The sequence below is a fragment of the Macaca nemestrina genome, chromosome 13, assembly GCF_043159975.1.
Source record: "Macaca nemestrina isolate mMacNem1 chromosome 13, mMacNem.hap1, whole genome shotgun sequence".
In the NCBI taxonomy this organism is placed as follows: domain Eukaryota; kingdom Metazoa; phylum Chordata; class Mammalia; order Primates; family Cercopithecidae; genus Macaca; species Macaca nemestrina.
This window is the reverse complement of record NC_092137.1, coordinates 15,848,373-15,920,461: the sequence shown is the minus strand read 5'-3', so window position 1 is coordinate 15,920,461 and position 72,089 is coordinate 15,848,373. Positions and strand designations below refer to the sequence as shown.

General features: G+C 44.6%; 1 non-coding gene and 1 pseudogene across 1 annotated transcript; both read right to left on the bottom strand.

The window, feature by feature from the left end:
- Positions 1–16,196: 16,196 nt before the first annotated feature.
- LOC139357732 (large ribosomal subunit protein P1-like) lies at positions 16,197–16,497 on the bottom strand (annotated as a pseudogene).
- Positions 16,498–21,481: 4,984 nt separating this feature from the next.
- Positions 21,482–21,598, bottom strand: LOC112427531 (U5 spliceosomal RNA). Its single transcript, XR_003019140.2, has one exon. It is a non-coding gene; the product is annotated as a U5 spliceosomal RNA (small nuclear RNA).
- Positions 21,599–72,089: the final 50,491 nt, after the last annotated feature.

The window sequence follows — 72,089 nt, the reverse complement described above, 5'->3', positions numbered from 1 at the left end:
GCCAACTACTATTGATTGGGCCATGATTCGGTTATTAACAAATAAAGCAAAAAAGTATAGTGGCTCAGATAAAGTGTGATTTTTCTTTTAGGGACAGGGTCTTCCTCTATCACCCAGGTTAGAACTCCTAAGATCAAGCTATCCTCCTGCCTCAGCCTCCAGGGTGACTAGGACTATAGGTGTGCACAACCACACCCAGGTAATTTTTTTATATTTTGTAGAGACAGGGTCTTGCTATGTTGCCCAAGGTGGTCTCAAACTCCTGGCCTCAAGCAATCCTCCTGCCTCAGCCGCCCAAAGGTGTGAATCACTGTGCTTGGTCTGATTTTTTTTTCCCTTTCTCATTCATGTAAAGTCCAAAATGGGTATGTAAAGTACAAAATGGATATTCCTCATGACTTCCCTCCAAGCTATAATTCAAGATACAGGCTCTTTCTGTCTTGTGGCTCTGCATCTTTAATCATGTCCCTTCATCTACTCATGGGCTTCAAGCCAGTGGAAGGAGAATGAGAGCAAGGTGGGGCACCTGCCTCTTAACCCCATTGGCCCAGGAGTGACCCATATCACTTCCACTCATGTTCCACTGTGACAGAGATTGGATGACACACAAAGTCCACCATATCTAGTCCTTTACAGGCAAAGTTTGCCAAGCCCTGATGTATGCATATGGACATGCTGCCTTTATCGGCACACTACACACTGTTCTGCTCTGTAATTGCTGGCGATGGCGTCATATTAGAACTTACAGACCCACATTTTCAGTGGATAACTGTAGTCATCCTATGTGCATAACATAATTTATTTATTATTATTATCATTATTTTTGAGACAAAGTCTCACTCTACCATCCAGGCTGGAATGCAGTGGCACGGTCTTGGCTCACCGCAACCTCTGCCTCCCAGGTTCAAGTCATTCTCCTGCCTCAGCCTCCCCAGTAGCTGAGACTACAGGCACATACCACCATGTCCAGCCATTTATTTTTATTTTTATTTTTAGTAAAGATGGGGTTTTGCCATGTTGGCCAGGCTGGTCTCGAACTCCTGACCTCATGTGATCCGCTTACCTCGGCCTCCCAAAGTGCTGGAATTACAGGCATAAACCACCACATCTGGCCACATAATTTATTCACGCTATCCTCTCTTCATGAAGATAAGGTCATTTTTAGTCTTTTGTCATTAATTATACCATAAGATCCCAGTACTTATATCCTTGTCCTGTAGGATGAATTTCTAAAAATTGGATTGTTCAAAGGGTGTAAGCACTTACTTTAATAGCTGTGTTACAAACGAAGAGGTGGAATCGATTTATACTTCCACCATGAAGACTGGATTCTTTCCCTGAAACAGCTTCAACAAATATAGTACATGCTGAGACTTTTAACTTTTGCTATTTTTTTTAGGTGAAAACCACTATCTTTTTATAAACCAGATTTGTATATCTTATCTTATGAATGGAATTGAACATCTTTTCTGTGGTATTCATTGGTATCCCTTTCACATGCAACTCTTAGTTTTTTGCCCTTTCCTCTTTTTTTTTTTTAAACAGGCTCTCACTCTGTTACCCAGGCTGTGACCATACCTCACTGCAGCCTCAACCTCTTAGGCTCAAGCAATTCTCCCACCTCAGCCTCCCAAGAAGCTGGGACTATAGGTGCGTACCACCACATCTGGCTAATTTTTAAATTTTTTGTAGAGACGGGGTTTTGCCGTGTTACTCAGGCTGGTCTCTAACTCCTGGTCTCAAGCGATCATCCTGTCAGCCTCCTAAAGTGCTGAAATCGTAAGTATGAGCCACTGTGCCTGTCCTAACCCAGTTTTAATATTGAAAGTCTCATGTGCTGGGAACCTCTTCAGTCTCAGGTAAACCAGGATGGTTGGCCACTGTAGCTGGGTTATTGCTCTTTTTTAAGTCAATTTGAAGAAATCCCAAAAACATTATAGATACTAGCTTTTTGTATTTTTCCCAATGTATTTAGTTTTCCTTTTTTGTCAAATGTTTTCCATGTAGAATTTATTTTATTAACAAATATTTCCATATTCCTCTCTACAAGAAAATAACTCTTTAAAAAATAAAGCAAAAAACCCCACAATATCATTATCATATCATAAATTTAATAGTAATCTCTTAGATTATAAAATATCTAATCAATTTTCAATTTTCATTGGCCCATAAAGATTCTTTTGTTTTTTTTAATAATTTGTTTAAATGAATCACGACCCAAATAAGAACCATCAGTGTAATTGTTTGGCATATCTTTTCAGTCTTTTATTCTATCAAATTCCCTTCCTTTTCTTCTTTTGCTTTTTTAAAAAAATTTATTCTTGTTTGTTTGTTGAAGACACCAGCATATCTCTCCTGTGGAGCTTTCCAAACCAAATCATGCCGATTGCATCCATATAATGTCCTCTAATCTGTTTGTCCATCTCTGTACTTTCTGGACAATGATTGTTAAGTCTAGAGACTTGGTCAGATTCATGTTAATTCCAACTTTCCATCCATCCATCCATCCCTCCCTCCATCCATCCATCCATCCATCCATCCATCCATCCATCCATCCATTTATCCATCCGTCATCCATCTATCATCTACTTACCTATCACAAGAATACTTCATACTTAGGAATGTATACTTCCATTTGGATGTACATAATACCTGATTTTCTCTCCTTTTTGCAGCTTTTAATAGTCATTACCTATATCTTTTATTTCATCAAGGGTCGCAAAATGGTTATATTCTATTATTCCTTCTTTATTTATTAACCAGAATACTTCTATAGAGACACACCTCATCATCAGCTATTTGGTTACCCCAAGATGCATGGGAAAGGCAGGTTAAATGTTGTCTCCTAACTTTGCATCTGCCAGTGTTCAAAACAATGTGTATGTTAATTCGATTCCTCCAATGTAATCCATTATTTTTGTTTCTGTGCTTTTTAATTTACTTAGAATCATTGTGAACTTGTGGATTTAAATGCATTTGGTGTGTTTTCATTAAATCTGGTTTTACTGTTCTTTTGATGTTCAAGCTGTCCCATCCTTGGCAATGGAACCTCTTCAGGTTATTTCCTAAGTCCTTCAAAAATGATCTCATTAATAGCTTCCTTAATTTGGGGTATGATTAAAATAATACATTTTCTGTATGATTTCTCCCTTGTGCATTTTCTGTACTCAAAGTGGACAGAATTTTTGTTTTTAAGAAATGGGCTTCTTTGGGAACCTTAGTTTCTTTTAGACATAAATGATATTTAATGACCGTAATCTAGACCACAAGGATACTCACTGCTATTGAGCTTGGTCGTTTCACAGTTTCTAAGGCTTTTTGGTAGACAGAGCTAGGATATATGGGTTTCTCCTTCTTTTTCTTCTTTACCTCATTCTTCTTCTTCTTCCTTTTCCTTCTCCTCCTCTTCTTGTTCTAAAACACATCATGAGTTCAAACTGACAGTTCTGCTTTAAATGTAAGACTATAGGGCCTTCTATTTAATTTCATTGATCTTACACTTACGTATCTTTTTTCACTGATGCCAAAAACCTTGACTTCTATTAACTTCACTCAAATTGTTTATTTGCAGTCTCCAAAAACAATGCCAACAATTACCACAAATGTACAATTACTGAAAAGAAGCTAAGATTGCTTGCAGTTTCCTTTTGTTCTCAAGGGATCTCCCACTGGGGATACGCAATCAAATTACTGTGGTTTGAAATCCCTGGAAAGAATTCCTCTCTGTGGGGTTTTGCCACCAGCAATTAGATCCACTTGTTTCATTTTTATTTCAATTTTGAGATTGCTTTAAAAAATTTTAAGCTACGTTTAATTTATTTATGTAAAATAATTACAGGGTTCCAAAATAGAATATACTAAACATGGTATATATTCAGAGATGTCTGCTTTCTGTGTCTTCTCCATGTTTTCCCCTTCCCCTATGGGTTAAACTTTTCATTAGTTTTTGGTTATTTCTTTTTTTTTTTTGAGACAGAGTCTCGCTCTGTTGCCAAGGCTGGAGCACAGTGGCACGATGTCTCCCGGGTTCAACAAATTCTTCTGTCTCAGGACCTCTCCTCCCACCTCCCTCCACCCTCCCCGCCACCCGCCACCACCAAGTAGCCGGGACTACAGGCACATGCCACCAGGCCCAGCTAATTTTTTGTATTTTTAGTAGAGATGGAGTTTCACCATGTTGACCAGGCTGGTCTCGAACTCTTGAGCTCAGGTGGTCCATCGGCCTCAGCCTCCCAAAGTGCTGGGATTTCAGGCATGAGCCACCGTGCTTGGCCAGTTTTTGGTTATTTCTTTCATTTAGAAAACTACATATAAGCAAATTAGTATATATATTCAATCTACCCTATTCCTCAATAAATAATAGTATCACATGATTCCCTCCATTTTGCTTTTTCACTTAATAATGTATTTCAGAGATGTGTCTATTTTAAGTTATAGAGATAGTTCTCATTTTGCAGCTGTGTAATACTCTGCTATGTGGATATACTACAGTTTATTCAACCGGCTCCCTTTTGATGGATATACGGATTGTTTCAAGCATTTTGGTATTAAAAATAGTATTCTTTTTCAATTTTGATACATAACTCCCCTTCCAGGGTGTGAACACTTTCTCTGCCCTCTGAATTCAGTCAACTAAAACCTGGGGAAAGAGAACTCACTCTTTATCCTAGGACAGGTAGGACCTGCCCATTACCATACCCAGCCACCGTATGCGAGTGGAGAGGGATGGAATGGAAATGCTTTCCCCAACCCTCGTCCCTCAAATGTAACAAATCCCTTTGAAGGACTATGGAGCTTGGAGCCCGGGCTTTGGCTGCATAATTTTATTTCATGTGACCACACTATAATTTCTTGAATCACCTCTATAAGTTGATTCTGTTTATTGTTATTGTTGTAATTTTAAACAGCAAGCTGTGTAGTGAATATAGCTTTAAACTGTATTCTCTGTTAATTTCGTGAGGTCTTGAGGTGGAGAGGATTTAAATACATGTGCTTACTCTGGGTCTTAGTCCAGAATTTTGCAGGTTTCTTTATATAACTTTATCACACCTATAACCTAGCTTCAACAACATATTTTGCCAGTCTTCTCTCATCTTGTCCAGACTTTTATTTTATTTTATTATTTATTTATTTTTTTTGAGATGGAGTCTCGCTCTGTCTCCCAGGGTGGAGTGCAGAGGCACGATCTCGGCTCACTGCAAGCTCCTCCTCCTGGGTTCACGCCATTCTCCTGCCTCAGCTTCCCGAGTAGCTGGAATTACAGGCGTCCACCACCACGCCTGGCTAATTTTTTTGTATATTTAGTAGAGATGGGGTTTCACCGTGTTAGCCAGGATGGTCTCAATCTCCTGACCTCATGATCCACCCGCCTCGGCCTCCCAAAGTGCTGGCTTTACAGGCTTGAGCCACCATGCCCGGCCAGACTTTTGTTTTTTTAACTTGCTGGAGTGTTCTAGAATTTTACATGAATTGTTATTTTTATTTTTTATTTTTTGAGACAGAGTTTTGCTCTTGTTGCCCAATCTGGAGTACAATGGCATGATCTCAGCTCACCGCAACCTCTGCCTCCCTGGTTCAAGTTATTCTCCTGCCTCAGCCTCCCGAGTAGCTGGGATTACAGGCATGTGCCACCACACCTGGTTAATTTTGTATTTTTAGTAGAGATGGGGTTTCTCCATGTTGGTCAGGCTGGTCGTGAATTCCCAGCCTCAGGTGATCCACCTGCCTCAGCCTCCCAAAGTGCTGGGCTTACGGGCGTGAGCCAACACACCACGACCTTACATGAATTATTTATCACAATTTTTAAGTTTAGAATTAGGTACTTAGTTTACATGACCAAAAGTGCACATTTTTACCTATCTAGTTCCCTTCCCAGAGGCAACCAATGTTCTCTGGTTCTTGCACTTTCCACGCAAGATATTTTATGTATATAAACAAACATCTTTTTCCTACTTTCTTACCCAAAACGTAGTATATTATAAATACTGTTCAGAACCTTTCTTTTTTCTCCTAAATGATACATCAGATATTTTCCATATTTGTTCATAAGAGTTCCTTCTTTCTTTTTTACGACTACATCTTCCTTCATTTTAGGAATACAGTATAATTTATTTAACCACTCCCTGGTTGATGAACTTTTATGTTATTTCTTTTCTTTTGCTATAACAAATAATGCTGCAGTATATAGCATTGTTCATTTCACAACTCTGTCACTATTTTTAAAGTCCTTTTGTGCCCATCCCTTATCCTATCTACTTTCTTCCCACCTCAGAGTATTCTACTACCTGAATTTTGCTTTAATTTTTCCCTTGCTTTTATTTAGAATTTTACCACATGCATTTGTGTCCTTAAACAATACCTTGCTTGGATTTGCACAATTTTGAACTTCAGGTAAATGGAATCACACTTCATGTATTTCTCTGTGATTTCATTCATTTCTTCAATGTAAAGTTTTTGAGACTTATCCAAGAATAGCTGTAAGTCATTCAATTTTACTTTTTTTTTTTTTTTTTTTTTTGAGACAGAGTCTCGCTCTGCCGCCCAGGCTGGAGTGCAGTGGCCTGATCTTGGCTCACTGCAAGCTCCGCCTCCCGGGTTCACGCCATTCTCCTGCCTCAGCCTCCCGAGTAGCTGGGACTACAGGCGCCCGCCACCTCGCCCGGCTAGTTTTTTTGTATTTTTTAGTAGAGACGGGGTTTCACTGTGTCAGCCAGGATGGTCTCGATCTCCTGACCTCGTGATCCGCCTGTCTCGGCCTCCCAAAGTGCTGGGATTACAGGCTTGAGCCACCGCACCCGGCCAATTTTACTTTTTTTATTTTTATTTTTTTTGAGACAGAATTTCGCTCGTCACCCAGGTTGGAGTGCAATGGCGTGATCTCGGCTCACTGCCATCTCCGCCTCCAGGATTCAAGCGATTCTCCTGCCTCAGCCTTCCAAGTAGATGGGATTACAGGCCACGCCCGGCTAATTTTTGTGGTTTTAGCAGAGATGGGGTTTCACTACGTTGGCCAGGCTAGTCTCGAACTCCTGACCTCAGGTGATTCACCCTTCTTGGCCTCCCAAAGTGTTGGAATTATAGGCATGAGCCTCTGTGCCCAGCCCATTTTTATTTCTATATGCTATTCTGTTAGACCAGTATATCATACATTTAATTATCTATTGTTAGTGGACTTTCGGTTGTTTCCAGTTTTGCTATTACAAACAGTGCTGCCTGGAACATCCTTAGCTATCTCCTCATGCACAGTTAAGAGTTTTTCTAGGGTGTTCGCTAAGGAGCAGGTCTGTTGGAATCTATGTCGATATTTATTAGATGATGCCAACTTATTTTCCAAAGTGCTTATACCAATTCTTATTCCTATGTGTAAATATTCTGGCTGTTACAACCTCTGCAACATTTGATGTTTTCAAACTTTTCGATTTTTGCCACCCTGGTCAGTATAAAATGGTATCTTTTTGTTTTATTTTAATTATAATTAAAATACTTTCTAAATAATTTTTTAATTTTTTAAATCAATAAACCTGATACAAACTCATTATAATTTTAAATTGCATTTTCCTAATTAGTAGGAAAATTGAACAGCTTTTTATACATTTATTGATCATAAAAAGTGCTCTGGTTTTTTTTATTTGTTCGTTTTGTTTTTATTATACTTTAAGTTCTAGGGTACATGTGCACAACGTGCAGGTTTGTTACATAGTTATACATGTGCCATGTTGGTTTGCTGCACCCATCAACTCATCGTTTACATTAGGTATATCTCCTAATGCTATCCCTCCCCCAGTCCCCCACCCACCAACAGGCCCCGGTGTGTGATGTTCCCCATCCTGTGTCCGAGTGTTCTCATTGTTCAATTCCCACCTATGAGTGAGAACATGCTGTGTTTGGTTTTCTGTTCTTGCAACAGTTTGCTGAGAACCATGGTTTCCAGCTTCATCCATGTCCCTGCAAAGGACATGAACTCATCCTTTTTTATGGCTGCATAGTATTCCATGGTGTATATGTGTCACACTTTCTTAATCCAGTCTATCATTGATGGACCTTTAGGTTGGTTCCAAGTCTTTGCTATTGTGAGTAGTGCAGCAATAAACATACGTGTGCATGTGTCTTTATAGTAGCATGATTTATAATCCTTTGGGTATATACCCAGTAATGGGATCATTGGGTCAAATGGTATTTCTAGTTCTAGATCCTTGAGGAATCACCACACTGTCTTCCACAATGGTTGAATTAATTTACACTCCGACCAACAGTGTAAAAGCATTCCTATTTCTCTACATCCTCTCCAGCATCTGCTGTTTCCTAACTTTTTAATGATCGCCATTCTAACTGGCATGAGATGGTATCTCATTGTGGTTTTGATTTGCATTTCTGTGATGACCAGTGATGATGAGCATTCTTTCATGTGTCTGTTGGCTGCATAAATGTCTTCTTCTGAGAAGTGTCTGTTCATATCCTTTGCCCTCTTTTTGATGGGGTTGTTTGGTTTTTTCTTGTAAATTTGTTTGAGTTCTTTGTATATTCTGGATATTAGCCATTTGTCAGATGGGTAGATTGCAAAATTTTTCTCCCATTCTGTAGGTTGCCTGTTTCTTTTTGTCATGGAAGATCCTTGTTTGGTAAAGTGTCTCTTGAAGTCTTACTAAATTACTTATGGAGTTGATTTTATTACTTGGATAATAATCAGTGCTTTCTCTTTATAGTATCCATCAAACAGGAGTTTCACATTTTAAGGTAGTCAAACGTATTTAATTTTTCTTTATGACTTGTACGTTTGGTAATTTGTACATTATGAGACTTATTCAAGAAAGCTGCCTTTCTTAAAATAAAAAATATATTATCCTGTACTTCATTCTAAGTCTTATAGTTTTATCACTCTCTATCTTTAATTCACTTGTAATTAATTTTTGTGTATGGTGTGAGGTAGGGGGTCCAATGCCATATTTGCCATATAAATAACCAACTGTGTGAACACCACTTATGGAAAATTACTTCCTTTCCCCTGTGATTTGCAATGCGTTTTCTGTCACAAATCCAGCCCCATATATGTATGTGAGTCTGCTCCTGGCCTCCCTAGTCTGATCTTACTTGTCTGGTTGATAGCCAGTCTGAGTTTCCCTGCACAAGTGCTAGATTGGCTTCATTATCATGGCTTTATGACAATTCTTGCTATTTGATAAGATCTGACAAGTCCACTGCTTTGTTCATCATCTTCAGTACTGTCTGGGATATTATTGGCCTTTTGCTCTTCCATATACATTTTAGAATCAAATAGTATTCTAAAATGAGGGGAATTTCTACTTCTCAGGATGTTGTGAGGATTTAACCAAATGATGTATAGAAAGTGTCTACCATAATTCATAGGTACTTGGTAAAAGGCTGGGGAAATAAGCTGGTGGTGTCACCTTGGGAAAGGTATTCTGCTCTCTGGGCCTGCTCTGCATCTGTGGCATGGTCTGACACTGGTTCCTCTCGCTACACCACAGAGTTGATGTGGGAGTATGGGTGAGAGAAGAGATGTGAGAACAGTTTTCAAAGCATAAGTTGAACCTTGTATTGGTCCCACGTGGATTATCAAGCAGTTATCAATATGATTACAAAGTCCTCAGATGAATGAGAATTGACACTGGGGCCTCACCAAATACTGTGTAAACTCAGGCGATTTTCATGGTCACATTCTTTTTAAGAAATGTTTCTAGGCCATGTGCAGTGGCTCAGGCCTGTAATCCCAGCACTTTGGGAGGCCAAGGGGGGAGAATGGCTTGAGCTTAGGAGTTTAAGACCAGCCTAGGCAACATAGCCAGACCCCTGCCTCTACAAAAAAATCAAAATAACCGGGTATGGTGGCATACACCTGTGGTCCCACCTACTCAGGAGGCTGAGATGGGAGGATCACTTGAGCCTGGGAGGTCAATGCTGCAATGAGCTGTGATCACACCACTGCACTGCAGCCTAGGCTATAGAGTGAGACCCCGTCTCACTCTATTTTTTTTTAGTTTTTTGAGTACCGTGAAGGCCTTTACCTGCTAGAGTGCAGTGCCGTGATCTTGACTCACTGCAACCTCTGCCCCCTGGGTTCAAGCAATTCTTTTGCCTCAGCCTCCTGAGTTGCTAGGCTTACAGGTGCCTATCACCATACCCAGCAAATTTTTGTATTTTTAGTAGAGACGGGGTTTCACCATGTTGGCCAGGCTGCCCTCAAGTGATTTGCCCACCTCAGCCTCCCAAAGTCCTGGGATTACAGGCCTGAGCCACTGTGCTTAGGCTACCTGCACATGTTTCTTATTCCAGTGACACACACGTGCTTAGCTCACTGAAACGGTTGCCAGTAGTTGCTTCCTGGGTCTTGAACTGTAAGGATGGGAATTTTGATACAAAATCAAATATTGTGGTACAGTTGACTTTGCCTCTGAACTTCCAGCTGCCCTTGAGATGCTTCCAAGCTCACCCAGCAGCCTGTGGTTCCAACACTCATCACTGAACACCCCTCCCTCACCTGGACTGTCTGTTCCTCTGGGCAGCAGGTGGACCTTTGCTTCTGGTCTGCAGAGCTCTTGGAAGACATCATTGTGCTCACTTCTCTTGCAGGATCCCACCCAGTCCTGAGACAACCCTGGGAGGCAAGTGGGGACTGGAGAGGCAGGACACTGTTTTGTTAGTTAGAAGGACTTGTATTCCAAATCCAGCTCTTGCCCTTCTGGGCTCTGTGACTAGGGGCATATGATGTCTACCATCTGCAATTTGCCTCATGAAAAATGGGGATGGTACTACTTAATCTTCTGCAAGGATGCCTGTCAGACACTTGGCATGGGAGCTAGTGTGTTCTAGGTCATCGTTTTGGCCAAACACACTCAGTAAATGGTGATTGAGTAACTGAGACAGGGCAAAGTGTGGGGTGTGTTTGGGTGGTAAAGCTAAGTAATGGTTCATTGTGGGGGTGGTGTGGATATGTGGATGTGTGTACATGGGGCATTCATAGTTGGAAGTGATGCTGGGAGTGACTATTAAGGTCAGATTTTGGGAACTTTGAATGTTAGACTTACAAAGTTGGACTTTATTCTGGTGGTGTTTGATTCAGCTTAACTCCCTTTACTAAAACATTTTCACTTGTTTCCCAGCCCAGACGGTGGGCACTCTGCTAATGATGCCTGTGGCCAGGTTCAAGGACCTTGGGAATGACCTTCAATTCTGTCTCCCACTCCTGATGCTCCAGGTTTCCCTTGGGATTTTACACCTGCTGCTTTATGCCTGAATTATTCTTCACATGGACTCCTCATTGCTTACTCTGCCTGGGTTTTTATTTTCGTCACCCTTGAATGGTTCTTTTAGTTTTTATCCACAAAAGCCTATGGGCATACTGTGCTCTTTGCAAATTCACTGTCTCCCTGGACCTGCCCTTCCAGCACTGGGGTCTCCTTGTTGCCTGGGAGGACAGGTGGAGAGTCATCATCAGGGAGCCAGTGAAGAATTCTCCAGCACGTAAATGACTCAGTCAGACCAGGCGGTCACCTTGGGTGAATTGGAGAAGTGAATTGTCTCTCCAGGCTGCTAGGAAGAAATGAATCAGCTGTAGTGACTGGTATGGGTAAGTGGGAAGTGCCTATGTGGAAGGTTCAGTGTGTTAAACATGTAGTGTGTGTAGGGAGAAATACCCTAGCCATTGAGCGTGGTTTGACCTGCCTGGTCCTGCTGGCCACTAGAATCTTACCTGCTTTTTTCTAGGGGTCTACCTGACTCAGATATCATAACATCTAGAGACAGCGATAGATCCATTTTTGTGGTGCCTGAAGCTTGTGCAGTTTGGGAGATCCTCTTTTAAAAAAGAATATAGAATTACAAATTAAATAAATGAGTACAAAAGTGAGCATTTATCCTGAATGAGACAAGAAACCACTGCAAATTATAAATCTTTAAAAAATCTGAAAAGCACAACAAACACTTCAAAACCCAGAAAAATAATATACTTTAATTAATTAATTATCCTACAACTATTATAATACCCATTTCTTATATTCTTTTGCTGCATCCCATGTAATTTTGTAGTATTTTCTATCGGAAAATAAACAATTGTTTTCTTTTTCTTTCCTTTTTTTTTTTTTTTTTTTGAGATGGAGTCTCGCTCTGTCATCCAGGCTGGAGTGCAGTGGCGTGATGTTGGCTCACTGCAAGCTCTGCCTCCCAGGTCCATGCCATTCTCCTGCCTCAGCCTCTCAAGTAGCTGAGACTACAGGTGTCTGCCACTACGCCGGGCTAATTTTTTGTACTTTTAGTAGAGACGGGGTTTCACCATGTTAGCCAGGATGGTCTTGATCTGACCTCGTGATCCGCCCGCCTTGACTTCCAAAAGTGTTGGGATTACAGGTGTGAGCCACCGCGCCCAGCTTTCTTTTTCTTTTTTGGACAGAATCTTACTCTGTTGCCCAGGCTGGAGTACAATGGCACAATCTCGACTCACTGCAACCTCTGCCTCCCAGGTTCAAGTGATTCTCCTGCCTCAGCCTCTCAAATAACTGAGACTGCAGGTGTACGCCACCATGCCCAGCTAATTTTTTGTATAGAGACGGGGTTTTGCCATGTTGGCCAGACTGGCCTCAAGTGATCTACCTGCCTTGGCCTTCCAAAATGCTGGGATTACAGTTGTGAGCCACCACACCTGGCCAGATAGTTGTTTTCTATAACATAATTGATCAAACTTTGGGCTTTATTTTTCTGGGTTTAGAAAAAAACTTCTTTTTTTTTTTTTTTTTGTTTTTGAGACAGAGTTTCACTCTTGTTGCCCAGGCTGGAGTACGGTGGTGTGAACTAGGCTTGCTGCAACCTCCGCCTCTCGAGTTCAAGCAATTCTCCTGCCTTAGCCTCCTAAGTAGCTGGGATTACAGGCACCCACAACCACACCCGGCTAATTTTTTATGTTTTTAGTAGAGACAGAGTTTCACCGCCAGGCTGGTCTCAAACTCCTGACTTCGGGTAATCCCCCTGCCTCGGCGTCCCGAAGTGCTGGGATTACAGGCATGAGCCACCACACCCAGCCAAAAAGTTTCTTTAAGCTTTAGAACTCAATTAGGAAAGTTAGGTAAATTTTTAGGATTGTGGTCAAACCTGGGAAAATCTCTAATTTCTTTTCTCTACTACTTTAGATATATTGATTATTGGTGTTACTAACCCAGATTTTTGCCCTATAAACAGGGGAATTCTGATGAATTTTATTTCATGTAACTTCTATCAAAAATGAAAAAAGGATATGATGTGTTTGTAATTGTATATGCTGTATTATTTAGAATATTCTGGGAGTTTTTTGTTGTTTTTTTGTTTTTTTGTTTTTTCCCTGAGATGAAGTCTCACTCTGTCGCCCAGGCTGGAATGCAGTGGCACCATCTCAGCTCACTGCCTCTGCCACCCGGCTTCAAGTGATTCTCCTGCCTCAGCCTCCTGAGTAGCTGTGATTACAGACATGAACCACTGCGCCCAGCGAGAATATTCTTGATGTAAAATTTTAACTAGGCGTCAGTGAGAACCTGCTTACAATCTTACACATGTGCTAACTGGGAGATGTTCCCACAGGCCAGCTTCTGGCTCTGTATATTTCAAACCTTGCTTCTGTTGCACTACCCACATACTTCTGATGTTGAACACTTGTGTACACTGTAATACAGCCACACCATGAGGGGAGTTGGCACTGTGGCCAATAGGGAGAGTTCCACCTGCACGCCTCCACCAGGATGGATTTTAATAACCCAGTGTATCCAGAAGGGACTCTAAATCACATAGTATATTTCAGTAAACCCAAATGTAACGTAACTGGAAAAAAGAGGTAGTCTAACACAGGGAAATGTGATGGAGGGGAAGTTGAAGTAGAAGAAAGAGGACAGTCTTGCCTGATTGGGATTAAATTATCTTGCTTTTGAAAATGTTATCAAGACCCATGACTATGCCAGAAATTCCCTGGAGGTTCCCAGGGCCCTGGAAGAGGCAAGACAATTGAGAGACCCTAAATGTAAGCTTCACGGTATGTATGTCTTCACTTAAAGGAATTCTTTAACTCAGAACTTTATAAAAATGACAGAATGACTGACTTATGCTCTTGAATGGGATCAGTTTAGAATCTGATCCTGTTAGTACTTTATAATCCCAGCTGGATTTTGCTGGAAACCTTTACGAAGGTAACGCTCATGAAAGGAACTACTCGTCAGAAAGTCTGTGGCTAGTTTGATTCCCACTGTGTCCTCAGCACAGAACCTGCCACATCATGAGCGTTTACTGGATGTCTGTTGAAGGAATATATTTGTCCCTGAGAGGATATTTCTGGTTTCCTGTGGGTCCCTGGCCTGCATCTCCTCTTCCGGGTATTTTGTGCTGATCTTGTCCTGGGCCTGCCTGATCTAGAAGGATGTTACTATATTAATCCATTCTCATGCTGCTGTAAGGGCTTACTCAAGGCTGGGTAATTTATAAAGGTAAGAGGGTTAATGGACTCACAGTTCCACATGGCTGGGTAGGCCTCACAATCATGGTGGAAGGTGAATGAAGAACAGTCATGTCTTACATGGTGGCAAGCAAGAGAGCATATGCAGATGAACTCCCCTTTATAAAGCCATCAGATTTCATGATAGTTATTCACTATCACGAGAACAGCATGGGAAAAACCTGCCTCCATGATTAAATTGCCTCCCACTGGGACCTTCCCATGACATGTGGGGATTATGGGAGCTACAATTCAAGATGAGATTAGGGTGGGGACGTAGCCAAACCGTATCAGTTGCTTTTGGCATAAGAAGGACCTCTTTTCTAACCTATTTTTCACAGGTAACTTTAAATCTATAACTTCCATTCTTTTGCTGAGAAGGCTCTGTTTTCACTACTACCTTGGGAGCCAGTTTTGTTACTGTATCAGAGGTTTGTTTTTAATGAACAGAAAATGACTTTTCTTTCCCTTTTCCGTGCCATTTCTCTTTTTAATCCAACCTGAGAGCTGAGTGATCTTATTTCCCTCCCATTTGAGGGCTGAGTATCCACCTGGCTGTCTGTTGGTCCTGCTCATATTCTGATGATGGGGGTCATTTTGCTAAACCCCAGCTCCTGATGGCTGAATAAGTCACTTCCAGATTGACATCCAAATGACATATATGTGATGAGATAAAACTTTGAAATAGTAATCTTGGAGCTTTCCTTTTTGCCATCTCCCGTACTACCTGGCCTTCTCCTTTTAGACATGGGCATCCAAACGTCTCCAGATGAGGGTTATTACAGCAATAACGGAAAGAGAACGAAACCGTATCTGCTTCTTTTATTATTACTTCCAAACTAGGGTCTTGCAAATCGTCTTTCCAGGCAATAGAAGGAGAGATGACACTTAGACGAAGGGCACTGGGCAGAAGGGAAGAAAGAGGAGTGGGCAGAGCAACACAGGCATTATCTGGGAGACCTCACAGTACAGGTGACACCAGGTCTTGGTGACACACTGCCCTGTCTGAATGTATGAGGAACTAGCGCCTTGACCCTGAGAAAACCACACACACATCTCAACTTTGGTTTAAAATGTGGAATATAACAAACACATACAGAAGAACACAGTGTATCAATGTAGAGCAAAATAAATACATTTGGAGTGAGCACCTGTGTGCCCATCACCCATGCAAGAGCTAGAACATCGGGATGGCCCCAGCAGCCCCCTGGGTGTTCTCTCCCTGGTCACACCCCCTTCCCTATCTCCTGAAAGTAACCACATCCATGGTTACTTTTTGCGGTAAAAATTTTATGGTAAACAGTTCCTTGTTTATTTATAGTTCTACCACCTGTGTGTGTGTGTGCCCGTGCACCGCAGGCTCGTGGTGTGCGTATATACACAATGTAGCTTTTTTTGGCCTGACTAAACATTATATTAAAGGAATCATACTATCTATGCACTTCAAGTCTTTTTTTTCCCACTCAGTATGCTTTTCAAATTCATCTGTTCTATTGCATTTCACAGGGTTTCATTAATGTTCATCGTTAAATGGAAGTGCATTGTATAAATGCATGACATCGTTAATCCATTCCATTGTTTGTGGATATTTTTGTTGTTCTCAGGTTTTTAATTACAGACAATACACCTATGAACATTCTTACACTGGGTCTTGTATATATATGCAAGTATTTTTTAATTTTTAAATTAAATTAAAGTTCAATTTTTTATTGAACACGTTATAAAAGAGGTTTACTCAAAAACCAAAGCCCATGTCATCATCAGACTCCTTGGATTCTTCTTTCTTTGCTTCCACTTTCTTCCTCAGCTGGAGCAGCACCAGCTGCTGGAGCAGGTCCACCAGCTCCTACACTGCAGATGAGGCTCCCAGTGTTGACGTTGTCCAGGGCCTTTGCAAACAAGTCAGGCCAAAAAGGTTCAACATTTACACTGCCTGCTTTAATGAGGGCATGGACATTATCCTCTGTGACGGTCACCTCATCACTGTGCAGAATGAGGTCCGAGGAGATGCAGGCGAGCTGGGAGATGGAGGCCATGGCGGAGGCGAGTGTGGGGCTGGCACTGCTGGGCGCGGTGCTAGTCGCCGGATGAAGTGAGGACCTCACCCTAACACAGCCTGCTTCCCCGGAAGGACTGAGCACCTTGATGGTAGCTGAGGAAAGGCAAGAATATTTTTTAGAGTATACATCCAGGAATGGAATTGCAGGGTCTTACATAAGACATGTGTTTTCAGCTGTCGCTGGTAATGCCAAATTGTTTTCCAAAGTGTTGTATGTGTTTACATTCCCACCAGCAGTGTGCGAGTGTTCTTCTTACCACATGCCCTCTCCAATACTTGTTCTTGTCAGACATTTTTTTTTTTCTAATTTAATGGGAAAACAATATGTCATCATGGTAGCAAAATCTTGATAATGAATGAGACTGAAAATCTCTACATTTGTGTTTTTCCTTCTATGTAATATCTGTTATGGTCTTAGACTATGTTTGTTTGTTTGTTTTTTAACTAGGTGATATGGTTAGGCTTTGTGTCCCCATCCAATCTCATTTTGAATTATAATCCCCACATGTCAAGGGAGAGACCAGGTGGAGGTAATTGAAACATGGGGGAAGTTTTCCCCATGCTGCTCTAGTGATAGATTTTACAAGATCTGATGTTTTTATAAGGGGCTTCCCCCTTCACTTGGAACTTCTCCTTCTTGCCACCTTGCCAAGAAGCTGCCTTGCCTCCCCTTTGCCTTCCGTCATGATTGTAAGTTTCCTGAAGCCTCCCCAGCCATGCTGAACTGTGAGTCAATTAAACCTCTTGCTTTTATAAATTGGCCAGGCTTGGGCAGTTCATTATAGCAGTGTGAAAATGGACGAACACACTAGGTCGTCTATCTTATTGATATGAAGTTCTCTTTTTTTATTATTTTGGATAAAAGTCCTTTGTCGATTATATATACTACAATCTTCTCTCATTTCTTGGCTTATATTTTCCTTTTTTTTTTTTTTTTTGACACAGTCTCACTCTGTTGCCCAGGTTGGAGTGTAATGGCATGATCATGGCTCACTGCAGCCTTAACTTCCTCGGGCTCAGGTGATCCTCCCATCTCAGCCTCTGCATAGCTGGGACCTATAACCATCACGATCAGCTAATTCTTTTGTATTTTTTGTGGAGACGTGGTTTCACCATGCCGCCCAGGCAGAGTATTTTCCTATTAATGATGCCCTTTGAACTGAAGTGTTTTAATATTTTCATATTTATCATTTTTTCATTACAAGTAATGCTTTTAAAATCTCATTGAGAAACCTTTCCCTACCCAGAAGCTGTAAAGACGTTCACCCATTTCATTTTTATTTATGTAACCTTCTTAACACATTAATTCTTTATCTTAGCCCAATTGTATTCCTCTGCCCTTTGCCTTTTGTTGTTACTGTTGTGAGGGCAGGTGCCAATTTCATTTTTCTCTCTTGTAAAGTAATCTCTTTTCTTTTTGGTTCACTTACTACAACATTTTGGCTGTATGTATGTATGAATATTTTCAAACATTAAAAAAAGTTAAAAGAACAGAACAGTGAACATGATAACACTTGTCCCAAGGTTTAGCCATTGTTAACAGTTTTTCCTGACTCTGCTTAAGACCTCTTTTTCTTTGATGTTCTCTGGTTTTATTATCATGTGTTTTGTTATTTATTTTCTTTAGTTTACCTGCTTGGGATTCATTGAACTTCTGGAATCTTCTGGATTCGTATCTTTCTCCAATTCTGGAAAACCAATATCAGTTTTCTATTTATTTATTTATTTATTTATTTATTGAGATGGAGTCTCTCTCTGTGGCCCAGACTTCAGTGCAGAGGCATGATCTCAGCTCACTTCAACCCCTGCCTCCCAGGTTCAAGTGATTCCCTTGCCTCAACCTCCTGAGTAATTAGGATTACAGGTATCTGCCACCACACCGCTAATTTTTGCATTTTCAGTAGAGATGGGGTTTTGCCATTTTGGCCAGGATGTTCTCAACTGAACTCCTGACCTCATGTGCTCCACCCACTCTGGCCTCCCAAAGTGCTAGGATTACAGGTGTGAGCCACTGCGCCTGGCCCCAATATCAGTTTTCTATTACTGCATAACAAACTGCCCCCAAACTTAGTGGCTGAAAACAATACACTATCTATTTTGTCATCTAAACAAGTCTGCAGTTTCGATAGGTGTCTGAGGGGACAGTGTGCCTCTGCCCCATGTAGTGTCATCAGAGGCAGCTCAGGGAAGAATGACTAGGATGGCTCAGGGCTGGCAAACAGATGTTGATGTTGAGTGGTTTTCTCTGCCTGTTTTCTAAGAACAGCAATTCAGAAGTTCAAAGATTTCTTTGTATTTTGTACTCTCGCTGTCTCTTTCAGTCCAAACTGATGAAATTCCTTTAAAACTTTGTGGACTTCTTATGAATCAATTTATAAATTCACTCCATTAGACAAAAGCCATACCCACAGGTTTCATAGAGATCATCTCTACTTTGAGCTCCTTGTGAAATTTTCAGAAGCCCAGTTGTTTAACAGAGAAGGCCAGTGAGGCACAGTGTGAAGACCCTTAAAAGGGCCTTTGGTGTTTTTGAAACGGTCTCTGGGGCACCACCTTAAATCTAACTGAAGTTTTTAACAAAGGTTTTAGAGTCAAATCCTTGGCTTCATCTTTACACCATATTCTTGTGACAGTGCTCTGAATTTGCTCTTTGCCTGAAAGTCATTCTTAATTAGAGAATCACATATATCATCTATAATAGAGAGACTGGAATGAGAAACATTCTTATTTCCAAACATAGTAAGTCCTGCCCCCTGATTTTTTTTAAACTAGACTTTATTTTTTTTTTAGAGCAGTTTTGGATTCAGAGCAAAATTAAATGGAAAATACAGAGAGTTCCCACATCCTCCTCCCTGACCACATATACACAACTTTCCAACCATCAACATCCCAATCAGTGTGGTGCATTTGCTACAGTTAATGAACCAACATTGACACATTATCAACCAAAGATCATGTTTTACATTAGGGTTCACTCTTTGTGTTATACATTCTATGGGTCTTAAGTGTAGAGTAACACCCATTCACCATTATAGTACCAGAGACTAATTTCACTGCCCTAAGAATCCCCTGCACTCCACCTATTCATCTCTTCCTCCTCCCAACCCCCGGCAACCATTCATCTTTTTACTGCCTCCACAGTTTTGCCTTTTCTAGAATGACATACAGTTGGAATCATATAGTATGTAGCCTTTTCAAGTTTGCTTCTTTCAATTAGCAATATGCATTTAAGATTCCATCATATCTTTTCACTGCTTGATGGCTCATTTCTTTTTACTGTTGAATAATAGCTATTGTATCTATGTACTGGTTTATTTGTCCATTTACCTTTTAAAGGACATCTCAGTTGCTTTCAAGTTTTGGCAATTATGAGTAAAGCTGCTATAAACATGCATGTGCAGGTTTTTGCATGGATGTTTTAATTCACTTGGGTAGCTTTTTTATATTTAAAAGTTATTCATTACTTTATCTTTCTGCTCTCTCATTTTTTATAGACTACTTGGAGAAACCAGGTAGCAGCACTCTGCCTGGAAATTTTCTTACCTAGATGATCAGTTCATTAGGTAAATAGGTACATTTTATTTATTTTTTATTCATACCATTTTACTTAGTTCTAATTTTTTTAATGTAAATTGTCAGTTTATAATTGTATATACTTATGGGGTACAGAGTAGTATTATGATTTATGAGTACAATGTGCAGAATTAAACCAAGCTAATGGTATATTTTCTATATTATATGTTACTACAGGTAATAATGTTGTTAAACTTTAAGTTACTGGACCTAAGAGTCTTTTTCCTACATTTCAATAAGCCTCTCTTGCATTTCTTTAAGTCCTCACCAGCAGCCTCTGCAAACCCTTTTGGCTTCCACTCCCCATCTGGTCCCAAAGCCAATGTTACATTTTTAGGGTTTTGTGTTTTTTGTTTTTTGTTTTGTGTGTGTGTGTGTGTTTTTTAATACAGCAACATCACACTCCTGGTATCACAACTTATTCCAGTTATCTACTGCTTCATAAAAAACTACCTAAATGTAGTGGCCTAAAACAACAATGATTTGTTTTGCTCATGAATTTGCAATTTGGGCGAGGCCCAGTGAGGATGCGTCTCTGCTCCTGTGGCGTCAGGGCGTTTTCTCGCTCCTCTCCTGACAGAACTCCAGTCTGAGCATGTTTTAGTCCTTCTCACCCTCTTTTTCACATCTTTTAGCTTTTCTCTCTTTGTTTCTGCCCTGTGCTCTAGATCGTTTCTTGATATTCCAACTTACCTATTTTCCCTGTTGGATTTAATCTTCATTTAAACCCACCTATTCAGGGTGTGTTTGTGTGTGTGTGTGTGTGTGTGTGTGTGTGTGTGTGTGTGTGTGTGTGTATGTGTGTTTTGATATGAAGTCTCAGCTCACTGCAACTTTCGCCTCCTGGGTTCAAGCAATTCTCTTGCCTCAACCTCCCTGGTAGCTGAGACTATGCCTGGCTGATTCATTCCCTCCCTCCCTCCCTCCCTCCCTCCCTCCCTCCCTCCCTCCCTCCCTCCCTTCCTTCCTTCCTTCCTTCCTTCCTTCCTTCCTTCCTTCCTTCCTTCCTTCCTTCCTTCCTTCCTTCCTTTTTTTGAGACAGAGTCAGTCTGTCGCCCAGGCTGGAGTGCAGTGGCACAATACTGGCTCACTGCAACCTCCACCTCCTAGGTTCAAGAGATTCGCATGCCTCAGCCTCCAGAATAACTGGGATTCCAAGTCTGAGCCACCATGCTCAGCTAATTTTTGTATTTTTAGAAGAGAGGGTTTTCAGCATGTTGGCCAGGCCGGTCTCAAACTCCTGACCTCAAGTGATCTGTCCTCCTTGGCCTCCCAAACTGCTGGGATTACAGGTGTGAGCCACAGTGCCTGGTCCACATATTCTGTTTTTAACTTCAATTTTAACTTGCTTCTTTCAAAAATTTGTTTGACTTTTCTTTTTAATGGTTAGCCCTGCTAAAGCAAGACCTCAAAAAATTAATTAAAAACCTCTGAGGTGTTCCTCTCCATGGGAATCTTTAGTAAAAGGCAAAAGACTTATATGATCTGAAGAGAAACTAGAGCATTGTTTAACTTTTATTACAGTATAATTTGCAAACAATAAAATGCATATATTTTAAGTGAACAATTTGGTCAGTTTTGACAAATACATACACTTCTGTAACCATCATCCCAGTTAAAATATAGAATACAGTTGACCCTTGAACAGCATGGGGGTCAGAGGTGCCGACCCTCCAATGAGGTTGAAAATCCATATATAACTTTTGTCTTCCCCAAAACTTAAATACTAATAGCCTACTGTTTACCACAAGCCTTAGCATAACATAAACAACACAAATTTTGCATGTCATATGTATTATATACTGTATTCTAACATTAAGGTAAGCTAGAGAAAAGAAAATGTTATTAAGAAAACCATAAGGAAGAGAAAATATATTTCCTATCATTCAGTGGAAGTGGATCATCATAAAAGCCTTCATCCTCATTGTCTTCATGTTGAGTAGGCTGAAGGGGAAGAGGAAGGGCTGATCTTGCTGTCTCGGGGGTGGCAGAGCCAGAAGAAAATCTGTTTATAAGTGGACCTGCACAGTTCGAGCGTCAACTGTATATCCATATATGAGATGAAGTATCCATCTATACTCCGTCTACTCTATATATGTATATGCAGTGGACGTACACATGTTTCTATCCATTTACTTATATAGAGTACATCCTACTTTATATGGAGTGTAAAACATACAGAGTATATCCATCATTTATTTCTTTTGTAGTCAATACCAGCCAGAATACCCTCTCTCACTCTCTCCCCAGTTCACCACTGATCTGGTTTCTATCATTATAAATAAGCTTTGCCTGCTCTAGAACTTCTTCATACACTTGATAACATACAGTGTGCAGTCTTCTGTGTCTGGCTTCTTTTCTTCTCAGCAGAATAATTTTGAGATGTATTCATGTTGTTGCGAGTATCAGTAGTTCTTTTGATGGTATGAACATAACACAATTTATTTATTCACTTATTATTGCTAAACATTGTGGGCTTTTCCCACAGGTTTGAATTATTACGAATAAAGCTACTATGAATATTGCACACAAATATTTTCTGGAGACATGTGTTTTTATTCTTTCTGGGTAATCACCTAGGAGTGGAATTGATGAGTGATAAGGAAAGTTTATGTTTAATTGTATAAAGCCAAACTATTTTCCGAAGTGTTTGTCCCGTTTTATACTCTCACCAGCAATATATAGAATTTTGTTCTTCACATCATTGCCAATGCTTGGTATTGTAAGTCTTTTAAAAAAACTTTTTACCCATTCCACTTGGTCTGTAGTAGTATTTCATTATAGTTTTAATTTGCATTTCCCCATGGCTAAAGATGTTGAACATCTTTTTATGTGTTCATTGGCTAGTCATCTAATTTCTCTTTAAAGCATCTGTTAAATCTTTTGCCAGTTTTAAAATCGGGTTGCTTGTCTTCTTATTGAGTTGTAAACTTCTTTATATAGTCTGAATATAAGTCCTTCGTTAACTATAGCCACTGCAAATATTTTCTCTATGTCCTTTCATTTAAAAAAAAAAAACATGCTTTTTTGTTATTGCTTGTTTTTATTTTTATTAAAGTTATACATACAGGCACATAGATTTAAGAATCAAACAATTCTATAATTGTGTTATTTTTAAAAAGATAAGAAAAGCAGACACTACTCTCAAAGTGCTTGGAGGCACCTCTTTTAGCCTTTTTTTTTTTTTAAATTTACCTCCTTGACTGTAGATGACATGCTGTTTGGTGAATTTTGTTTTAGCATTACCCTCTGACTTCCCACCATGGAGGATGAGGGTTTAGCTGTTTCCTGTGCACACACATATTCTTTTCTTCCCCGCATCTTTCCAATATAGTTATGCCATAATTTTGTCTAGCTCAATATTCAATTTACATGATTGAGATTATGTGGAAACTGCACAATTGAGCCACGTAGTAACCTTTTAATACTTTTCCTTTCTCATATAGTATTGTTTAATTGTCCCATTGGCTTAGTTTTCATGTGTTTATCACCAATTCAACTCCAGACTCATTGCTGATTGTCTAAATCTCTCTCAAGTTGTTCATCCTTATGAAGCAGCCTAGCCCTTCCCCAGAACCTCTGACTTGCTACAGTCTGGACTGGTTGCTCTCCATGTCATCCTGGGGATTCCCATCATCTGTGTTAGAGCTCCTGATGTCTTCCTTTTTCAGCATTGGCCCCATGTTGGCAGCGAACATCCTCCAGGAACTAATTGCCTGTGCAACTACCACAGACTCCTAAAACCTCTACCTCCTTAAGCCATGCTGACTCCTTCCAATTCATCCTCCTCATGGCAGCCAAAGGATCTTCTTAATTGTGATGCCCCCCAACTCGTGAAGCCTCAAACACCAAAAACATGCTTTTAAAAACATTCTGTTGGGCCGGGCGCGGTGGCTTATGCTGGTAATCCCAGCACTTTGGGAGGCCAAGGTAGGCGGATCACCTGAGGTCAGGAGTTCGAGACCAGCCTGGCCAACATGGTAAAACTCTGTCTCTACTAAAAATACAAAAATTAGCTGGGTGTGGTAGTGGGTACCTGTAATCCCACCTACTCTGGAGGCTGAGGCAGGAGAATCACTTGAACCCAGGAGGCAGAGGTTGCAGTGAGCCGAGATCATTGCACTCCAGCCTGGGTAACAAGAGTGAAACTCCGTCTCAAAAAAAAAAAAAAAAAAAAAAAATTCTGTCACTATCATCTCACCCTGCTCTGTTTTTCCCTGTAGCCCTTCATCGCCTGACACATTAAAATGTCTTTATTTGTCCGTTCTGCCTTCCCTACTAGAATGTAAATTTCACAAATACAGAAACTTTGTTTCTTTACCCAGTGCTGAATCTCCAGCACATGGAACATTATCTGGTATCTAAAAAACATTGCATAACTATTTTTTAAAAAAGAATCTATAAAGTCCAATTCCAATCCTGCCTTTCTCAATGGAGTAATGGAGACTAAACTGAAATTTTATTTTGGGTAGATGTATATTTATTTTGTCAATTGATATCTAAAGTAAAATGTTAGAATATCTACCTAGTAAAAAGGATTTGAAAGAATCACCTGGGCAGAAGCAACACTGGATTGTTACAGGGTTAAGGAAAATGCTTCAGGAAAATCATGCCCCTTTTGAGAGAACTTAAAAGATACAGTCTTCAATCACTTTTTTCTAGCCTGTAGAGTTTTTTAAGAAAGAAATTGAGACTGTTTCCTCACTGAGAGTTATACAATGAATGAAGAGCTATTATCTGTGCATGCACAGTTTGACAATTGCAGCCTTGAATAATGACGTTCATTGAGAGAAGTTTCTGAGAGTCAGAGAGAGGCTGCCATAATAAAATATATTTATAGAATTCTCTTGTCTTGGCTTAGAATAATTTGATAGCCAAATAAAAGTCTTAGCACTAATCCTTTGATCAGAATTCTATGGTTCGTTTTTTGGAAACTATTGGACAAAGTGCCAAGTATTCTAATATGCAACCTCTTAATGTACAAATTCAGAATTGTCATGAATTACATGGGAGGACACCATGCTTGCTTTTCTAATGATTTCACAGGGTAAATTTTGGCTGACCTAAGCCTGGTTTCACCAACTCAGTGAGACCTCGGTAACTGACCTACCCAACCAGGAAATCCACCTACATGCCTATCCAGTTCAGGTTTCTGTCTTTAGTAGTATCTAAGGGTTTCACTTGGTACTCAGCCACTTGGTTTAGTTTACAGATTGAATTATGTACAGATTTGCCAATAGTGTATGTATATACTGTGAAATAGTTCTGATGTTAAGTACTGATCCCAACTTTACTGGGTAAAGTCCTTATCCAAAACTAGAATCACTGCCTGGCAAAGTTGATGTTTACATGAATGGCATCCCCTGGAGTCTATAATGTGAGTGGTGCTCAATCAAATTGTGTGACTTGGCAGCCCTGGGGCTTATCTCCTCCTCTCTTTGGACAATATTTTTTCATCATTTTCAATCCAATAGCTTCCCAGTGTCAGTGCTGAGAAGCTCCCTGTGGAGTGCTCTCAGTCTCTCCATTTGCAAATGCTCTAAGATCAGTCTCTAAAGAATAGTCGTGTTCTACCCGAACAATAGAGTATAGCAGCTCTTTTTTCCCATTGCTTTGACTATGGATAGTATAAGTACCCCAAGATCTGCAAGGATTGTGAAAGATTGTATAATTGGGTATTTGTGACTCTAAGTGAGAGAAATAATCTTCTAGATTGCATCCTATCTGGAAAATGCCTCTCTAATTTTTTGTTGCCATTAACTTACTGCTCATTTCCAATATTTTACCACGGAACTGGGACTTCTGGCCACTGGCTATAGTTTTGCAATTTAGCAGGCTAATTGATAAGCCAGCCATGTCTCTCTTACTATTGTACCCTCAGCACCTAGCGTGTAATGCTTGGCACAAACTCAGTTAATGTTTTCTTAACGAAATTAAAATTGAAATTTTGTAAGCTAGGTAGTTAAATAGGTTGTGATTTATTTGTATTGGTTTTGCAGTAGAAACAATAGATTGATGCACATTTAATCAAAATGCTGATCTGAATTGATTAAAACAACTAAACAAACACAACCTCTGAGTTTGCATTTCGTAGAAGTCCGTAGGGAATTTGTTGTAGGAAATCTTTATCTTAAAGCTTTTCTTTCTGACCAACAAGGGTGTTAGCTACGAGAAGAGCTCCTGAATTATGGGAATTGATTTCTCAGAAAAATTTCAGGGTAGAAGAGGCAATAATGTTCTTTGGATGTAATCTTTTTTTTTTTTTTTTTTTTTGAGACAGAGTCTCACTCTGTCGCACAGGCTGGAGTGCAGTGGCGCGATCTTGGCTCACTGCAACCTCCGCCTCCCGGGTTCAAGCAATTCTCCTGCCTCAGCCTCCCATGTAGCTGGGATTACAGGCATACGCCATCACACCAGGCTAATTTTTGTATTTTTAGTAGAGACGGGGTTTCAGTATGTTGGCCAGGTTGGTCTCAAACTCCTGGCCTCAAGTGATCTGCCTGCCTCAGCCTCCCAAAGTGCTGGGATCACATACGTGAGCGACTATGCTCAACCTGAGTTATAATCTTAAATTGAATCAGAGTAACATTATTTATTTATAACTAATAGACTCATTATTAATAATTAATTTTATCAGCACTTTTCAGTTAAACATGTGTAATTGTATAAATTGTATCATTTGAGCCTCACATAATCTCAAAACTGTGTGATTTCTTTTGTTTTAATTCCTATTTTGAAGATGAGTAAAATTGAGGCTCAAAAAGACACAACCGATTGATTCATATGTATGCAGCTGGCAAGCGTTTCAATTCTAAAACAATATTTTTTCCGCCACACTGCTTTATGCATTTTAACGTCATGAATGAAAATGGAATGATTCATATTGACAGCTTGCTAATTAATGTTTCAGGTGTTGTACCAGGTGTTTGAGACCCAGGGGTACAAAGTAGAATAAGACATCCCTGCAGCATCCATGGGGGATACTGAGGGTAGAGAGGCAGTTACTACCACATGAAAGTGCCTGGTAGGAGCAAGCATTGCTGCTGAGTGAACACACCATCATGGAACCCTGAGAACCTCTCAAGGATGGGGCCATATCACATCTTCTTCTAATAGCCTTAGACCCTTAGACACAGTGTGTGTGCTCCGAAAACACTTATCGGATGGAGAGATGGCCGTGTTGATATAAGAAAGAATGAATAAGGTGACTCCTGGATCCCAGTGTGGGTAAGAGTTTCCCAAGACATTCTAGGCAGAGGAAGTAGTGAGGTCACTGTGCTTTTAGAGGTCACCTGGTTTATAGAGCAGCCACATTGGCTGAGGAGATGTCTGTGCTGAAACAATGGGAGGTGGTTTCTTTGTACATCGTTCTTCAGTTCCAGCATGTGGTCTCCAGTACTGTTCATTTCACTGTGACGGTGCTGGTAGCTGGGACAGCGAAGAGTTCCACTTTCATAACATAAAAACACTAGAGGTTATTTCTCTCTCTCTCTCCTTTCTTCTCCCCATTACCTTAAAATTGCATTACCTTTCTGTTCAGATCAAGTGCCGCTCTTCAGAGAACAATCTCTGTTTTTGAGCGATGCGTTGAGAACATCGAGTGCCAGACCACACGCTAATTAAAGCTTGTCACATACCATAATGGCACCTCAGTAATACTCCAATTAACAGTTACTTTAATTACACCACTTACATGAAATTAATGAAGAGTCTAGCTCATGAGAAATAAGAACCTGTACATGAGAGCCACACAGAACGTTCATCAAGTTTCTGATGAAACAGACTTTGAGAAATCTGTCCCTACCATTGCCTAGCTTAAAAAAAAATATTTTCAGGGGGCAGGAAAGTGGCTTTTTGTAAAATGAGCTGCCAACAGATGAAGAAAGAGTACTCATTCTTGCTGCTGGAAAGGCTGATCACCCAGGCTTTCATGTCTTAGAGACTGAGTTCAAATCCTACACTGGCCCTTTCTAACTGTGCTCTCAGTGAATGAGGAATAGAGGAGAACTTCCTCAACCCGACAAAGGGCATCTAGAAAATACCACCAGCTCACATTGTACTTGGTAGTGAGAGACTGGACACTTTTCCCCTGCAATCATCACTGAGACAGGGAAATCCCCTCTCAAACTTCTATTCAGCATTGTACATTGTACGTTGTGGTTTATAGCTAGTGCAGTGAGGCAAGAAAAGAAAAAAAAATAGAGATAGAAAAGGAAGAGCAGAACTTTCTTAATTTGCAGACAACATGAACATTTATTAGCAAAACCAATGAAGTCTACAAAACAAGCTACTAGAATTCATAAGTGAGTTTTGCAAGGTTGTAGGATACAAGATCAATAAGCAAATCAATTATATTTCTATATACCTTAGGCAACTTTTTAGTCTCCCTGGTTCAGTTTTCTTATCTATGAAATGGCAGCAAATTTATATTCTTTATAGAATTGCTTTGAGGGTTAAGGAAATATGGTTCCTAAGATAAGGTTCAATAAATGTTGGTTTATTCCCTTTTTTTTTTTTGAGATGGAGTCTTGCTCTGTCGCCCAGGCTGGAGTGCAGTGGCGGGATCTCAGCTCACTGCAAGCTCCGCCTCCCGGGTTCACGCCATTCTCCTGCCTCAGCCTCCCGAGTAGCTGGGACTACCGGCGCCCGCCACCTCGCCCGGCTAGTTTTTTTGTATTTTTTTTTTTTAGTAGAGATGGGGTTTCACCGTGTTAGCCAGGATGGTCTCGATCTCCTGACCTCGTGATCCCTCCGTCTTGGCCTCCCAAAGTGCTGGGATTACACAGGCTTGAGCCACTGCGCCCGGCTATTCCCATTTTTTTAAAGAGCATACCAGATGGAGCCTTCAGTGGTCCTAACATGGTCTCACCTTCCATCTAAGCATGAAAGAGTAAGTGGTGCTCTAGAGGAATGTCACTTCAGCCTGGAATAATGCCCAGGGAACTCCTATAGCTGGAAACCATGCAGATGGGCAATTGTTAAGGGAAGTTCCAAGCCCAGAGACCAAGCTTTCCAAATCTGATCTGTCTCTCTCACCCATTACCCCCACCACTACTCATTCCCATTTCCTTGGTTCAAGACTGGACTTTCATAGCAACCTCCTAAACGGTCTTCTTATTTCTAATCTTGCTCCTCTTAAATCCAATCTACCCACCGCTGCCAGAGTGGTCTCTTTGGAAGGTAAATCTGATCACCTCATTGTTCCGTTTAAATCCTCTGGTGGCTTTTTATTGCAATCAGAGTTAAGACCAAGCTTCTTAACCTGGCTTGTGCCCAACACACTGGGAACTACTTGGACTGAACTACTTCTACTTCTCCCAAAACACCAAGCATTTTCTAGCTTCCCAACTTTCCTCAACCTGGTCCTGCTTCCAGAATTCCTACAACTTTACTCTCCATATCTGCCAGCCCCACCGAACCCTCACCTGACAATCTGCTATGCATCCTTCCAGCCCAACTCAAACTCATTTTCTCTCTGAAGTCTCTCTGGACTGCTCCGGACAGGATAAATGTGGATGTCCTCCATGCTTCCAAAGAAAGTTTACATCTTTATTATGACACTTATTACTTACTATTGTAATCTTTATTCACTTGCCTTTGAGCTCCTTGAGGGAACAGCCATGACCTATTTGTCTCTGTGTCTCTTGGAATCCTTCTCTGCTTCCTGACGTGTTCCTTTGGCCCCACTTAGACCTGACAAACCCCACCTGCTCCTTTCTGCCATGATGGTTATCATTCTTTCCATTTCATCCTATCTCAAAGATCTCTGCTGAAATCTGACTCTGTTCTAGACACTCTTCCCAGGATTTTCTCTCCACTAGGTTCACGGTGGCCATTTTGCCATCTGGGTAGTCCAAAATGGCTTCCTGGTTTTTGTCTTTGCTCTGTCTTCTTCTCATATAGATAGGTAGAGAGGATGTGACAAATGAAAAAAAACTACAAGATATCATGCTGGAAAGTAAGGCACTACCATAAATATGAACATGTGGATCAGTGAAACAGAAGGGTTAGACTAACACTAGCTCTAGAGTACATAAGAACTTAATGTATGCTACACCATTACAAGGGGGAAGGACCATTCAATAGATTATGCAGGGAGAATTTGGAAGCTGATAAAAACCTGAGCTTCAAATTCTCATTTCACATCATTCTCCAAAATGAATTTCAGTGAACTAAATAATTAAAAATAAAAACATGCAAACATAAGAAATCTAGAAGGACATATAGATAACTTTATGCTTGGAATGGAGAGAACCACCTAAAGTTAAAGCAGTGGAAGAAAACACAAATAGAGAAATCAATAGATGTGAATACTCAAAATAGGCATTTTAAATGATCAATATTAAAAGGTAAAAAAAAAAAAAAGGAAAAATCCTGTAACCAGTTTAACAAAAAGTCAATACATGGTATATAAAGAGTTTACACAAATCCACAAGGAAAACACTAAGACCCTGATTTTAACAAACTAACCAGGACAATGTACTTCATTAAACAACGTACCTGAGGGCAAACAAATAGCTAAAAAGTACTTTAAAGTATTAAACCCCCAAGAAATCAAACGCCGAGTAAAACTATGACAAGATTTTCACCATTCAGTTTTTGTTTGTTTGTTTGTTTGTTTGTTTGTTTTTTAAGATGGAGTCTTGCTCTGTTGCTCAGACTAGAGTGCAGTGGCATGATCTTGGCTCAGTGCAACTTCCACCTCCCAGTTCAAGCGATTCTCGTGCTGCAACCTCCCAAGTAGCTGGGATTACAGGTGCATGCCACCACAGCTGTCTAATTTTATCTTTTTAGTAGAGATGGGATTTCACCATGTTCACCAGGCTGGTCTCGAACTTCTGACATCAAGTAATCTGCCCACCTTGGCCTCCCAAAGTGCTGGGATTACAGGTGTAAGCCACCGCACCCAGCCTCAAATTTTCAAAGAAATTAAAAGGCGATAATATTTGTTACTGGTGAGGATGCTATAAGGTAGATTTTCTCATATACAATTTTTGTTTGTAGCTGGAAATGTAACTTTATGGAAAATTTGTTGGTGGAAATGTAACTTTATGGAAAGGAATTTGTTAGTAAGTATTGAGAGCCTCAAAAATTATTGCCAAAAAGTGAGTGAAAGTTACTTGGGACATTGCTGGCTGGCGTGATTTAATGTAAGTGTGGATTAATTTTTTATATTCATCCTTTATTTTGAAAATTATAAAAAATAAACATGTTAAATTTATAACAAGCAAAATGTTTGTTTTGTTAGAAACCTTAAAAAAACTCACCCAATCATCTCATGTCAAGAAATCTATCTGAACGAAATAAGAATAGATCTGAATAGACTAATGACAAGTAGTTAAGATTGAATCAGTAATAAAAAAAAGTCTTCCAACAAGGAAAAGCACAGGACTGAATGTATTCATAGCCAAATTCTACCACATATACAAAAAAGAAATAATACCAATACTCCCAAAACTATTCCAAAAAATTGAAGAGGAAGGAATTCCCCCTGATATCAAAACCAGATAAGGACACAACAAAGACAGGAAACCACAGGCCAATATCCCTGATGAACATAGACACAAAAATCCTCAACAAAATACTAGCAAACAAAATCCAACATTATGTCAAAAAGATCATATACCATAAATAAGTGGGGTTTATGCCAGAGATGCAAGGAAGGTTCAATATATGCAAAACATGATATATCACATCAACAAAATGATGGACAAAAATCATATGATTATCTCAATAGATGCAGAAAAAACATTTGATAAAATTCAACATTTTTTCAAGATGAAAGCTCTTAATGAACTTGGCATAGAAGGAACATACCTTAAAATAATAAAGGCCATATATAACAAACCCATAGCTAACAGCATAGTGAATGGGGAAAAGCTGAAAATCTTTCCTCTAAGAAGTGGAACAAGACAAAGATGGACACTTGTATGGCTCCTATTCAACATAGTGCTGAAAGTCCTAACCAGAGCAATCAAGCAATTGAAAAATGTAAAAGGCATCCAAATTGAAAAAAAAGATGTCAAATTGTCCCTCTTTGCTAATGATATGATATTATATCTAGAAAAATCTAAAAGCTCCACCAAAAAAAAAAAATCTTAGATTTGATAAATTAATTCAGTGAAGTTGTAGGATACAAAATCAATGTTTGAAAATCGGCAGCATTTCTATACACCAATAATGATCTGACTGAGAGAGAAATCAAGAAGGCAGTTGCATTTACAATAGCTAAAAACAAATACTCAGGAACAAATTTAACCAAGGAGGTGAAAGACTTCTACAAGGAAAACTACAAAACACCGATAAAAGAAATTTAAGATGACAGAAACAAATAGAAAAATATCTCATGCTCATGAATCAGAAGAATTAATATTGTTAAAATGACTATCTTGCCCAAAGCAATCTACAGAGTCAATGAAATCACTATCAAAATACCAACATCAAGGCTGGGCACAGTGGCTCACACCTGTAATCCCAGCACTTTGGGAGGCCGAGTGGGGTAGATCACCTGAGTTCAGAAGTTCGAGGCCAGCCTGGTTAACATGGTGAAACCCTGTCTCCACTAAAAATACAAAAATTAGCCAGACATGGTGGCGGGTGCCTGTAGTCCCAGGTACTTGGGAGGCTGAGGCAGGAAAATCACTTGAACCCGGGAAGCAGAGGTTGCAGTGAGCCAAGATCCTGCCACTGCACTCCAGCCTGGGAGACAGAGTGAGACTCTGTCTCAAAACAAACAAACAAACAACGACAACAACAACAAATTTCATTCTTCACAGAATTAGATAAAACAATTCTAAAATTCATTTGGAACCAAAAAGGAGCCCGAATAGCCAAAGCAATCCTGAGTAAAATGAAGCCACGTGTTTACAGGCAACTGATCTTCAACAAAGCTGACAAGAACTTACACTAGGGAAAGGACACTCTCTTCAATAAATGGTGCTGGGAAAATTTGATAGCCAAATGCAGAAGACTGAAACTGAACCCTCATCTCTCAGCACATACAAAAATCAATTCAAAATGTACTGAAGACTTAAAACTATAAAAATACTCAAAGAAAACCTAGGAAAAAATATTCTGGACATCAGGCAAAGAATTTATGACTAAGACCTCAAAAGCACAAGCAACAAAAACAAAAATGACCAAATTGCACTATAGTAAACTAAAAAGCTTCTGCCAGCAAAAGAAAAAACCAACAGAGTGAAGAGACAACCTGTTGAATGGGAGAAAATATTTGCAAACTATTCATCTGACAAGGCACTAATATGCAGAATATACAAGGAACCCAAACAACTCAACAGAAAAAAACAAAAACAAAAACAAATAATCCTGTTTAAAAATGGGCAAAGGACAGGATTAGACAGTTCTCAAAAGAAGGCATACAAATGACCAACAATTATGTGAAAAAATGCTCAACATCACTAATCATCAGAGAAATGCACTATCTGAGATATTACCTTAACCCAGTCAGAATGGCTATTACTAAAAAGACAAAAAAAAAAAAAAAAAACAAACAGATGTTGGCAAGGATGCAGAGAAAAGGGAACTATTATACCCTGTTGGCAGGAAAGTAAACTAATGTGACTATGGAAAAAAGTATGGAGATTTCTCAAAAAACTAAAAATGGAATGACCATTCAGCAATCCCACTATTGAGTATCTACCCCCACTGCCCCCCGCCAAAAAAATAAATGTATCAAAGAGATGCCTGCTCTCACATGTTTATTACAGCATTATTCCCAAGGGCAAAGATATAGACTCAATCTCAAGTGTCCATCAACAGGTGAAGGATAAAGAAAACATTATATATATATTTTATCTTTTATATATAATATATATAATATATACTTCTCTTTTATGTATTATATAATTTTATCTTTTATATATAATATTAATATATACTTCTCTTTTATATATTATATATTTTATATTTTTAAAATTCTCTTTTATGGGCAAATAATATTCTATTGTGTGTGTGTATATATACATATATATACATATATATATATACTTCACTTAAGATGATGACCTCCAGTTCCATCCATGTTGCTGCAACTGACATGATTTTATTCTCTTTTATGGTCAAATAATATTTATAATATTACAATATTTATAAGACTAAATGCTTATAAATTAAATTTATATAAATTTATTTATATAAATAAAATCACATGCAGCAACATGGATGGAACTGAAGGTCATTATCTTCAGCAACATAAGCCAGGCACAAAAAGACAAGTATCGCATGCTCTCACATGTGGAAACTAAGAAATCTGATCACATGGAAGTAGAGTGCAGAGATAGATAACAGACTGGGAAGGGTGAGTGTGGAGGAGAGGGGAAGATGAAAAGACATAGGTTAGAGGGTACAAACAAACAGTCAGATAGAAGGAATAAATTCACTGTTTGATAGCAGAGTGGGGTGATATAGTTTACAAAATGTATTGTACTTAGGTGATGGGCACCCCAAATGCTCTGACTTGATCACTACACGTTACATACATGTAACAAAATTACTATGCGTTATATACATGTAACCCCTCGGGGCTCTGGCAGCTTGGACTCTACCCCTCTCCTTGTACCCCATAAATTTTTACAAATAAAAATTATAAAAAAGAAAAGATGATGACCCAAAAAATGATCCACATAATGCTATTTACAACAGCCAAAAGATGTCCAAAATAAATGAGATGACATCCACTTAGTAGAGTACTACATGCAATTAAAACTATATTTAGGAGGAGCTTACGACAACACGGAGACATACTTAAACTGTTGTCTGTTATCAGCTTGCTGTTAGTTTGCTGAGGCCACCATAACAAATTACCACAAACCAGATGCCTTAAACAACTGAAATTAACTGCCCTCAGCTCTGAAAGCTCAAAGTCTGAAATCAAGGTGTCGGTAGGTTTGGTTCCTTCTCGGGCCTCTGAGGGAGAACCTACCCTAGGCCTCTGTCCTAGCTGCAGGTAGCTGCTGGCCACTCTTTGTGTTTCTTGGCTTGAAGCAGCATAATTTCAGTCTCCACATGGCATTCTCCCTGGGTTTGTGTCTCTATCCAAATTCACCCTTTTTATAAGGACACCTAACAGATTGGAATTGGGCTTATCCTAGTGACTTCATCCTATCTCAGTCATCTGCAAAAATCCTCTTTCCAAAGAAGATCACATTCACAAGTACTAGGGGTGAGGACTTCAATCTCTTATCAAGGGACACAGTTCAATCCATAACATACAGTGACGTTTTACACACAAAAAAAGGAAATTAAGATGTAAAACCATATATGTGACATCAAAGCCATGCTTTGAGACAATGCATAGAAAATGACTGGCTCAGCCTGTAATCCCAGCACTTAGGGAGGCTGAGGTGGGTGGATCACCTGAGGTCAGAAGTTTGAGACCAGCCTGGCCAAAAAGGCGAAACCCCATCTCTGCAAAAATACAAAAATTAGCTGGGCATGGTGGCACACGCCTGTAATCCCAGCTACTCGGGAGGCTTAGGCAGAAGAATCTCTTGAACACGGGAGGCAGAGGTTGCAGTGAGCTGAGATCATGCCACTGCACTCCAGCCTGGGTGACAGAGCGAGACTCTGTCCCTCTCCCACTCCCCAAAAAGACTGGAAACAATACACCAAAATGTTAACAAAGGCCATTTTGGGAAGTCCACTTATGAGTGATTGTTTTTCCCCCCATTTGCTCATATTTTCGATGCTGAGACCTAGTGATAGTTCTCCTCTGAGGGCAAGGCTTGCCTGCACCCCCCGCCCCCTCCCCCACCCCGCACACACACATAGGAGGCTCCGGCTTGTGTACTGAGCCATAAACACACCACCACATCCTCCATCAGCTCCGAGCTCACTTCTAGAATCAGCTCCACGGTGTAGGGCTGGGACTCTGCAAACCCCATTTCTGTGTCACCAGCTGGCTGTCTATTAGACTCTGCCAGTGGCAGGGGTGGGGAGCCTGAGAGGCTGAAAGGACTTGCTCTTCTTTGTCACGTAGCTGTTCTTCCTCACCTCGGCAGCCAAAGCTCCTGTGATAGCAGCAGCTGGATCCAGTATTTGGTTTTCTAACCTCTTGCAGAACCAGCCTCAATTTGCCTTCCTCTTTCCCCAGCACCAGCCAAGCAGATCCCGTCCTCGGAGGTCTGGGTCCCAGCTCCACAGAAGCCCTCCTGTAGCTCAGAGACCCCAGCACCAGCCAAACAGTGACCCACCTCAGAAGACTGGAGTCTTTTAAATCCAAACTCCTCCTCTCTTCCCGCAGCCTCAGGAGTGGTAGATGCTTCCCGTATAGTTACCCTCGTGACACTTTAGAGTTCGTTTTTACCTTTTAGTCACCTGGTTAACAACTTTATACTTAGCCATTCTTTATTTGAAATTCTCTGTGTTCAGGTAATTGGTGTGGTTTGTCTCTTGCTTGGACCCTGACTGAAGCAGCTTGTCCCAACCCAGCAGGAAAGCCCCCACCCAGCCGCTAGGAAGGTCCTGGGAGGATTTCTCAAAGACAGAGACCCATCCCCTTTCCATAGCTTCAGGAGTTTGGGGCTAAGCTTGATTTTCTTCTAAGGGAAATGAGTATCCCCTCTTCTTGCCCTCAAGCCTCCTCTCTCTGGCTCCCTCCTCCTCCATCCCTCCTTCTTCCCATCTTCTCTCCACCTCCGCCTCTCTGTCCTCCCCCTTGCCACCATTCCTGGTCTACTCATCCAATCAAGAGAAAGGACAAAACATTCTTTAAGCCAGGTGCAGCGGCTCACACCTGTAATCCCAGCACTTTGGGAGGCTGAGGTGGGTAGATCACTAGGTCAGGAATTCAAGACCAGCCTGGCCAACGTGGTGAAACCCCGTCTCTACTAAAAATACAAAAATTAGCTGGGCGTGGTGGCGTGCACCTGTAATCCCAGCTACTCGGGAGGCTGAGGCAGGAGAATTGCTTGAACCCAGGAGGCTGAGGCTGCAGTGAGCTGAGATTGTGCCACTGCACTCCAGCCTGGGCGACAGAGTAAGACTCAGTCTCAAAAAAAAAAAAAAAACCAAAAAAAATTCTTTAAAAGCTTAGCAACTTTAACTTCACAAGGAGTGCCACTCAAGGATTTTTCTGCTTCTAACAGAAAGTAATGAAAACAAAAGGGAAGGTGCTATTCTGCCCTCAGGACACTGGGCCACAACCAGCCCAGTAGAGCCTTCCAACCTCGTCTGGGACATGTGTCAATGGGAGGAACCAACAGAAGTGGATCAAGGGGGCCAGGCGCAGTGGCTCACACCTGTAATCCCAGCACTTTGGGAGGCCGAGGCGGGCGGATCACTTGAGGTCAGGAGTTCAAGACCAGGCTGGCCAACATGGCAAAACCCCATCTCTACTAAAAATACAAAAATTTGCCACGCATGGTGGCGTGTGTCTGTAATCCCAGCTACTTCAGAGGCTGAGGCAAGAGAATCACTTGAACCTGGGAGACACTTGAACCTGGGAGACAGAGGTTGCAGTAAGCCAAGATTGCACCACTACACTCTTTTTCTCAAAAGTAAAAAAATAAAGTGGACAGGGGTCTGTGGCCTTAGCATGAATTGGGCTGTAGGTGATTCAAGTAATTGGTTGGTTGGTTGGTTGTTTTTGAGACAGAGTCTTGCTCTGTCACCCAGGCTGGAATGTAGTGGCATAATCTCGGCTCACTACAACCTCCACCTCCTCAGTTCAAATAATTCTCTGCCTCAGCCACTCAAGTAGCTGGGATTACAGGGACCCACCACCATGTCTGGCTAATTTTTTGCATTTTTAGTAGAGACAGGGTTCCACCATCTTGGCCAGGCTGGTCTCGAACTCCTGACCTCATGATCTACCCACCTTGGCCTCCCGAAGTGCTGAGTTTACAGGTGTGAGCCACCGCGCCCAGCCTGGCTTCTTTCACTTAACATAATGTCTTCAAGGTTTATCTATGTTGTAACATACATCAGAATTTTATTTTTTTAAAACTGAGTAATATTCCGTTGCATGTATATACTACATTTTGTTAATCCATTCTTCTATCAATGAACATGTGGGTTATTTTCACCTTTTTTTTGGGGGGGGACAGAGTCTCACTCTGTAACTCAGGTTGGAGTGCAGTGGTGCAATTTCGACTCACTGCAACCTCTGCCTCCTGGGTTCAAGCGATTCTCCTGCCTCAGCCTCCCCAGTGGCTGGGATTACAGGTGCCTACCACCACGCTTGGCTAATTTTTGTATTTTTAGTAGAGATGGGGTTTCGCTACGTTGGCCAGGCTGGTCTTGAACTCCCAACCTCATGATCTGCCCACCTCAGCCTCTCACAGCTCTGGGATTGCAGGTGTGAGCCACCACACCTGGCTGTTTTTTCTCTTCTTGAGGTTAAATCAAGGCTCCTCAGCTTGGGCTTCAAGCTCTGGCAACCATCTTCACTATGGAAACCCCGGTGACCTTCATGAAAAGGCATTGCTGTGGCTTGCCTAAGGTCCTCCCAAGACTCCCAGGGCACAGCGCTCAGGCCTTCGGCTGCCTGGACTCTACCCCTCTCCAGTCTCTCACTCCGTCTCTCCTCTTGTCCTCCAGGATTCCACCTGTGGAGATGCTTTCCCTTTAACACCCACCCACACCCTCCACCTGCTGACTCTTACTCTACCTTCAACACCCTGCTGTGTTCCCACAATGCACTGGGACCCTGTGTGGCCTCCACCCTTGGCCTTTCCACTCTTGTTGCTGAATCATCCCTCTCTGGCCCGTTCTCAGGACAAGGCCACCAGACTGGCCCATTCTTATGACAAGGACTATATGCCACACACTTCTGTACCTGCCAGACCCAGGACGGGGCCTGACCCAGCAGGGGCCTAGCCCAGCAGACCAGGGTTTGACCAGGGCTAGGCTTTGCAATAGATGAGTCAGAGTTGACTTCCCTGAGGAGCATCAGTCCTCCCGGGGAGGCGGGACTCTCCAGGTAACACCATGATACCTAAGGTGGTGGCTCAGGTGGGGACCCCCTCCTCTGGGGCTCAATGGCCAGGCTGAATCCTCCACCCTACAGCAGGTGAGGTCTGCCCCCTCCACTGTGAGACGCTCCCAGACACGCTATTTTGCAGCACACCCTCTCAGTCTCCAGCCAAAGCATCTTCCAGCAAGACAGTCATGTGATCACCGGCCAGGCTGTGCTGGGAGCAGGCTGTGCGCAGATCCCGCCTGCTTCTCCTGCCTGCGCTGGCTGGCTGCCTCAGCACCATTTTCTCTCGCCTGTGCTTTGCTTGGGTTTTACAGACAATGTTTTCTTGCTGTGAGCCCTTGTCTCTACCTCTGTTTCTCCCCTCAGCCTCCCTGAGCTTCTGGTTTCCCGGAAGAAGGGGAAGCTTCTCTAGGGTAAAGTCAAGTAGGGTTTAGCCTCCCCTGTGCCTGCTCCCTCTGACATCCTACCTGACAACAGCCCGATGACCCTCAAAGCCAGGCTCAGCGCTGCTTTATCTCCCGGAAATTCACTCTCAGCGGATTGGCCACTCCCAGCAGGATTAGGGCCTCTATCCCGTGTGTTCCTATGCTCCGTGCAGTTTGTGCAAACCTTTCTGGAGCCCTGACCTCACTGTCCTGCAGTTATTGGTTGCCTGTCTGCCTCCGACTGGACTGCGAGTGTCTTTCATGCCTGTGTGCACCCCTCCAGCACTGGGCCCCAGGAGGGCCAGTAAGTAGCATGTGAGGTCTGGAGAAGCACAGCCGCAGGCCAGCGTCCTGGAGGCCAGCTCTGAGCCAGAGATGAAGATTCAGGGAACTCACTGGGGAGTGAGGAGCATGGGGCTGGGCACAGAGGGACACTGAGCTGTGATGCAGTCACAGCAAAGGCCTCAATCTGTCTCTCAGGAGCTGTCCCTGGTCCAGGCAAGGGACTGGGTCCTGACCAGGCGTTGGATGAGGGCTGCTCTGGAAGGGAATGTGAACCTGGCGGCTGCTATTTTGGGGCATCCACAGCCAGCTATGAACCTGCAACACTGCTGGAGCCAGGGCCTGAGTGCTGCAGGCCTGAGGGGGTCTGGGGCCCACACCAGCTCACAGCACCCACTTCAGAGCCCCTCATCATCACCCAGTCTAGGTTTTTCACAGTGTGGACTGCAGACCCCTGAATCATACAACCTCTGTGCTGGGGCCCGGAAATCTTCAGCAGTGACCTGGGCGACTGTAATGTACTCTAAAGTTTAAAGTAACTCTTCTGGGTTTATTGCCATCCTCCCTCCCAGCTATACGTTCATAAGAGGAGAAACTGAGACGGAGAAGGGGGAATGGTTTGTCTGAAGTTGCACAACAGATTGATGGAAGAACCAGACTGAGCTCCGAGGCATCCCATAATATGAGCGAGTGTGCTGGGAGGAGGCCTCAGAGGGCACAAATGAGAGAGGAGAGCTGGGGGGCCCTGGCAGCCAAGTGCCAACATCACGTCATCCAGGCAACACCTCCTTATGAGCCTGCTCCCTGTCCTGGCCCTGCACAGTGACACTCATGAGAAAAGCTGTCATCCTCTCCCCCGGAAGGAAGGGGCACATCTGTCCAGGTGCGCCCCTCCAGGAGTGCATGAGACCCTTGTAAGCACTGCTGGAGCTGTTTCAGGCCAGGAGGGCCCAAGTACCACTGGCACTGCCCTCTGCAGTTTGGAGGGTCTTCTCATTATCAAGAGTAAGGGAAATGAGACTTCATTCCAAAGTGCACACAACCGTGACTCCTTATCCCAAGTAACTTATGTCTATCGACTCATTTAATCCTCCCGGCAATCCAGTGAGGTAAGCACTCTCATCACCAGCTTCGTTCAGAGGAGCAAACAGAGGCACAGAGAGGGTAGGGAACCGTGGGGTTCAGCTGGTAAGAAGTGGGTCCTGAATTGTGCCCCCCGGCACGAGCCGTTTCACACACTTTTCTTCAAGTTTTCCAGTAGGAGTTATTGTGCCCATTTTACAGGAGGAGACTGAGGCTCAGATAGAATCAGCAATGACTTGAGGCACTTAGAAACGAGGAGATAGATACATGTGTGCACAGATATTTCATGTCCTGTGAAATGCATTTTGTAGAGGAATGGGAGGGAGGGTCAAGGAGACTCAAAGAGCGATTATGGGAAGTGTCCCAGGGGAGGTGACCCGGAGCTGCCTCCTTTAAGATCAGAGGATTTTGTCTGGTAGATGAGGTGAGGATGGCAACCATAAATACCAGAAAAAGCATGGTGTGCTCAAAGAGCAGCAAGCAGCATGGAGCGAAGCAGGAGGAGGTGGACTTGGACTTCACCCTCGAGCACCAGAAACCCTGTGAGGTTTTGGAGCAGGGAGGACCTGCCCATTCTAATCTGAAGGATGAGGGAGTTGCCGAAGCTGGGTGGGGTGGGGTGGGAGAGCAGCCCTCCCTCTGCATCTCTACCCACTGTGGGTCTGCACGTGACTCTTCTCAGGAAGACGGAGGCTGCTTCCTGCAGATTTAATTCAATATCAGCAGCGAAGCTCTATTAGCTAAATTGGCCATCAACCTGCGTGTCTGTTCCACATAATGGGGTTTTGTACAAAATGAGTTTTTCACTGCGTTAAAAAGTGTCATGTTTGAATCAAAACTTATTCCAACATTCGGGCTCATGAAAGCCTCAAATGAGCATTGATCAATGGGTTCCCAGGTGTTTCCATGGAAACAGGAGAAGGGAGGCAGTGCACCAAGGTGATGCCCCGGGTGCTCATTGGTGTGACCGCCCCGCCCCCCATCAGTTCCACCTGAGGGCAAAGACCTGGAGGCGGGTCAAGAGGAGGCCAGACCCTGTGTGGGGACCAAGGGGAGGGAGAGACACAGATGCCTTGGCCTGCCTGGCACTTGAGCCTCAAGGTCTGAGTTGAGCACACTTGTTGCAGCAGCTAAACCTTACTTATTTATTTATCAAATATTTATTTATCAAAAATAAATTTAAGAATTTATTTTTGTATTTTTGCTGGGCTTTCCACAAACTGACTACTTGCCATGCACTCAGCTCAAAGGCCTCCCATAAACCAGCCCCTCACCATGCATCATTCCTGCCACTTGTGGCCTTGGCTGGTGTCGGAGCATGCTGTGGGCAAAGCCGTGAGAGTTGGGGTCAGGCCTTAAGGTGGATGCCTCAGAGAGGACCTTGGAGAATCACCTGCCGTCTCTGGCCACGGGTTCCTTGTCTCTACACTAAGAATGAGTATTAAGCTGCTCTCCTGGGGGCCAGGAGATCCGAATTCTGGTTCCCTCTCTCTCTGACATGCGGGCAGATGACAGTCTCTCGGAGGGGTAGCTTCTCTATCCATCAATTGGGAGTGGCATCTGGGTCCCTGCAGCCCTGCCCACTGCGGATAATGTTATAGGAGTAGGCTTCCGGCAGGCGCCGGCCGGCCCCATGGACAGCCCCGATGGCAGAGTGTCTTCTGCCAAAAAGGGGAGCCTGTGGCTGAAGCTTCCGCTGGGGCCTCCATGGCCCTGCTGGCATCTGCAGGCCTTTTCTCCCGTCATAGATGCCTCAGACTAACATGGACCCTGCCACAGGCCCAGCCCTTCCTCGGTCACGTGCCTCATTGCACCTCCGCTTACAGCAGCCCTGCAAGGCCCTGGGAAAAAGAAGATCACGGTTCTCACCTCACGCGTGAGGCCCCGGGTAGGGAGGCTGAGCCATCGCCCAAGGTTCCGCCGCTATTACATGGCGTGGCTGGCACTAGAACCTGGGCTCCTGCCTCTCCGCCTGTCTTCCCTCTGCTTACCCAACCCACAGCGGCTGTCGGGTCCCGCATCCCTGGCTGAGCCCAGCGTGGGCCCTTCAGAGCTGGCTGTGCAGGCTGCTGCAAGAGCTGGCCACCAGCCACACGTCCGCCCAATTTACCCGCACAACCATATGGCCGGGGGCCTGTTTTGCTAGGGGACGTTAGGGCCAGTGAATAGCCCCCTGTGTGCCAGGGACCAGGGCCTGATTCAATTTAGACCTGTCTGTCCAGGGACCTGCCTGGGGAAATAAAGACTGCTCTCTCTGAAAGACGCGGGCAGACCGTGGCAGAGGCCCCATAATCAGGTTTGCTGGGGCCGGCCTCAGCAGCAGTGCGGCCCCGCACTGCCTTGTCCCCGGCCTCTGCAGGGTCAGTGTGGTGGCACGCCTGCCCTGTGGCTTCACAAGGCTCCTCTTTCCCCCTTAATTGAATCAGGTCTCCAGCCTGGCATTCTCCTGGCCTGAAGTCATCTCCGTGGGGAGGGGAGCTGGGTGCAAGACACCAGGAGCTTGCAGCAGGGGTGGCCAGAGTCAGAAGGGCCCCAAGAAATCACTGGCAGCCCACTCTCCAAAGACACAGGGTTGAAGCCCAAGGAGGGGTGGGTTCACCCTTGCTATGGTCATGAGGTATGGGCCCCCGCAGAGTGGGGAGCAGGGGGATCAGGGCCCCAGGACCCACACAGGCAAGAAATAGCTTTTCTTCCCATTCTGCTATTAAAAAACTGAAGGTTAAAATGAGAATGAACAGATCCCTCCTCCCCACAGCATTGGTGAGCCTCAGCACCGCAAACATAATGATAAGAATAAAATAGACATAGAAGAGTGCACACTATATGATCTCATCGGTGCAAGGGTCAAGAGAGAGAACAGCTCTAGTTCTAGCAGACAGGGGCAGCTGCCTCTGCCGGGAAGGGGTGAGTGAGGGAGCAGGCAGAGCTGCTGGGGTGCAGGTCACGTCATGATCTGGATCCGTGAGTCTGTTTACTCTGTGAAAATGGATCAAGCCATATGAGCAGAGTTTCTATCTTTCTCTATGTATGTTATACTTCAATAAAATGTTTGTAAAAATCTGAAAGCTGGGAGAGACTGTCTTTTTAAGGACATATTTACTGAATACCTGCGCAGTTCCAACTCTTGCTGGGTGCTCACAGAAGAAAGGCAGAGTTCTTGGGCCACGGTCAGTAGCTGGACGTTTAGGGGGTGCACACACTGCCAGAGGGCTGTGCTCAGCGCTGAGGAGGGAGGGCCCAGGGAGCTCCTGGAGGGAGTTGAGGCACAGCCTGGGTCTCCAGGTGCAGGCTCCTGTGGGATGCAGGAGGGGAGAAAGGTGTCCCAGCACAGGGAGTGGTGTGTGCACGTAGGGTGCACTCCAGGAAGCTGTGCCCAGTGGGATACTATGTCCAGAGATAGGCAGCCTGCCCTGGGAGCTCCAGGCAGAAGGCTGGATGATATGCAAGGGCCACACAGGTCAACGACTTTAAACCTAGATAGGCTCTAGGGCCCCCCAAGAGAGCTCCCTGGGCTCCATCCACAGCCCCAGGATCAGAATCTCTGAGCGTGTTAGAACAAAAGCAGAAGCCTCCCCAGGACAGTCCATGATGAAGATTCAGCTGGAGAAGCCATTGATCAAAAGTAGCCTTTTACAGAGATAATCCAACCCCTGTCTCAGACCAGTTAGAGGCATGCTGGAGTCCTAGTCCCAGTGAGAAGCACCAGTGGCCAGACCTATGGGAGAGGCAACTGGGATGGAGAGAAGTGGAGAGATGCTAGACCTATGGGGAAGGAATCCTGAGATACTTGAGCAGACTGTGGCCAGCAGGAGGTGGCAAGGATAAAGCCCAGGTTTCTGGCTTGCGCAGTAGCTAAGATGTGGGCAGCATCATGAGCTAGGAAATTCTAGAGGGGAAGCCAGGAGAGTCAGAGGCTGGGTTTGGAGAGCCTATGGAGGGGACGTCCCAGGATGGGGCACTCTCGGCAGCAGGGAGGGTGACAGGAGCAGTCAGGAGAGATGAGAGCTGGACAGAGGGGTTGTGGCATCATGGGCAGACAGAGATCCCACAGCCTCCGGGTTGACAGTGTGCCTGGGGAGAGTGTGTGATGTGTGAGAAGGATAAACAGAGGATGAAACCTCAGAGCATGAGGGTTTGGGTTGGAACTTGGAGGGACTGTCGGGGGAGCCCTGGTGAGGCCTGGTGAGGCCTCCTCATCTCACCTAAAGAGAAGAATGTAAGGAACTCATGAGAAGTTTCCTGGCACAGAACGGGCACCGAATCTGTGGCAATTCTCCTCGCTCTCCCCTTCCACAGGGACTGTGGTGGCATGTGCCATGCCTCTTTGTTATTTGTCCCCTTAACAAAGGCATTTCTGGCTTTTCCTGGCAAATGTGGTCTTAGATGATCACCCAAAAAATGTTGGAAATGTCTGAAGTGCTTTCTCTCAGGAAGGAGCTTGAAGCTGCCGAGACGTCTGTCTGCTGAGGCCTGTAACCATCTTCAGAACCAGATTCAGCTCACAGTCTACTCCGCTAGGCTTCTGAAGGGCTAACAATCTGCCAGCACGGACATACCTCGGTCCCCGAGCCTCAGCCACACATCTGAGATTGAGCGAGCTGATGCCATGTGCCAGCTCTGTGTGCGGAACTCTAGGCACCAGGGGCTTGCAGCAGGGGTGGCCAGAATCCCAGGAGTCTGGCCATCACCTATTCCATCACATCTTCCACCTGGGGAAACTGAGGCCCAGAAAACGAAGGGTCTTCCCCAAGCTTGGAAGCGGGGGCTGGAATCATTCTGTCTGCAAGTGCAGGTTGAGACAGGCAGCGAATGCCCTTTGCCTCCCTTTGGTGCAACTGGTTCTTCTTACCTTCATGACTCACCTATGTAGATGGAAAGGTGCAGCAAGCAGGAAACTCAGGCCTGAGTCAGCTGTGAGCTTTGGCCCTCATTCTTTAATACATTGATCTCCCCTTCCTGTCCACTTTGCCCCATTTCTGCACCGATTTTAGATACACGTGGGGTGAAAAAGTGCTTCCCCTGACGGTCCTCGCACCTGAGGGTTTTGACAGGTAGACTATCCAGCAGGAATCTCTTCAAACAGTGGTCAGCATGAGATCCCTGAGCACCAGGTGCCTGCAGGGTGCTGGGCCTGAGAAGAGACCTGAGAAGGACTCTGCCCTGGAGAGTCTCCAGCCTAGTGTGTGTGGAGGGGTGACGGGGACACAGGATCTGATCCCATACCCACTGACAACAATATGAGGCTTGCGATGGCAGATATTCACTCCTCCCATCTGCCAAAGCTCCAGAGTGTGGTCACACCCACCCTCTAATTATTTCCATGTTTTAAATTGGGGCATAATTTACATACAGGAAAATTCATTTTTGATATACATTTCTATGAGTTTTGACAAATGCATACAGTCATGAAACCACCAGGGCAATCAATGCACAGAACAGTTCATCACCCCCAAATTCCCCTGCTCCTCTTCGTAGCGAACCCCTCTGTCCGCCCCCAGCCCCTGGCAGCCAGTGGTTATTTTCTGTTCCTATGGTTTTACTCTCCCAGGGAATATATTCCATTGCATGGGTGCACCATGTACCATTTGTTTATCCTTTCGTCAGCTGAAGGTCATTGAAGTTGCATCTAGTATTTGGAGATCAGGCATAAGGCCACATATAAGCATTCACATACTTGTTTTTATGACAACATAAATATTCAGTTCTCTTGGGTAAGAACCTAGGAGTGAGATTATTGGATCTTACGGTAACTGCATGTTTAACTTCAAAGGAAACTGCCCAGCTGTTTTCCATAGTGGCTTCACCATTTTGCATTGCCCCAACAATGAAGCATGAGAGTTGCAGTTGCTCCACATCCTTGTCAATGCTTGGAATTGGCAAAGGTTCTGCTTTGTTTTTCTCTCTTTTCAGCCATTCTGATAGGTGAAATCTGTCCTGGGATGGCCAAGCATTATCCTTACCTGCTACAGAGGCAAAAACAGAAGCTCAGAGCAAATTGGTGGCTCAGCCATGACCACACGTAGAGACTGTCAGAACCAAGGTCTTCTGGTTGGGACCATGGCTCTTCCTGCATATTGAGTGGGAAAAGTTCTTCCAGGCCATGGCCATGGCCCTGAGAGAGACCTGAGGAAAGCGGAGGTGATCAGAGGAAGCTAAGCCCTGTCCCTTTGGGTCCACTCCAGAAAGTCCCCATCGAAGAAGGAGCTGATCCCTGACAGACTAAAATGGGGAAAGCAAATCAGGTAGAGGGAAAAGCGCAAGCAAAGGCGTGCAGGTGAAAATACACGAGCCATGTTTGGAAATGTACATCACCCAGTAGGACCCCAGGAGGACGTCGGGCTAGAGAGGCCGGCTGGGTCCAGACCCAGGAGGAATTGTGTAGTAAGAAGAGCAGGGAGTTGTAACATCAAGATACCTGGACTGGAGGCACAACTCAGAGCTGCACTCTCCTCATCTGTTAAATGGAATCTATAATAGTTCCCTGGCAGTGTTGCTGACAGGCTCAAAGGATATAAGGTGCAAAAATGTTGTGACCGTGACATGCCACACAGACATGAGGGGTAGTGATGGGGGCACAGTGTCTGCACGCTGGAAGCATTCGTGATTGGTGAAATGAGGGAAGTCTTGTATACTGATGAATGTCATTCCTAGGCAGGAGCAAATCCTCCTTTCCTAACCCATGGGCTTATTAGAGACCCAGCCCATTCAAAGGACTCTAAAACCTGAAAAGACGACGGTCCTTGCTAGCCAATAGCCAGTGTGTCTTTTTTTTTTTTTTTGGAGACAAGAGTCTTGCTCTGTCGCCCAGGCTGGCAGGCAGTGGCACGGTCTCAGCTCACTGGAACCTCTGCCTCCTGGGTTCAAGAAATTCACCTGCCTCAGCCTCCCAAGTAGCTGGGATTACAGGCGTGTGCCACCATGCCTGGCTAATTTTTTTGTATTAATTTGTATTTTTTTGTATTAATTTGTATTTTTTGTATTAATTTGTATTTTTAGTAGAGATGGGGTTTCACCATATTGGCCAGGCCGGTCTTGAACTCCTGTCCTCAAGTGATCCACTCGCCTCAGCCTCCCAAAGTGCTGGGATTACAGGTGTGAGCCACCGCACCTGGCTGCCAGTGTGTCTTTATGGCAGGACTTCGAACGAGTCTTGGCAGCAGAGGCCTCTGGAAGTAAAGGGAGGTGCATGGCGAGCCTCACACACCTGTTTCAGGACAATGAGACCAGGTGGTAGTGAGGACAGGATGGAGGGCCATCAGTGCTATCACGTGGGATTCCTAAGTGCTTCGATTCTTTATGTCCATTTCTGTTGGGGGAAGGGCTCTGTGTAACGTGGTGCTGCTGGCGCCCCTGTGTTCAATGGCATGTGGAGATAGGCACTTTCTGGTTAATGTGCTGATGCTCAATCCGGCACTCAAAGTCCTTCAGACCACCTCCCGGCCCCATCCCCCATTGTGCTGCCATATGGCTCCAGCCACATGGACTGTGCCCAGCCCCGCACACACACTCCACCTCCACAGATCTTGCACACCCATCTTCAGGCCTGTGCTCTCCTGACTCTGAGACTCAGCTCAGACTGCATCCTCTGTAGGGCCCTGGGATGCCCTTCTTTCTCCAAAACTGCCAATGAAATCCACACCTCCTTCAAGACCAGCTAATTTTCACTCCTTCCAAGAAGCTCCAGTACCAGTATGGGCATCTGAATTCACCTGTCCTCAGCCCAGTCTCCCCAAGGCTCTGCAAGGAGTCTGGCCTGCCCAGGGTTTAACTTTAAAGGAAACTGCCCACTGGTTTCTGAAGTGGCTGCACCATTTTGCTTTGCCCCAACACGGAAACACAAGAGTTGCAGTTGCTCCACATTCTTTTAAAAAACATTGTGGTAAAATGTACATAATATAAAAATGTACCATTTTAACATGTCTGTTTGTTTGTTTGTTTTGTAGAGACGAGGGTCTCCCTTTGTTGCCCAGGCTGGCCTCGAACTCCTGGGCTCAAGCGATCCTCCTGCCTCAGCCTCCCAAAGTGCTGGGATTACAGGTGTGAGCCACCATGCTAGCCTAGTTTTGCCATTTTTAAGTGAAAAATTCAGTGACAGTGAATACATCCTGTGTACAAACATCTCCACTATTTATTTCTAGCAGGTTTTTAACTCAAAGTGAAACTCTGTACCCATTAAACATCCACTCCCCATTCCTTCCCTCCCTCCAGCCCCTGGCAACCAACCTTCTACTTTCTGTCTATGAATCTGACTACTCTTGGCACTCACAGAAGTGGAATCACAGCATTTGTTATTTTGCATCTGATTTCTTTCACTTAGCATCATGTCTTCAAGGTTCACCACGCAGATGTTGCAGCTTGTATCAGCACCTCATTGTTCTACCCCATTATACCTATATGTATACCACACCTTGCCCACCCCCTCATCTGCCAATGGGCGCTTGGCTTGCTTCCACCTTTTGGCTCTTGTGAATGATGTCACTATGGATGTTGGTATACCAGTATCTGCTTGAGTCCCTGCTTTCAATTCTTCTGGGTATAGATCTAAGAGTAAAATTGCTGGGTCAGGTGGAAATTTTATCTTTAACTTTGTGAGGAATTATGTCAGGGCTTTTTAGGACCCTGTGAGCCCCAGCCCAGGGGCACAAGGAGGGCAGGGCCCAGGGTGCATTCACGTCCCTGTGGCAAACCCTGAAGGGGTCTTTGGGGACCGATGGTCTTGAGTTCAAATCCCAGTTCTGCTTCTCAACAGTGGAGCCTCCATTTTCTTGCTTTTGAAATTTAGATCATAACACCTACCTCATAGGGTGGCTGTAAATATTCAGCCACTAATACTGTAAGATGACTGGCACGCTGCAGGTGTTCAATAAATAATCATCCTGCTTCCCCTCACCCACTTCTGTTTCCTCATCTGTAAAAAAGCATCCTATTTACTAAATGCCTTGTAAATCCCAAATGCTTTCAGGACAACTGGGTGGAAATGTTCTGTGGCAACTTTCTTTAGAAAACATGCCCCCCCTTTTAGAGAAGCCCATAATTCCTCCACATGCTTTTCCATCTGCTCCTCCAAATGTGATAATTAGGAAATGATGCTGTCACTTTCGAAAGTGAGAAACCTTCCCCCCCTATCCATCTTTGAGCGACATGGCAGAAGGATGAGCAGACCCTCGTGCCACAGTCAGTCCCATCCTCAGGCCCAAGAGCACGTGTGGCCCAGATTTTGACGTGGTTCACAAACCAGGTCTAGCAGGCAACCCAAGGTTTGGGGGTGAAATGCTGAGTCACAGGTTAGCTGAATAGAAGGGGGTTTGGAGATCACCTTGGCCATTTCCTCACCTCGTAGGGTCCTTCTCCATCGCGTCCTCACCACGTGTAGAACAGGGAGTCCAGCTCGTCCCATTCAGATTGGAGAACTGAGGCCAGGGAGGCAGAGTGAGCTTCCGAATAGAGCAAGTTGGTTGGAGAGCCAGGGCACACCTTTCCATCTCTCCCTGCACCCTCCACCCCACACTGGAGATGTGGGTCACGTGGCATCCAGCCCCTTCAAGTAAGCTGAGTATTTGTGTAGTTTTAAGCACGTATATACTAGGTTGACAAGTGTCCACCCAAAATTCCTGTCAACTCAGAATGTGACCCTACTTGGAATCAGTCTTATACGTGAAATCAAGTTAAGATGAGGTCATGCTCAATTAGCATGAACCCTAACCTAATATGGTGACTCCTGTCTACACAAGAAGGGAAAACAGAGATGCAGATAGATACACCAGGCGAGAACGCCACGTGAGGCCAGAGGCAGAGATAACAGTGGTGCAGCTGCAAGCCAAGGGATGCCAGGCCGCTGGCACCACCAGAAGCTGGGGAGAGGTAAGGAAGATTCTTCCCAGAGCCTCACAGCCGGCATGACCTTGCTGACACCTCGACTGCAAACTCCCAGCATGCAGAACTCTGGGAGGACAAACCTCTGTGTTCTAAGGCACCCAGTTAATGGTACGCCATTGAGCAGCCCTAGGAAATGGATAAAAGGGGAGCGCAGGAATCTGGAGCTCCAGGGCTACCTGTCCTCCAAGCTTTTATTGCCAGCCAGTTCTGTCTCCTGTTCCCCTCATGCAGTTTTTTGGTTCTGGCTTGTAAGCCTTTATTCATGCAGTGCCCTAAGTTTGGACTCCTCGCAAAGCAGAGCCTGAGACAAGGATTTGAGTGCATGTTGTTTCTTTTTTAATGTTGTTTACTTTGAGAAACAAGCATTTGTGTTTATTAACCAAGGGGAGGAAAACCAGAGCGGTGCAGCCTCCTAACCAGTCCCTTCTGTAGTCTATCCACCTAGGCCAGCTGCCAAGGACTGGGAAGAGCAGTAGATGGGCCCCCTCCTCCCTGCCCCGACCCCAGGGTGAGTTCCTGGGGAGCCAGGGCTCACTGCATAAGGAAGAGGAAGTCAGCAAAGGACAGAGGCTGACATGGTTTGGCTGTGTGTCCCCACCCAAATCTCATCTCGTAGCTCCCATAATTCCCACATGTTGTGGAAGGGACCTGGTGGGAGATGATTGAATCGTGGGGGCGGGTCTTTCCTGTGCTGTTCTCGTGATGGTGAATGGGTCTCACGAGATCTGATGGTTTTATAAACGGGCGTTGCCCTGCACGAGCACCCTCTTTGCCTGCTGCCATCCACGTAAGATGTGACTTGCTCCTTCTCACCTTCCACCATGATTGCGAGGCTTCCCCAGCCACTTGAAACTGTGAGTTCTCCATTAAACCTCTTTCATTTGTAAATTGCCCAGTTTTGGATATGTCTTTATCAGCAGCGTGGAAATGGGCAAATATAGAGGCCAAGCAAGGAAACATGAAACAGAGCCACTGCGGAGACAGGATTGGGGAGATTCCAGGGCCCCTCACTCTCAGTAGGGAGGGCAAAGCACCCCAAATCCAGCCCCACAAGAAGAACTAAGCAGGAATACACTCGTGTCAAAAACCTTGAATGTGGGCAGAGGGTGGGAGGGGTGGGAATGAGGGTGTACAAAGTCAACAGCAAAACCCTCCAGGCTCAGTCCTTGCCCGCAGATGCTGGTCCAGCCTCTAAGCCTTTGCCTCCATAGCAAGTCCACATCAGGGTGCAGCCTCTGACATGCCCAGACTAGGGAGTGGATGCAAGAGAGGTCAAGGGGCCACTAGCCTCTCTAAGATCTGTCCTGTGGTGAATTCTGGGGCCAGCGGCAGCCCAGCCTTCAGCTGCTGAGAAATGATCAGCCTAGCCTTCGGCTGCTCAGAAGTAATCTCGTCACTTCGGATGAGATTATTCTGAAAAATGATCCCGGAAATCTGGAATGAAAAAGAAAGGGTCCGAGGGAAAGTCCAAATGGGGTGTGTCATCAAGTTGGTTTTCACTATGGCAACCAGGGCTCAATTCCACTGGGAACTCTCTGAATAACTGTGCAGAAGTGTCCTTCCAAAGCCTAGAAGGCCAGGGCATTTATTCCTGACCACAGTTGGTTAAGAATTGTATTGGTTATCTATTGCTAAGTGACAATTTTGTGGCCCTGAATTTAACAGCTTAAAACACAAACCTCAGAGTGTCAATTGGCTTTAGCTAGTCCCCTCTGTGCTCTAGAGATGGCAGCTGCACTTCCAACCAGCACGTCCAGACACAGCAATGCTTCTGGACAGAGGAGAAGTGTGTATTCCTTGTGGCTCCTTTGATGGTGAAGGACAACTTTCTCAGAAGCCCCCAGCTGACTTCTCTTCACAATTGATGGAGAAGATCTTGGTCCCCTGTCAGCCTGTAACCCACTCCCTGGCCAGGGGAGCAGGATGATGATGACCAACCCAGATGGGTCATTAGCTTCTCATCTGGAGAAGAGGATGGGGTCACATTCCAGGAGCATGTGGCCTCAGAAAGGAGTGGATGCTTCCAGCCTCGGAATCTAGCAGAGGGAGTTCAAATCCCCACTCCAGCATTTGCTGTCTCTGAGCCTCAGTTTCCCCCTTTCAAAAATGAGGGCAGTGAGACCTATTTTGTGTGGTTAGAGTTAGGCTTTCTGGTGCCCAAACATCTCTCCAGTTAGTTCAGTTAGTTCGTGGCTCACCATTTCATCATCACCAATCTAATCCACCACCCACCTCCAACTTTCTGTCTCTCCCTCCTCTCCTTCCCTCCCACACACATAAACACACACATCTTCTAGGTTTTTAAATTGACACATATCCTACATACAGAAGGCATACAAATCTTCAATGTACAGCTGCAAGAGTTTTTGCAAATGTAGATGCCCATGTAACCACACCCGAATCAAGACTTAACATTTCCAGTACTCCCAGAAGGTTCCCTTGTGCTTGCTCCCAACCAATACCTCACCAAAGGTAACCTGCATCTGACCTCCACCAGGATATGTTAATTTGGCCTGTTTGGGGGCCTCATACAAATGAAACAGTATGGCGTGTACTTTTTTGTGCCAGCTTCTTTGCTTAACATAGAATCTGAGAAATTAATCCACGTTGTTATGTGTAGCATTTTTCACTGTTATCTTGGATACCATTGTATTAATATGCCATAATTGATTTACCCAATCTACTAGTGATGGACACTTGAGTAGCTTCCCAGTTTTTGACTACTATGTATTATGAGGCTACGAACATTTTTGTACACCTCCTTTGGCACGCGTAAGCACTGATTTTTTACTAACTATATAACCAGGGGAGGAACTGCTGGGCATAGGGCATATGTATATTTAGCTTTGAGGATTACTACTAAGTGCTTTCCAAAGGATGCCTACAGATTTATGCTCCCACCGAAACATGAGAGCTCTGTAACCTCTTGCCTGGACTACTGTGGCACCCTGACCTCCTTGTACTTACGGATACTGCTCAAAATGTTCTGCTATATAGTCGATGTTTATTATTTTCAGATTCTATATTTGCATTTTCACTTACTTCCTAAGATTTATGTGTGACCCCAAAATCAATACTCAGTGCTTTTGCAGTCATTTGAAGATATGCACAGAATGGTGAAAATTTTGAGTCAGCCAACCTGCAAGTCCCAGCTGAGGTCAGGAGAGGTGAGGACATGCTCTGCCTGTTGTTTCAGCTCTCAGACTGCAAACAAGTATCCTTTTTGTGTCTGTTACCACATTTTGTGCACTTTTGTGATCTGGCTGTTTCAAATGCCCCCCTAGCATAGCGCTGAAGTGCTGTCTACTGTTCCCAAATTCTAGGAGGCTGTGATGCGCCTTACAGAGGAAATACATGTGCTAGAGAAGCTTTGCTCAGGCATGAGTTATAGTGCTGTTGGCCATTAGTTCAATGGTAAGGAGTCAGCAATATATATTAAACAAGGTGTCTTTAAACAGAAACACACCTCAAACAAGGTTATGTGTTGCCCACTTGATGAAAATGTGACCAGAAGGTCAGGCAATGTGGCACACGCCTATAATCCCAGCACTCTGGGAGGCCGAGGAGGGGTGGATCACTTGAGGTCAGGAGTCTGAGACCAGCCTGACCAACATGGTGAAACCCTGTCTCTACTAAAAATACAAAAATTATTTGTATGGTGTGTGGTAGCACATGCCTGTAATCCAGCTACTTGGGAGGCTGAGACAGGAGAATCGCCTGAACCTAGAAGGCAGACGTTGCAATGAGCCGAGATCGTGCCATTGCACTCCAGCCTGGGAGACATGAGCGAGACTCTGTCTCAAAAAAAAAAAAAAAAAAAAAAAAAATTGTGACCACAGGTTCACAGAAACCTAACCCTGAACTTTCTCAAGGAGCAATGGTTTTCAGTGTTCATGGTGACTTGATAGAACAGAACCAGTGCAAATGATAACAATCAGCTATAACTCACACAGGCCCATGAATTTTATCAACTGTTTTTCACTCAAATTGTTTAGATAGACAGGGCCTTGGCAAAACAATATTTGCCCAGGGCCCTTCATACCCTAAGGGCAGCCCTGTTTCTGCTATGGCTTTGCTTTCAGGCAGGCACTAATGTGCTCTAAGGAGGAAAAGCCTTTGGCATTTTGAGTCATGTAATTGTCAGGCGAGAGGGATGCAGAGGAGACCATAGCTGGGCCCTCTGTTAGTCTGCTAGGGCCACTGCAACAAATACCACACACAGGTGGCTTAAACACAGGAGTTTTTTTCTCACAGTTCTGGAGCTCAAAGTCCGAGATCAAGGTGCTGACAGAGATGGTTTCTCCTGAGACCTTTTTCATTGGCTTACAGATGGCCACCTTCTCTCTGTCTGTTCATGTGGCCTTTTCTCTGTGTATGTGCATCCCTGGTATCTCTTCCTCCTTTTATAAGGGCACCAGTCCTATCAGATTAAGGCCCCACCCTTATAATCTTTCCTTACAATCTTATTTAATCTGAATTACCTCTTTGAAGATCTTATCTCTGAATACAAACACATCAGGTTCTAGGGCTTGCGTTAGTCAGGATCGTTTAGAGAGATACAACCAACAGTATTTATATATGCATATATATATGTATAAAGCCTATATATATGTGTGTGTGCGTGTATATATATATATACACAATTGCATGAGCCTCTAATATATATTAGAGGGGATTTATTAGGGGGATTGGCTCATGCAATTATGGAGGCTGAGATTCCCACAAGGGGCTGTCTGCAAGCTGGAGACCCTAGGATGCTGGTAGCATGATTCAGTCCAATTCCAAAAACCTCAGAACCAAGAACACCAGTGGTGTCATTCTCAGTCTGAGTCCAAAGGCCTGAGAACCCAGGGGACTGCTGGTGGAAGTCCTGGAGTCCAAGGCCAGAGATCCTGGAGTTCTGATGTTCAGGGGCAGAAGGAGAATGTCCCAGCTCCAGGAAAGAGAGGAAATCCTCTTCTCTTCTTTTTGTTCCATCAAGGCCAACAGCTGATTGGATGGTGCCCATCCCTATTGAGGGCCGATCTTCCCCACTCAGTCCCCTGACTCACGTGCCAGCCTCCTCTGGAAGCCCTCACAGGCACACCCAGGCATACTACTCTACCAGTTCCCTAGTACTCCTTAATCCAGTCAAGCTGACACCTAAAATTAACCATCATGGGTCTTCAACATGTGAATTTTGTGGGGAGGGGCACAACTCAGTTCATAACAGACCTCATCTGGAATAACTCATAATCCAGTTATCCATTTTTCAGAGAATGACTCTGATGGTTAATTTTAGGCATTAACTTGATTGGGTTAAGGGCTGCCCAGATAGGTGGTAGAACATTACTGTGGGTATGCCTGTGAGGGTGTTTCTGGAAGAGATTAGCAGTTTTTGTTTTGTTTTATTTTGAGACATTCTGGGTTTGTCGCCCAGGCTAGAGTGCAGTGGCATGATCTCAGCTCACTGCAACCTCCGCCTCCTGTGTTCAAGCGATTCTCCTGCCTTAGCCTCCCAAGTAGCTGGGACTACAGGTGTGTGCCACCAAGCTCGGTTAATTTTTGTATTTTTAGCAGAGATGGGGGTTTGCCATGTTGGCCAGGCTGGTCTCGAACTCCTGGCCTCAGGTGATCCACCCACCTCAGCCTCCTAAAGTGCTGAGTGCTGGGATTACAGGCGTGAGCCATCACCAGGCTGAGATTAGCATTTGAATCAGTAGACTGAGTAAAGAAAATCCACCCCATCACTATGGACAGTGGACATCATTCAATCTATGGAGGGCTCAGATAGGATAAAAAGCAGAGGAAGGTCACATTCTCTCTCTCTCTTTCTCTGTCTCTCTGCTCGAGCTGGGACATCCATCTTGTCCTGCCCTCAGACCTTGGATTTCCTTGTTTGAGGCCTTTGGACTCTGGGATTTACACCAGTGCTCTTCCTGTCCCCTGATCTCAGGTGTTTTAATGCAGATCGAATGACACCACTAGCATTCTTCCCCAACTTGCAGATGGCAAAATCATAGGACTTCTTGGCCTCCATCACCATGACAGCCAGTTCCCATAATAAACCTCTTCTTGTATATCTGTATATGTCCTATTTGTTCTGTTTCTCCAAAGAACCCTAACAGAGTGGCCAAAGAGGCTGAGGGAGTGAGGCAGGGGCCTAAGAGAGCTGATTAGGCCTGGGACCTCCCTCCACCACTGCTTCCCTTCCAGGGGCGTCTTTTCTCACCTGACACCTGTCGAGGCTGGCAGAGCAGTGGATGCTCACTGGATTCTGGGACCCAGAAGAGCTGCGTTGGAGTCTAGGAGAAACCGTGAGGAAGTCAATATGAGTCTCACTTTCCCCATCTGTAAAGTGGCATCTGAACCATTGCCTTGCTTCAACCTCACAAAGTGGTGGTGAGGATTAAATGGAAGAATAGACAGGAATGTGTTTATCTCCTAAAAAATGAGAAAGAAAAGGCAAAGACAGGTTGCAAATTGACCCATCAGGGTCAAACTTACCTGGTCAAGAGCATATCTAAAAATGTCCTTCCATACTGACTTTCGTGATTCTCGAGTCCTGCTGGGTGGGGGTCCCACGAGCAGGAGACAAGAGGGGACACCATCTCGGTCCTGCCAAGACACCTACACAATTAGTATGGCTAGGATCATCACAGTATTTTCAATTAAAATTCCCAAACCCCAGAGCCCAATAAACTAACCTTTGGATCTTGAAGAAAATGCATGTATGTATGCATTTGTTATTTAGGCCCTACCATAGGCCTCAAAGCCATTTATTGAAGTTTTGTATTGTTTTGTTTTGTTTTGTTTTTAGATGGAGTCTCACTCTGTCACCCAGACTGGAGTGCAGTGATGCGATCTCAGCTCATTACAATCTCCGTCTCCCAGGTTCAAGTGATTCTCCTACCTCAGCCTCCCAAGTAGCTGGGATTACAGGTGCGCACCACCACACCCAGCTAATTTTTGTATTTTTAGTAGAGACAGGGTTTCACCATGTTGGCCAGGCTGGGCTCGAACTCCTGACCTCAAGTGAACAACCTACCTTGGCCTCCCAAAGTCCTGGGATTACAGGCATGAGCCACAGCACTCGGCCTATTGAAGTTTTTTTAAAGGAAGAAATTTTAAAAAGAAAAGTTGACTGTTATGATCAGATAATATTGTCAAGAAATTCAAAGCAAAATTGTAGTTTAAAAAAATGAAGAAATATTTCAATATAGAATCAATCAATCAATCAATACATAAAACATGGTAAGATGATGAATAGAAGGTAAAACCAACTCTGAATCTTTTAATAAATGTTATAAAAGTGCCAAGTTGATGGAGTCTAAATTTAAAATACTTTATGAACACTACAAAAAAAAAAAAAGAAGAATACTGGACCAGCCATGGTGGCTCATGCCTATAATCCCAGCACTTTGGGAGGCCTAGGTGGGCAGATCACTTGAGCCCAGGAGTTTGAGACCAGCCTGGGCAACATCGGGAAACCCCATCTCTTCAAAAAATAAAAAATTAGCAGGGCATGGTGGTGTGCACCTATAGTCCCAGCTACTCTGGAGGCTGAGGTCGGAGGATCACTTGATCCTGGGAGTTTGAGGCTGTGGTGAGCCAGGACCATGCGACTGTACTCCAGCCTGGGCGAGAGTAAGACCCTGTCTCAAAAAAAAAAAAAAAAAAAAGAATACTTAGGAAATCTATGAACGTGGCAATGCAAAAATTAAATGGAGTAACTAAGGGGTTGGGGGGCTCATTCTCCAGTACTTGTTTTTCACTAGGTTTGCCCTAATCTGTGTGGCTTTTCTTTCTCTTTAACCTTGTCTCCTATTTGTCCCCAAAGTCTATCCTAGGAGGAGTCAAATCCACCATTAGTAACCCACAATTGACCAATTAGGTTCAGCTGCAAAGCTGGAATTAGCTGAAATTTTAAATGTTCCAGCTCCGCTCAGGAAACAAATTAGACCAGAAAGCCCCGTTTTACGTAATGAGGCAAATTTACCGCCATTAGTGGTAATTAAGATAAAGTGTTAATGACTCTGTTTACCTTGTTGGGAAAACAGGCAGGATGCATGTGCTGGAGGCGAGGAGAGGAGCTGGACACAGGGCTGTACCTGGGCTAGAACATGCCCAGGGCTTGGAGGATGTTTCCTTTTCTCCCCTCACAGAATGTTGGAAGATGGAAGGGTCCTTAGGGAGCAACATTTCACAAGTGGGGAAACTGAGGCTCAAAGCATGGCTGGGGCTTCACTGCCCACGGTTCCAAAGCAAGCTGGTAACTCCTGCTCTGAGCCTCTTCCCACTTGAATTAGCTGCCTCGCTGGCATGCAGAGTTATTGCTGATGAAATGACTCAGGAAGCAGGAGGAAAAGTGGGCTATGGTAGAGCACACCTAGGTGCCAGGCACGGTTACTACATATGCACGTTCTAGAATGAGCTAGCTTAACCCTAACAGCCACTATTCCCTCATTTTACAGATGAGAGCATTGAGGCTGGGAGAAGTAAGATCATTTGTACAAGGTAACGCAGCCCTGAAGTCCTGCTCCAGATCCCTGGTTTGGTCGGTTTCACCCTCAAAGCCTCAAAGGTCATGTACCCGCTCCCTCCTCCCTTACACATTCACAATGAAGCTTCTCCTCAGCCTCCTGGAGGAACTCGAGGAGACGGGGATCAAAGGTGCGCTGGGCCTGACGGAGCCTGTCCACCTCTCCCTGGGCTGCCTGCAGCTGTGGGACAAATCCCGCTGAAGCTCCTCGCACGGCTTCCGGGCTGGGAAAAGGGGAGGGGTGTGGTATTCCTGAGTTCAGGAATGGAAGCAGCAGGGAGATAATTAAGGGATAGTAAGCAGTTGGGAATTGAACCAATTACACAGCTAATTGAAGCCCACTGGCCCACTGGCCCTGAACATCTGGGTGCCAGACCCAGAGGGCTGACAGCCCAAACCATCCAAGTAATGGCAGCTGTACAGTCCCCAGAAGCAGGGACTCTGGGAACCTGAAAATCCTGCTTCAGGGCATGTCTCCCGCCTCATCTTTCTAGGTGAAAGTGGGCCGTGTGAGGTAGCTGCCCACCGGATGCACCACAGGTTCTCATTTACTGGAACAGAGATTGCTTTCCAGCTGAAGACACTGGACTAACTAATCCTTCCTCACGTTTGTCATCTCCTCGCATTACCACAGTGACCCCATTTCACACATGGAGAAAGTGAGCCCTAGACAGGAAGAGTGATTTGCTCAAAGTCACATACCCAGCCCTGAATCGACTGGTATGGCCTGAGTCTTTGGCTTTCTGGTCCAACTATTTTCTCCGCCTGCCCCACACAGTTCCTCACACACTCCCCGCTGCACCTCACAGCTCCTGCCTGTAACAGGAGTTTGGACACGTGTCTTCCATCCCTAGCCTTCCCACCTCCTGCCCCCACCCATGGAGACAAACCTATTTGCCATCCCCGAAACGAATGTTGAGGTCACCGTTTCAGGAGCCGGAATTCTCCTCGCTGCCGAAAGCCCAGTTCTTGTGTTTGTTGTGTACACAAAGGCAGCCTAAGTTAGCACATGTGTTTGAGCCACTTCCAGCCCCCATCCCCTCTCCAGGGACCCACAGGGAATTCTGCTAAGATAATTATCTCCAACTGGGATTTTGTTCAGTTCTCTGGTAAGACAAGCTCCCCGTTTAGAATAATAAGGCTATGCTATTGCAGGCTAGCTGGGAAATATTTTTCAAACAAGCAATTCGCGTATGTGTTTCACATATGCCGCTCATTAAGGTTTATAAGACCTTTTGGTCTTCACAATAAAGCTTGTTTTTTTAAAGGTTAAAATCAGCATGCCCTTGGTTACTGCCAGCACCGTTCCCCTCTTCAGATGGAACAGGAATCCTGGGAAGTGTTGACAGGGAATCAAAGAAGCTGATGCCTTCTGACCCAGCAGAGGAAGGAATGGTGACCTCCGAGAAATCTCCTTCCCACCAGGAGCTAGAGGGGAGCCCTCCTGCCTGACCCCTTCATGTACACAGGCCTCTGTGATTTAGAAAACAAGTTGCATCTTTAGCTCAGTGATTGGCAAACTGGTAACATCGTACACTCGCCTGGGAGTTTGTAACACACCCACGCCCGAGTCCCAGCTCGGCAAATCCAGATTAAGTTGATTGGAGATTGTTCCCTGGCATGAGGTCATTCTTAAAGCTCCTTGAGTAGCTGTACGGTGTGGCCAAGGTGAAGACCATCAATTATCTTGTGGGCTCCTGAAGATACACTGCAGGCAGGCAGGCAGGCAGGCAGGCAAGGAGTCATTCTCCCCCTTACAGAGGTGGGGACAAAGCTCAAGAAGCAGACAAAATGTCTGTGAGTGGCAGAGTTGGGGCTTGAACCTGTGTCTTCTGACGCATTCTTCTAAGCTCTCTTTCCTCCAACGCATGGAATAGTAATAGCTATTAGCATGCACCGAACTCCAGGGCTTTCCACGGGGTCTTCTTCAATCCCAACAAATCGCACACGTCAGTACTGTGATCTTCATTTTGCAGATGAGAAAACTGAGGCTCAGAGAGACTGGAAGACATGGCTGCTGCCACACTAAATACAGAGGATCTGATTTCAAAAGTCCTGCATGAGGCAGGTAACTTGGATTGTAGAAATCTGGCTTTAAAAGGCCAGGCACAGTGGCTCACACTGGTAATCCCAGCACTTTGGGAGGTGGAGGCGGGTGGATCACCTGAAGTCAGGAGTTCAAGACCAGCCTGACCAACATGGTGAAACTCTTGTCTCTGATAAAAATACAAAAAAAAAAAATAGCTGGGCATGGTGGTGGGCACTTCTAATCCCAGCTACTCGGGAGGCTGAGGCAGGACAATCACTTGAACCTGGGATGCAGAGGTTGCAGTGAGCCGAGATTGCACTACTGCACTCCAGCCTGGCAACACAGCGAGACTCTGTCTCAAAAAACAAAAAAGAAATCTCGTGATTAGGCTCCCACCTCTGGGCAGTGTGACCTCTCATTCTGTGTTTAAAGAGTCTTTAAGGTCCTTTAAGGATCTTATGCAGACAGAAGAAGCAAATGTCCATTTATTGAACATCTGCTATGTGCCAGACACTATGGCAGTTGTTTTATCTACATGCAAGCCCATTTTAAAGGCAAGGAAGCTGAACCCAAGAGCTATCGAGTGCCTTGTCTGAAGTCACAGAGCTAGTAAGGGGCAGATTAAACTCTCTGGCCTTTCACCACCCCACTCATGTCAAAATGGCAGGTGCGACCTGCTCAGCCAGACAGAAGATTCACAGGCAAATTTGAGACAAAACAAAGATAATTAAAAACTGGGAAAACACTTTTATTATGGTCTTGTCTGGATTTCATTGTTTTTGAAGTCACTGTTAACTTGGTACCAGGGTATTTTAATCAATTAGGTTTAAGCTTGCTGTTTATGAACCCACTAAAAGGGTGCTTTTGCTTTTGTTATTAATTAAGAACATTATTCTTCTTAAACATTCTTCAACCAAACCATTCTTTGCTTCTAGGTTTTGTTTTGGTTTTTGTTTTTTTGAGTGTGGCCACGAGGGTAGGTAAAAGCAGAAAATCATAGCTTTAGAAGAGCCCAGGGCCAGGAATCAGGAAAACTGGGCTGATCCTAGCACTGCCCTGGGCCTCAGCATGATCTTGGACAAATCATTTGACTTCCATAAGCCTCAGTTTCTCCCCTAAATGGAAGATTATGATCTCTATCCCCTCCCTCTATCAAGGATGCGATGAGAATGAAAGTGAGACAATCAGGATAAAACATTAAAATCCACAAAGGATTATGCAAATAGAAGCATTCGTTGCTAAGGAAAGTATTGCTATTAAAAACTAAAAACTGTTTACTGACAGTAGGATGAAATATGTTATTCCTATTTAGAAGAAAATTTATTGACAATTGAAGGCAACATGTCTTTACTCAATGTGCTTTGAGTTCCAGGGAGCCAGATCCACTAGCTGTAGACTGTAGAGTCCCTGTCACTCATGCATTCATTTCATGACTGAAGCCTCCTGCATGCCAGGCCCTGGGCTAGGGAAAGTGCGGTGATCATCGGACCCAGCGCCTGCTCAGGTCAGTGAGGGCGGCCAACGTTCACACAGGTGTACAATGAAGCAGAGCAAGGTGAGGATGAGGGCAGAGAGAAGGAAGAATTTCCAATGGGACCCCAGAGAAGTAAGAGGTGGAGCCGGCGGGTGAGCACCCTCTCCTGGGATAGTTGTGGGATAGAACTGGTCAAGTCTGTTTCCTCCTGTGCACAGTTGCCCTCAGCCTTCACCTTCCACTCAGGGTCTCTCATAACCTCTCCCCAGGGCATTCTCAGGGAGGACTGTGGCCAAGAGTTGCAGAGGAGAGGCCTCTGGTCTGAAGGATGTGAGCATGATGGGCGCCTTGGCCTGGCTGTGGGGCTTGGCATGCTAGTCTACCTTGGGCTGCTCTGAGCATGGACCCCAGAAACTCCTCAGAAGGAAAGTTCCCAAGGGAGTCACTCAGGTCAGGGTGTCAGGTGTGTGCCCTGCCCATTCATTCATTCATCCACCCATGTGACCATTCATTTCTTTGCCCTGCCCATTCATTCATTCATCCACCCATGTGACCATTCATTTCTTTACTCACCAGTGGCCAACTGACCCATATTCGTTGAATCAGCTGACATCTGAGTTTTCAACACATGGGCCTCAGCAGAACCTAAACCTGCAGTTCACTTCATTCATTCAACAAACATTTATTGAAAGCCTGGTATTGACCAGGCCTATTCTATGGCAGAAGGCCTTTTTGACAGACTTCTTTAAAAGCCTGCCTTGGCCAGGCATGGGGTTTTGTGTCTATAATCCCAGAGCTTTTTTTGGAGGCTGAGATGGGAGGATCACTTGAGGCCAGGAGTTCGAGATCAGTCTGGAAAACAAAACAAGACCCCCATGTCTACAAAAAATAAATTAGCTGGGTCTGGTGGTGCGTGCCTGTAATCCCAGCTACTTGGGAGGCTGAGTTGAAAAGACCTCTTGAGACCAGGAGTTCAAGTTCGCAGTGAGCTATGATCACACTACTGCACTCCAGCATGGGCAACAGAGCAAGACCCTGTCTTTAAAAAATTAAACAGAAAAACAGTGAGCCTAGCTAAGTTCAGTTCACCATTACAAAGGGATCCTTTTCTTAGGACACCTCATCAGAGAATATGTAGTTTATACTTCTGGTAAATACCATGACTCCATCAATAGACACATGCTATTCCATATTCCCTAGTTTTTGCACACATAATATAAATCCAGATTCATTTAACTTTTAGAGCTAGAGGGATTATGGAGACAACCTCTCATTGTACCTAAAGAAACTAAGGTCGGCCAGGTGCGGTGGCTTATCCCTGTAATCCCAGTACTTTGGGAGGCCAAGGCAGGTGGATCACTTGAGGTCAGGAGTTTGAGACCAGCCTGGGCAACATGGCAAAACCCCATCTCTACTAAAAACAGAAAAACTGACCAGGCATGGTGGTGCATGCCTGTAATCCTAGCTACCTGGGAGGCTGAGGTGGGAGGATCTCTTGAACCCAGGAGGTGGAGGTTGCAGTGAGCCAAGATCATGCCACTGTACTCCAGCCTGGGTGATAGAGAGAGACTTCACAAAGAAAAAGGCGGGGGGGGGGGGAGAACAAACAAACAAACAAACAAACAAAAACCCACGGAAAACTAAGGCCTACAGAATGGAGAGAGAACTGCTCAAGGCCATACAGTAGGTTAATGGCAGAGTTAAGACTATCTCCCTATCCAGATCAACTCTTCAACCTATATTATATGTTCTAATATTTTGTTCTCTAGCAGGCCAAGTGAGCTTGGACAAACTCTTTTTTGACCTCAGTTTTCTTACCTATAAAAAAGAAAGTTTGCTACTGATTTCCTGATCAACCTTCCAGCCCACTTTCTAGTTCTCTACACAAAACATCAACTGGTATGCAGTCATTACTCTTTCAGAGAACCTGGCCTGCTTTTCACCGAGAACAGAATCAATCTGTCGGTGGATTCTGCTTAACTGCAGGACAGTTGTTCATTACCATTCTTACAGCCACAGGTAGGCTGGCCTGGGGTCCCTGGGTCAGGCAGAAGCAGAGGTCTTCTCCAGTCTGCAGATCTGACCCAGGCCCTCTTTAGAACGTTGACTTGGCTGAGTGTGAGCCCTAGGCATCAGAGAAGTGGATACCATTCATCCTGCTGTGATCTTAGCTCCTAAAATCATGAGTGCCGTGCTCTTGGCATGCAGGTAGAATGTGGGTAGAGCTCAAGGCTGCCCAACACTTACTGATTCATGGAGCCAAGCAGCCCTTCATACAACCTGCAGACATCAGCAACTGGACCCTGTGCAGACACCCACAGAAATGCAGTTAAATAAACCACCAGTAAAAGCACATTAAGGGCAAGGACTGTGTCATTCTCTTTTTTTTTTTTTTTTTTTTTTTTTTGTTTGAGACAGAGTATCACTCTGTCACCCAGGCCAGAGTGCAGTGGTGTGATCTTGGCTCACTGCAACCTCCACCTCTCAGGTTCAAGCAACTGCAATTCTCCTGCCTCAGCCTCCCATGTAGCTGAGATTATAGGCATGTACTACCACGCCTGGCTAATTTTTGTATTTTTGGTAAAGATGGGGTTTCACCATGTTGGCCAGGCTGGTCTTGAACTCCTGACCTCAAGTGATCCACCGCCTTGGCCTGCCGAAGTGCTGGGATTACAGACGTGAGCCACCATGGCCGGCCTCATTTTGAATCTCAAGTGTCCCTATGTTGTAGGTGCTCAATAAATGATTGCTAATTGAATGGGTTATCTGTCAAGGAGCTCCTTACTGGCTTGGACATAGGGAGCAAAATCACCTCCTTTGTCTAAATCTCACTTTTCTCATGTCTAAAATGAGAAAGCTACTACCGCTGACCTGAAATGACTCTTGTGAGAACTGAACAAGAAAACGATGTGGAAGAAGGGCTTCTCAGGCAAAGCCCTGAGAAAAACGTTAGCTCTTGTTACTACCATGTGGTAGAATAGAAATACAAAGGGCTATGGGAGAACCCGGAGCTGGAGCTGGACTGAACCTTGGCAGGAATGCTAGAAGAAATATGGTGTTTAGAACCTGAAACCTTTTGTAGTCATGCTGCAAAAGATCTGGTCATACATTTGCTTGTATCCTTTTCAACAGGAAAAATAGCGGCCAAATGAAAGATACTATGGCCTTTCACACTCTGAACAAGGCTTTTGGTGAAAAGTGAGCTTTTCTTCTGCAACTTCGGTGTAGATGCTGGGACAGGTCACATCTCTTGAGTCCTTGCCATGTGCCAATCACGCTACATACCTTATCCCATTTAATTAGTCATTTGAGGGAGATTCAAAACTGCCGGCCCATAGTTATTTAGGCTCTGGAATCCAGGGATCTGGGAGGGCTCAGGTCAAAGGTCTTCCCATTATTAAAGTGTCCAGAACGACAGAAAGATCCAACGCCCGCCGCCTGACCTCCACCTCCACCTCCGCCTTGCCCCTCCCACAGCCCCAGCCACAGTCTTATTCAAATAAACAGTCTCAAGTCCCAAATGGAGTTCCTTCGAAGCCAGAGCAGAAATTCTAATTGTGGTTTAATGAGGCCCGGGTTTGCTCTCAACTGAGCTGTTTACTGAAGCAATTTCAGCTTGCTCCTTCAGGCCAGAGATTGCAGCCACTGGCTACCCTGTTTAAGATAAATGTCAGTATAGGCACTGGGGGAGGTTCAACCAGCTTTTCTCCTTCCTGTGTCAGCCCTGAGAGCAGCCCAGCAACCACCATGCTCAGACTCTGCAAAAGCAGCCAAGGGTATAAAGAGGAGGAAGGTACAAACGTTGTCTCTAACGACCCTACTGTCCAGTGGGGAAACAGCTAAAGGTGGACAACACTCTGATTAAGGTTCCTGTTCTGGAACCAGGAGTGCTGTACCCTTCCCCATGGCGTGTGGTCCCCTGACAGGCTGCAACCTCCCTGGGCCATGGGACACTGCAAAGGGCCCCTCTGGACTCCCCTGTATTGCCTCTGTGCAATCCACACATTTTAAGTGACTTCTATGTGATGGCTCCCTCTGAAAATGGGGAGTGCCCCACACCCTGGAGGCCCTGCGCCTGCTGCTTCAAGGCCACAGCACGCAGGCTTTTTCGTCTTTACTCTCAGGCCTCAGAGTGGACCAGGAAAGAGGAAAGAGAAGGGAAATGACATTTACTGCACATGTGCGGCGCAGTGTCTCCTTTAATGTTTTGGTTGAACAATGATTATTCCCCACATCCCGAAGAGGAAACCGAGGCATGGAGAGACAATGACTTGCCCAAGGTCAAGTGATGGAGCCAGAATATATCCACAGTTGTTTAGTTACCCACCCATTACCTATTGAGTGCTAACTAGATAGCCAGGCATGGTTCTAGGTGCTGGGGATAGATCCAAGAGTTATCTAAGATCTGGTCTCACGGAGATGAGATTCCAGGCAGGGAAACAGACGTGGAACACATAAATACAATATAACATCTGCAAGACCTGTCTGACTCGAAAGCTATGATCTGTCTTCCACAACGCATGAATTCAACTCCACCGTGAGCATCTGGCCTCGGACGATCCTCTCCATTCTGCTTATTTCCAGGGGCCCGATATCAGGCTTAATAGCGTGCTGCCTATCCACACGCCCTCCATAAACCCTAAATGCTCCTTTGGGGGTTTGCGCCATCCCCACAAAGGCAGTCACAGCATCAAAGAAGGACTCTGTTCTCTGCCCGATGCCTGCCGAGCAGCTGTCCCCAGCAGGCCTGGAATCCTCCCCAAAACAAGGCAGCCCCTGGGGTTCTCCCGTCCTTCCTGGAGGTACCCTCTGAAGTTCCTGGCGAGGAAGTTCTGGTTCAGATAAAGGTTACCCAAATAGCTCCAGCCGCCCTAAATGTGGTGGGAGATTTACAGGAAGCAGGGAGGGCTGGCACTTCCAGGAGCCGTAAATCTCTCCTGCCTGGGGCTGGAGAAGAGAATGCGCTGCAAACACTAAATCAATTTCATTGGCGTGCTGCGGGGTTTCTGCACTTGGAGGCTGGGCCCGGGATTGAAAGGAAGTAGTTGTCAAACATCAGAAATGATGAGGACAGACGCCGGAATCAGAGCTTTTGATTTCCTGTGGACCAGAGAGTTTGCTTGGTCTTGGCCTGTTCTTTGGGGGCCTCATCATAAATGCCCCACGGCTCAATGACCTCGGGTGCCAGGCAGCATTGGGCCTCTCTGGGGTCTTTGGGGTCTTCTCGTAAAACCCCCTACTCCTGGGGCTCCCCTCTCCCAGCTCTTTGTATGGCTGGCTCCATCTCATCAGTCATATCTTCGCTCAAATATCCCTTTCCAGAGAGGCCTTTCCTGGACATCTGTCTGTCTAAAGGAAGCCCTTAAATCTCACTACTCGCTCCGTTTCTCTCTGGTTTAGCTCCTTCATCATATCTGAAAGAATCTTGTTTATTTAATCACTTGACTGCCTGTATACCCCCACTATATCATCAGCTCCATGAAGCCTGACTTGTCCACACTGTCTGCCTGGTACCTAGCACAGGACTCAGCTGTATGTAGTAGGCGCCCAAGACATCTTTACTGAATGAACAAATCAATGAGTAACTAAATTCCCAAAAAGCATCCACTCTAACCTCCATCTTCCATCAAGAGTAGCAAAGATGAAGGGTGGGGTGGGGTGAAGAGGGGAATACGTTTATATTTATCCCAAATACTCAGAATGTAAAGGAAGAACCTTTTCACTAAAACCATTCATGACGTGTGCTTGGTTCTGGGAGAGATGTTCATGTATTTATCTTATTCTACAAAAAGATCTCCTGGAAGTAGAGCTACTCAACTTTTCAATGAGTACTTTTACCCTGAGGCTGGGTACTTGTGCAGGCACAGCTGGTGGGGCTGGCCTCAAGCTTTCGCCACTTTCCTTGTGTCCTGCTTTCCCCCTTAAAGGGGTTTCCAGCTCCCAGGGTGAAAGGTGGCTGCGGGTGGGCGCCATGTCTCCTCACTCCGCTGCTCTGACTGTACTCACAACATGTTTTTCCTAGCCCACCCCTCCCTGGTAGAGAATGTGCAAAGGTGTCTTTCCTTCACCTAGAAGAGGGTGGCTCTCCCTGGAGACAGGAATCCTGTACCTGTATCGTCAGAAGCCTGTAAAGATTATCTGACCTAAATTTGTCATTTTTTCGAGGGGCAAGTTGAGTCTCAGAAAAGAGAAGAGACCACTTCGAGGTCATATGGCTAATCAGAGGCAGCAACACAGCTAGACCCAAGTGTCCTGACTCCATGGCTAGTGGTCCTGTGACCACATCAATCTTCCTGTCTCCTCGAAACACATTGCTACCAGGAAGGGATGGTTGGGGCGACTCCCCTCTCCCTATTGTAGGGCAGCCCAGTCACTGTTGCTGTGATGGAGAAAAGAGCATGGGGTTTGGGGTTGGAACAAACCTGGCCTCCCTGCTGCATGGCCTTGGGCAAGTACTTCAATCTCTAAGGCTCACTTATCAAATAGCCTTGAGCTGAATCTGTGGAGGAGAAAGAATGAAAAATGAATGTGGAAGCCTCTGGTGCATGGAGAGTGCTCAGTGAAGGTCAAGGCTCTTCCGAAGTGCTTCCTTTTCCTTTCATACAGCATTTTTTGTGCCTCTTGTTTCACTCCCAAAGATCTGATCCCAGTTCCCACACAGGCACACCAATACACCCACGCCATCAGTTTCAGCTCCCCATTTGTCCGTGATGCCATGATGGTTCCTGTTTTGGGGAGTTCGCCCTTGCTATTTAACTCAATTTTAAAAATTGTTTTTACTTCAAGTTACCTCTTCTAGGAAGCCTTCTAGGATTTCCAGCTCCCTTGAAATTATCTTTAAGGGGGAAAATGTCAACCAACAGGTTCTGCTTCTCTTTCTGGTTATAATTTTAAATAGCCAGCATCTTTCAACATTTGGCCACTCTGCCAACACAGAGCCCTAGTTATGTGGCAGGCGTGATCATAGGATACAAAGACACGTCAGGCATAGTCCTCCTCTCCAGGAGCTCTCAGTCTAGTGAGACAGAAAGGCATATAAGCAGTGATATGATGGAGTGGTAAGAGATTGAAAGAGTAAATCAGCTAGGTTAGTACTAGCTGCTGTAACAGATAATCCCCAGTATGTCAGAGGTTTCCCACAGTAGAAGTTAACTTCTCACTCATGTCAGAGTCCAGTGCACACGTATCAGCTGGCAGGGGGCAGGCTGTGGGGATAGTCACTGCTGGAGAGTCAGGGAAAGTGTCCCCAGCAGGGGACAGAATGGCCAGCGTTCGAGGGAGGACTGGTTAAGTCAGCTTGGGAGCTGGCTGAAATTAGAGCTCATGTGCTCAGTATGTCCCATCCAGAAAAAGCTAGTGATAGTTGTCTTTAGAGTGGAAATACATAAAATTCATAGAAGATGATAAGGGGCACCTGTTGGGAAAATCTCTGCTTGGCTGGCTTGCCCCCTTTGCAGTCAGTTAACTTAGCACGATGAAGATAGTCATGTCGAGGAAACAATGCCATCTCTACTTTCAGTCTTTCCAATGTGTTCGGATGAAGTCTGAAAGACAGTGCTCTAAGAAAGATGTGTCCAGTTCAGACCTGTCACATTTGCACAAGGGGGCTTGGGTAGAAGAACTGAGAGGTACCTCTCCCCATAGGTGGTGAGCCTCCCGCTGCGTGAGCAGGTGCTTGGAAGGTAAAAGAGCAACCAGCAAAGTGTCCTGCTGACTTTTCAAGATGGAATAAACCGCTGACCGTGCCGAGCCCAGGAACCAGAGATTCTGAGGCTAAATGAGACTTGAAGGTCACCGGGCCCAATCTCACCCATGTCTGAATCCCCGAGTACAGCATTTTTCAGGACGGCTGCCCACTCTCAGCTCAGGTCATCTCACAGCGACTGGACAGGTTGGTAAGCTCTCAGAGAAAGATTTCCTCCCAGTCAAGTAAAATCTGGCTCCTGGACCCTCAACCACAGGCCCTCGTCCTACCTCTTAGACCCTCAGTTTGTTTTTGTCATTGTAGAGCTGAGGAAACAGAAGGAAGGAGAGACGTGCCCAAGTCACTCAGCAAACTCAAGGCAATGCTGGGAACGGGAACCAGCTCTCCTTCTACTCAGGACTGGCCTCTTCCCACTTCATTGTGTCAAATCTATTTACAAAACAGAAAAACCAAAGGGTTTGTGTTTCTTCCAACTTGGTTTTGAATCTCGGAGGTTTTCCTGGTGAGACAGAAGGCACGTGGGAGGCTGGAGGAGAGGTTCTGCTTCTCCAGGGGACCGGAGGTGTCAGGGAAATGTGACATGAGGAAACACATTTGCACAGAAGGAAAATGGGGGAAAGGGAGCAGTTTTCAAACCTTCAAGCAATTAGGAAAAAAGGCTTCTCCGGAAATAAAAAAATGACCCTTTCAGGAATGTTCTTTCAGAGAGTGAACAAGAAGCCCACACATCTATTACATAAACTAAATAGTCTGGTTACCTGATTTTCTGTATAATTGATGGGGATATCAACATAATCACTCTGGCATTCATTAACAGATCTTGAAAACTAGTTTTAACACTTGCAACACACTAAAAAATAAAATCAAATCAAATAAAGCAGGAAAGATAATCCCCCTGGAAGGAATTCATTTCAATGCACCACAAACAGGCCTGCACGGATAACAGTTCCCTTGGAAAACTGCGTGTCTCACTCAGTAATGTTTACGTCTGCCCCGTTCCACCGCACAGGATGAATCCACCCACCCCCGATTTGATGTTGAGCTGCCAAGGCTTTCTGTTTGGGATGCTCAGAGACCTGCTCCTCCGAGACAGTCTGACTGCACCCGGGACCAGGGCAGGGAATGAAAGGCCGGCTGCAGAGGAGATGGCTCACTTCAGGAGAAGCAGCGGGCGGATCTCCAGGCTCTGGAGTTGGAGAGCTGAATTCCGAGCTGCCATGCACTTGCTGAGTGATCTCTGGCCTCAGTTTCCTCCTCTATGAAATGAGTCAAGTCTGATGCCCACTTCTTGAAATTACACATGTGAAATGCGTAGCACATGATCAGTGCTTAACAGAAATGGCCTATTATTATTCTGTGCAGATACCTTCCCTTCCCAGAAAGAGCTCCCAGGCATTGGGAAAGCCAGCGCATTAAGTGCTCTGTAGGAGAACCATGAAATAGAAGCAGCACCACACAAAGGAGAGGTGACTGCTTCTCTCTGGAAGGGAGGGAGTTCGCTGAGATGGCTCCACTCAGATGGGACTTTGAGGATAGACTAGAGGAAGTGGGAGGACATTCCAGGCAGAAAGACTGGTTTGTACAAAGGCTCAGAGGGCGGAAACCGCAGGGCCAGTATGGAGACCTGCTGTGGGGTCAGTGGAGCTGGTGCCTGAGGAGCA